The 71,592-nt window shown below is 46.9% G+C and overlaps 1 protein-coding gene across 1 annotated transcript; it reads right to left on the bottom strand.

Moving 5' to 3' along the window:
• Positions 1–13,490: 13,490 nt before the first annotated feature.
• Thbs4 (thrombospondin 4) lies at positions 13,491–58,551 on the bottom strand. The gene is made up of 22 exons (XM_059276303.1): positions 58,197–58,551; positions 54,099–54,302; positions 41,896–42,143; positions 39,569–39,677; positions 38,887–38,969; positions 38,519–38,570; positions 38,088–38,290; positions 36,561–36,698; positions 33,680–33,748; positions 30,703–30,855; positions 26,585–26,689; positions 26,239–26,346; positions 25,827–25,986; positions 24,029–24,147; positions 22,470–22,522; positions 19,661–19,854; positions 18,564–18,742; positions 17,303–17,351; positions 17,019–17,215; positions 16,016–16,188; positions 14,128–14,267; positions 13,491–13,600 (listed from the first exon to the last, which is right to left on the bottom strand). The coding sequence occupies exons 1-22, from the start codon at positions 58,549–58,551 to the stop codon at positions 13,539–13,541; spliced, it is 3,153 nt and encodes a 1,050-aa protein (XP_059132286.1). The 3' UTR covers positions 13,491–13,538.
• Positions 58,552–71,592: the final 13,041 nt, after the last annotated feature.

Raw genomic sequence — 71,592 nt, 5'->3', positions numbered from 1 at the left:
CCCTATCAGGATGGTATTGGGCTTTCTAGATTTGTTACCCAGTGAAGGTTTTTCCTTGGCTCTTGTCTTCTTGGAGGAAAGAATTCCATCAAGAGACAGTATAAGCAGAATTTTACTTAGCAAAGCAAAAGATAGTATATTCCAGAGACTGGAGGAGATGATCTGAAGGAGTCTTTAGCAGCCCGCTGTGTTCTGCATTGTGGGTTTTAAAGAGATTTCTAGAAATATTTATGAGATGGGTGGCAAGGTGACCCCTTTTCCTTTCCAAATGTGTTGTACCAGATCCGTCTTCTGAGTGCATGGTCCTCTTAAACAGCTCCTGAGGCAGGCAGTAAAACCATAATACAAATCTACTGTGATGCGCTTGTGGTCTTTTGAGAACACAGGTCCTTTGTTAGCATGCATGTGCTGCAATTAGGAAAAGCCCTGGCGCTTAGTTTCTGATACCATAGGAAGAACCCGACTGCAGCTTCGAGGATGTCTGACCACCAAAGGGGCATCGTGACCATCGGGAGATGGCTTCCTTGGTTCCCCACGTCTACCTCCCTGCCTGACTGCGGAAGGATGCCGAGGCTCCACTGTGGCCCTCCATCCCTCGCGCTCTGGCTCCCCGTGAACCCTGCTCAGACTGAATGTCTCTCTCAGTTTGGTTGTTGTTTATTGGTCATCAATGGATGCTGGTGTTTTATCTTCTACGGTTTCTGTTGAATGCATTATTTTTGGCTGCCATAATTCTCCAAAAACCGTTATCTGGTTGTTCCTAATTTATCCTCTTTGATGCTGCCTGCTGTTTTTGTGATCTGGACATATCTCACAATATTACATTTCACTATCTCTGCGTCTCTGTGCCTGCCTATCTCTTTCTCTCCTCTGAGCTGCTTGGCTGTATATACACCAGGAGAGGTATACAGCTCCGCTGATGGTTTGACCTATGGTCTTTTGGAGAGATGGACTAAAAAGGGAATAGGCAATCCCCCACATTCCCACTCCATCGCCTCACAATTGGGTGCCACCGTGATGCTGTCTTTGTTCTACCTGCCCACCTCCCAAGTTTATTTTAACCCCTTGGTTGTTTAAGATGCTTCATTATGTTAAACTGCTTGATGAGTGTATTTACTTATACTTGCTCTATTATTTTGCTGGACTTTTCATTCCTCCCCTCCTCTGACTCCTTCTTCTTTTTCTTCTCACTCTGAGATAAGTTTGCTCTGTTTTTCTGTGTGTACCTTTTATTTTCGTGTAAGTAGTTTCTCGGAGTAAATACTAACAGGTGAATTGTCAGGTCACAAGTCTGTCCTGGTGCCAGCGATTCCTTCCCTAAAGGTGGAGGTCCGGTGTCAGCAGCAGACACACACAAGGATGGCTGCCCAGCACATGGCTTTGCATGGCTTTGTGGCGTTTGCTGTTTCAACACCTGTCAGTGATTGCTGAGAGACTGGGCATTCTTTCATATAAAACGTGAGAGACAGAGACTGGAGGAACACCAGGAAATCTCCCAGACATAGAAAAGAACCTTAAAGCCTTTTGTGCAAAGGCAGAAGCATCCTGTGTTAGCTGGGGCCCACGGCTGAGATGGCTGACTTCCTCGAGTTATATGCAAAGCGTTGCATCCATAAGCACAGTAGTCAGGAGAGGGGCCTGGGCTTGCATCACAGTCTCACAAAAATTGGACCTAAAAAGGCTAAGTGATGTGATGGACCGCCCTGCCTCCAACTGGGGAAGCAGGGCGGTACAGTAAGACTCCGGCAGGAGACTGCCTTGCTTTAAAATCTTACTCCTCACAACGTCTTCACTTGCTGTGTGAGTTGGGGCAAGTCATTAATCCTCTGTGCGGCCTGGCAAATGGGAGTGAACACGATGGTGACTATTTCACGGGGCTTTTGCCCTAACTAAATGACTTGACACAGATCAAACACTTGAATCGTGCCTGGCACAAAGCGAGTGTTTAGTGAAAGATGCCTACTGCTAGGGATGACTAAGACAAGCTGCTTCAGGTAGGGAAGAGTTCCCTGTCACTTTAGGTGTCCACAAAGCAGATGACATCTGTTGGGAAGGCTCTCAGGGGGATCCTGGAGCTGAGAAGGGATTGGATTTGGCAAGCTGAGTGTCTGTGAATTGCATCTGCCCTCTGGGCAGGTGGCACATGGTGAGCCTAGCAGACCTCAGTCAGCCAGCAGGCATGACAGCTGTGCTCGCTGAAATGGAAATGCACTTCTGTGTGAGCAGGCTGCTGGCAGAGCATGTTCCTGGCAGCTTTCCCCGGTGTGCAGAAATAGGGCGAAACACCCAAGTGTGGCTTCATCAGGGAGGGTAGGAATCAGGAGTGAGAGAATCATTCTTGCCACCCATCAACCCATGCGGGGTATGCAGAGCAGGCACAAGCTGCCTGCTGTTTCTTGCTGTATGGAAGTACAGGAGGAGGAGGAGGAAAAAGAAAAGGCATTGGCCACAGGCAGGGGCTGTGTGTGGTGGTGGTGGTGGGGTGAAGCGAGGGAAATGGAGACCCAGTACGGCTTTTACTTCCGTTGTCCAGTTTGTGTTTACTTATTGGACTTCTGTCATGATGGTGAGTTTTAATCATCACTTTATGGGAGATTGCCTATCAAAGTAGCCTGTGAGCATGTCTGTGGGGGACTGATTTGATTGCAAATGTTAATTACTTGGGAGGAGCCAGCCCACTGTGGGCAGTACCATCCCCTAGGCAAGGAATTCTAGACTTAGGGAGGGGGCTAGGCATAAATAAGCGTGTATGCCTTCATTCTTTCTCTGCTCTTGCCTGTGGGCATGACTGTCTATTTCAACCTCTTGTCTTGACTTCCCCTCAGTGATGGACTATACCCTGGAACTGTGAGCTACAATGTTCCTAAGTAGTTTTTTGTCAAGAAGTTTTGTCACAGCACCAAGAAATGAAACTAGAGCAGCTGTTCTTACTAATTTCTGTTACCCTTTTGAAGGTTGTTTTGCCTGTTTTATTTATTTATAATAAATAAATATTTATTTATTTATTTTGAGACAGGTCGCTGCCAGGAACCCACAGTCTTTCTGCCTCAGGCTCTCAAGTCCTAGGATTGCAGGCATACGGCACCACACCTGGAGTAAAACCTGCCTGAAGGATAAGGGTGTCTGTTTCAGAGAGACGTTGGAAAGTGTGTTTGTGTGTGTGTGTGTGTGTGTGTGTGTGTGTGTGAGAGAGAGAGAGAGAGAGAGAGAGAGAGAGAGAGAGAGAGAGAGAGAGAGAAAGAGAGAGAGAGAGAGGCAGAGACAGACACACACACACAGAGGCAGAGACAGAGACACACACAGAGAGAGATAGAGAGACACAGAGAGAGACAGACAGAGAGAGACAAGTCTGGATTAAGCAAAATCTGAGTGAGTAGTTTCCTTGAGACCAGCTTCCCCGAGAAGCAGACCCTGAAATAAGGGTCTGAATGCAGCTCCTTTAGGCTCGGGTGGTGGAGTGATAGCCTGGCATGCCCCCAGGCTGATTTGATCATCAGTGCTGCATAAACCAGATAGAGTGCTGCATGTATTCCATCTCCAGCTCCTGGTGAGTTCAAGGCCAGCTTGAGACACTTGGGACCTATCTCCAAACATGATACAATTAACTCCATTATCCAGGATATGGAGGAGCTTTACATGGGGGGTGAGGCGGAAGGTGATCTTTTGAGGGCAGCTGGAGATTAACCATACCAAGGCATGTAGAGCAGTTTCCATAAAGCCCTGCCTCCATAGACCAGCTTTCTTTAGTCCTGAAGGGGACCAGCCCAGGGCTTGTGATTCGCCCGTACTCCAGTATGTACCTGTGCTGGCTAGTTTACGTGAGCTTGACACAAGCTGGAGTCATCAGAATTTAGGGGGCCTCAACTGGGAAAATGCCTCCATAAGATGGGGCAGTGGGCAAGCCTGTAGGGCATTTTCTTAATTAGTGATCGATGGGGGAGGGTCCAGCCCATGGTGGATGGGGTCACCCCTAGGCTTGGCCTTTATAAGAGAGCAGGCTAAGCAAGCCATGAAGAGCAAGCCAGTAAGCAGCACCCCTCCATGGCCCCTGCATCAGCTCCTGCCTCCAGGTTCCTGCCCTGATTGAGTTCCTGTCCTGACCTCCTCCAGTGATGAACAGCAATATGGAAGTGTGAGCCGAATAAACCCTTTCCTTCCCAAGTTGCTTTGATCACAGTGTTTCCTCACAGCAATAGAGACCTTAACTGGGATGCTGCTGCCTGGGTGGACGGTGGCTTCTGCAGATGCTGGTGGCAGGGCATCAGTAAGTGATGAATGGCAGGATAGTGGCCCATCATCAAACATCTGGGCCTTTAGGAGGGTTGGGCTGTGCACTAGGAAGCGGTGTGGGTCCCAGTGAAGACTTCTGCAGCCTGAAGGTTCTCAGGTGTCAGCTGTGGGGTTTTGTTTGTTGGTGATTGGGTTTTGGTTTGGTTTGGTTATGATAAACAGGTGAAGGAAACCATTGGAAAGAGGAAGAGACTTTCTTATGACTTGGGGGTTTCAGAGGCTGCAGGCCACGGACAGCAGTCCCCGCTGTTCCTGAGTGCTCATGGGACAGGGGGTGGGGGGTGGGGGCTGCTCACCTCACTGTACTTGGGAAGCAGAGGGGGACCCACACTAGTGAACTCCCGACCCCTTTTCTTTCTGTTGGTCCCTAGCCTGTTAGCAGTTGACACCCAGCATTCAGGAGCACCTTGGCGCTTTGTCCTCTCTAGAAACACCCTCACAGACACTCACAGAGGTTATGTTTTGTTCATCTAGGAGATTCTCAATCGGGTTGACAATGCAGATGAGCTTTTACACCCGCCAGGCCCAGTTAGCTACTAAATGTCTGTAGGAAAACTCGGCTTCTCAGGCCTGCTGCGAAAACTCTTTCCAAACCTAGTCGATGTCTTTTATAACTAGAGAGTAATTTTAGATTTTGAAAGTATGTGTGTTTGAATCAGCCTCAACCATTCAAGGTAGGTTCTTTAAAAAGGCCTTAGCTCTCACTGACCCTCTCCAGGAAGTGGGAAAGAACTTCCTGGGAAGAAACCAGGAACATGGATGTTTTCTTTTGTTTCCTAGAACCTGCCCATCTCTTTTCTTTTTCAAGGCAGAGACTCATGTTCCTCAAGCTGGCCTCGAATGGCTCTGTAGCCTCCACTTCCCAAGTTCTGGGAAGGTGTGAATCTATTACCTCTCCTGCGTGTATGTGGTGCTGGGGATTGAACCCAGGGCTTCGTGCATGTGAGGCAAGAACCCTACCAGCTGAGCGGTAGCTCCAGGCCCAACTTTCTTCAACAGCCTCTTTATCAAGTCTCCTCAGTTACCTAGTTTGTGGGACCCCTTTATGTGTTAAGGGGCCTTGGAGATAAGTGAAGGTGGATACCTGGACCGGAGTCCAGGCCCTGACAGCCCTAGCTGTGGGACTAGGAAAAAGAGACACAGTGAGGGCTTGAGGCATCCCCAGGCCTCAGCACACCTTGACATCTCAGCCTCCGTCACTAGAAGGTAGGAACAAGGTGGGTGACAAGGGTTTAATGGGGACTGGAACACGTGGAGGACACAGGCCCTCTCCACAGGAGTGCGCACTGTGGCTACAGCATCCTCATTGTACATTGTTTTTATTCAGTTTGTTTTGTGGTAGTGGCTAGGAATTCTGCAGCATCACACGGGCCAGGCGAGAGCTGCAACCCTCTCTAAGTCGCCAGCTGACTTGGAATTTTCTTAAGCGACATTGTGCAATCTCCCAAGTAACCCTGGGGCCTAGGTGGGTTTTTTTTTTTTCCTTTCCATTAGTGTCAAATAATCTGTTCTGGATAGGATGCTGCTTTGATTTTCTTCTCGGAAACCCACTGATTGGGGCAGGAAGCTTTAGGCTGAGGTTCCATTTGGACCCAGCTAAGTAAACACAGGTTCTTCCAATAGATAAACGTATGTCTAACTTTAAAAAAAAATTAGTGTTTAACTGCTTGTATCCCTACACACCATGCACAGTACCCTTGGAGGCCAGAAAAGGTTGTTGCATTCCCTGGAACTGGAGTTATAGATAGTTGTGAATCACCATGTAGATCTAGGAACCGAACCTGGGACCTTTGCAAGAGCAACAAGTGCTCTTAACCACTGAGCCATCAACACAGTTCACTTTTGAGAACCCCATAACCAAGTCACACATACACACATATAAACACACAAATTGCAAACAAACAAAAAACCACCCAAAACAAAACCAACCCCAAACAAAAACAAAACAGAGAGAGAGAAAAAAAAAAAAAACACAAAAAAACAAACCAAAGAACTCTCAATGTTTTAAATTTGCAATTTTTCTGTTGGACTGCATTTATAGCTATTTCGTGTGGCCCATGGACCATGGGTTGGACGTGTTTTCAAGAGCCAGAAACCAAGGTAAGGTACTTGGCTTGAAGGCTCACAGTTCTAAAGTAACAGTGTGAGACGAGGAAGGCTCTCCTCGAACAGAGGCCTGGCCTAAGGCCCCTGGGTGTCACGTGCTATTCTGGCTACCACGGTGCCTAGCCTAGTGCTGGTATACAGCATAGCAGCTTGCTCAGTGGGCCTTGAAAGAATGAACAAGCGAATGATGAGTGGACAGATGAATGGGCTCTGTGCCCATTGCGATGAGTCTAGAGAAATAATTTTATAAACTACATCCTTCCTACTCTCCGTGTAAGGAACTTTCACAGGGTGACTGTGGTATAAAAAAGGGGGTATGGGAGTAGAAGGAACAAGCTAGGGAGAAGGACCAGGAGATGGGGGAGAGGGAAGGAGCAGAGAAAGGCTCACTCCAAAATAAACTTGTATGAACCGACCAGAAGGAAACCTGTTAATTTGTATGCAAATTAAAAAAAAACCTTACCTTTGAAGAGCAGCTGGTTGAGAACAAGGCTGTTTTTAGAGGCTTGCTGCCCCCTAGTGGATCATATGCAAAGAGCTATGCACTGGCAACCTCTTGGTGACTTGTTGCTGTGGGTCTTTACAAGTCCACAAACACTTCTATCTGTCATCTATCCATCTATCCATCCATCCATCCATCCATCCATCCATCCATCCATCCATCCATCCATCCATCCATCCATCCATCCATCTACCTATCTATTGTGTGTATATATGTGCAAAATATACATGGCATGATATATGTGCAGCAAATGCATGCCATGGTGGTGTGTGTGTGTGTGTGTGCGCGCGCGCCATGGTGTGTCTGGTGAGGCTTTGCTTTCACCGTGGGTTTCTGGCCTTGAACTCACATCATCAGGCTTGTGCAACAAGCACTTTTCAGTGGGGGGTCATTTCACCAGCCTGTTCAATATACTTTATTTAGAGGGGTGGGGGTTGGGAGCATATGGAGCTGCTCACGTCCCAATCCTTATCCTCCAGGGGCGTTCAGAAAAACCCAGGACTGAGGGACGCTGGAGGGTTGTTTTCTCATGCAGCAACCCACTGAATTTGTTGGAGAGGGTGAGAGTGGATGGGAATGGTTGACAATATCATATGGGAAATAAACTGATTACCACCTAGGCATATCCCAGCACTGGGGGATAGAAGAGGGGGAGTGTGAGTTCAAGGCTAGCCTGGGCTACATAGCAAGACCTTGTCTCCAAACAAACAATAAAAAACAAGTTGATTGAAAACTTTTCCAATTAAATTACTCCTTCCACACGCTTTTCCTAGACACTAGGTATCTGCTACTTTCCACTCTGGTGAGCACTATAAAATATGCAACAAATGAACAGCTGTCTAGGAAAAAATCTCCAAATGTGGTGACAGATGTTTACACTTGGCTGGACCACTCCTCCTTGTGGACATATTTGCTCTCAACAGTGGGCTTCTGCCGTGTCTTATGGTTCGAATGTGAAATGCCCTGACTCGGGGTGGGCCTTTGAAGGTTATGCAGCCCTCTGGCTCCTGTCTACCACTCTCTTTCCTGGTCTGGTAGCCATTGACTGACTGGAAGTACAGTCAATATCATAGCCCTTCCTCCCTAAACCCACTCCCATCCATCTTGTCCCAGTGCCAATCACACTGTAGATTTCAGAAGCAGCCCTTGCACCGAGTGCTCCAGCAGGTGAGAAGCTAAGGCCAAGGTCCCAGGCCTTAGGAAGCCACAACTTTGGTCAAGTGACCTCTGAAATAGGTTTGTTTCCAGTCTCCCTCATGTGAATCCCAACTTGGACATACAGTATTAAAGGTATGCACTATTTTAATTTTAGTTATATGTGTACTTGTGTGTGTGTGTGTGTGTGTGTGTGTGTGTGTGTGTGTGTGTGTGTGTGTGGAGTTCTTACATGTGAGAGTCCCAAAGAGAGCATTGGACCCCTTGGAGCTGGAGTTACAATTGGTTGTGAACCACCACACTTAGGTTCCTTGCACTGACCTCAGGGTCCCTACGAGGGCAGTATGTATTCTTAACCACTGAGCCATCTCTCCAGCCCCACACTTACGCTTTCCTGAGCCGGTATTCAGCCACTCGTTGGTTTTTCTAATTAGCTATTGAATTAATCAGTTGTTGAGATAGGGGCTCTTGTATTCCAGGCTGGCCTCCATCTTGCAATGTAGAAGATGACCTTGGATTTCTGATCCTCTTCCTCTCCCTCCCAACTGGTGCAGTTACAGGTGTGTGCTGCCTGCCTAGATTATGTGATGCTAGAGATCAAACCCAGAGCGCTGTGCATGTTGGGTAAGAACTCTACAACCTGATACAAACCCCAGCCTCTCGCTCTTCCTTGACTTTATGCTCATCTCTTCTTCTTCTCCTCCTCCTCCTCCTCCTCCTCCTCCTCCTCCTCCTCTTCTCATTTTTTTTTGTAATAATAACATAAGTTCAGAGGGTCCATCTGGAATGGCAGGTGTGCTTTGAAGGCTCCTCTCTCTGTACCTGGATCTGAGACTGTCTGCTTCTGCCTCTGGTGATTGGCAGGTGGACAGGTAAGAGCCCCTAGCAACACCTTTGGAGCTGGGTGGGCCTTTAGGTTTCAAAAGCCCATGCCATTAATAGTTAGTTCTCTCCACCTCATGCCTGTGGATCAGGATGTAAGCTCTCAGCTGCTGCTCCAGTGCCATGCCTGCCTACCTGCCTGAAGCTATGCTCCCTGCCTTGATGGTCATGGACTCTAACTTCCTGGAACCTTGAGCCCCCAAATTAAATATTTTCTTCTGTAAGTGACCCTTGTCATGATGTTTTATCCCAGCAACAGAAAAGTAACTGAGACAATTGGCCTCTGAGGTCTTCAGATGTGGGACCCATCCCTTGGAGACAGTGACTCCTTCCTCCTCATGTTTCCCTGAGTTCAACCATTTGGATGGGGAGTAGACCCAGGCTTCTCACTCCAGCAATGCTGTGGTGGATGAGTCAGTGACCTAAACCTTTTCTGACTTTTGTGTACCCCAAAATAAGCCCATAAGGGGGGACGTTTGGGGCCTTGGAGAAGTAAATAAAAGAAGATTACACAGTTTAAACAGACTTGAGGCCACTACATGGTTTATTAGCTTCAAAGTATGGGACTAGGTGTGACCATGGTCATGTCAGGAGTGATCTGTGGACCTATGTCCCCTCTGATCCTCTGTCCCTGACTGCTCCTGTGTTTTTCAATGTTCCTTTATCGTAACAACATGTATGAGATGATCTATTTGCAAAGAGGAAGGGTTTATTTTGGCCATGGTTTCAGGTGTTTTTCTTCCACCCATGAAAGAACTTAGTCTGAAGAGAGAAGCGGTACTCTATCCATGAAGCTTCTATCCCATGAGGCAGGCCAGACAGGCAGAGGAGACGGGACAACCTCCTGGCTGGAGGCTGATGCAACCGTGGGCTGTGTTATGTGGGACATGAGGTGACCAAGATGGCCACTAATTGACCTTTGCTTCATCATAATGGCATCTGCATGTCGTCAGTCTGACAGGATTGTCTGTTCCACTGCACACTGGGTGACACACACAAGACCAGGTCAGACAAGTAAAACTTATTCCAGTAAAAGCCACTGTGACTAGGACCCCACGCGTGGCTCTACACAGCACCTTGCTTCCCTTCAACTCACGTTACCAGCCACATCCTAGGTCCCCAGCTGCCTTACTTCTGGATCAGACTTAATTTTTGTTTATTTATTTTAATTTAGTTACTTACTTCCCTGTTGGCACCCTAATTTGGACCATAAAATAATACTTGAAGGAATTTAAATAATAGTGATTTTCTATACTTCTACCACCCTCCTTGACTCTATAGCTCACCTCGAAAGTGGAGTTGCAGGCATTCACTTATGTATGTGAAACATAGGCTAATGCCCTGGGTGGGAGAAGGAAGGGGTTTCTGTTGTTGGACAAAAGCAGAATGTCTTAGCATCCCTTTCTTTGCTCATCCCTATGCGCTGGGCCTCCTCCTGAGACCCTGGGTGTGTCCTCTCTGCCCCAAGGTCTCTCCCATATGTTCTGTGCCATTTCACCCAGGCATGGGCTTTCCCTTATAGTGACGTCTCCTATACCCCAAGTAACAGAAGCAATCATGGGAGGAAAAACATGGAGAGGAATTCGTGTAGTGGGTGAGTGATTATGTCCGCTTCAACTCTGGGAATCATTCATATCAAGCTGGATTTGGAGGAGGATTCTTAGAGAAATGGAGCTGGAACTGACTTGAAAACATCCTGCCCATTTGCCTTCACGGTGCTATGCAGACACTGTGCAGGCTTCTGGGGGAGAAAGGACGTTAGTGGTCTCACCCAGTCGTGGACCCGGTGTGATTCAATACCAACCTGACATGCAAAATGTTCCCACTGGTGCAACAGGGAATGAAGGTTAGGGGGTAAGCAACTGCTTTCTGACTGGATCTGAGGCCTGTTCCACAGGAGGGAATCCATGCCTAGTACTGTAAACCTGGTCAAAAGCCCATGGCTCAGGAGATCACAGGCTCTGTGGGGGAACCTGTGGTCATTCTGCTAAACTGACATGTTGACAAACTGCCAGTATTTATTTGTTGTTGTTGTTGTTTTTTACTTTTTTTTTTTTTTTTTTTTTTGAGCTGAGGACCGAACTCAGGGCCTTGCCCTTGCTAGGCAAGCACTCTACCACTGAGCTAAATCCCCAACTCCCAGTATTTGTTCTTATACCCATAGATGCTTTGGCTGTAGCGGGCAGCCGTTAAAGCAGACTCAGAACTGTGCAAAGCACTGAGAATAAGTGACCGTCGAACACTCAGTTCTAAACGAGACATCTGTATCACTCCCCATCCCGAACCAAGGCTGAGGGAGCCTCACAGACGAGGGGATGGGGACAATGTAAGAGCTGGAGGATGTGCAAAGATGAACCCTGGACTCTCCAGATCTGATCAGCGGACACACCTGCCTAGTAGATGACTGGATTTTGTGAACATGACTTGGTAGACTTCAGGGATCAAAAATATTTCTCCAGAAGAGGATCTATAACCTTCCTCATGGTGCCTAGTGAAACACCAAGAGGTCCAGAGAAGGATCATCCAAACACTATACAGGTATAATCTACCTATACCATGGAGTGGAAAACGGAGAGTGCCTTGGGGCTCTTGAAGGACCTGAAGGCTCAGAAACTACCTTTGTGTGAGCTGTAAAAGGGGGAGGGTTGAAAGGTAATATCTCCAGCCGTCAGGTTCCCTCCCCCTCCCAGGGGGTTCAGAGTTGAGAAAGGTCTGTAGATGTGTTTCACCCAGAGATTGAGAACAGCGGAGGCCATGTGGCTGCTCCAGCCCGTTTCCCTGGGAGACCGGGTAATCAGCAGCAGTGAGGATGGGCTGGCTTAAGGTCTCCCCATTCGTTGAGATCTTGATGTCCTGACTTACAAGCTACCACATCTTTCTTGGCTCTACCTCTAGGGAATATGGCCCTGTAGTGAGCACATACCCCAGTTACGGGGGAGGAATAATCACTCTTGATTCAGACTTGGTATAACACTCATTTATTCACACAGTAAGATTACAAGCAATATTCATCCTGTCCTCCAAATGGAAGCAGGAGTACCTCTCCGGGTGTACAGGTCCGGACTCGCCACGTCTGTTCCTCTGGATCTTGGGTCAGCCTTCCTCAGGTCAGCCACGTCTGCACTGGGGACAGGATCTCACGTCTCTGGCAGAGGAGAGTCATCTCGCACGAGGGCCTGACAAGCTCTGTTGGTCGGGTCTGAGGCTTCATCTTTTATATTCTTTCCTGGCTAGGTTTCTAGTCTTATCCCTACTTCCACACATAGCTTATAGCTTATCACTACTCCATTTGTGGTTTACTTACATCATTCTATTGCTTATCACTCCTAACCAGGGTTGTTCACCCTAGGTCTTACATGTGTCCCTTACAGGCCCTCAAATCCAACATAGTTCATACTAGTCACTATTAGACACCCTGAATACTGGAGCCCTGGTAAAACTTGAATGGATGTTTATAATATATGGTTTAATAATATGGAAATTATGGAAATGGAAACTATATTGCTGAGCCAGGATGTAGCTCAGTTGGTTGAACTACTCAGCATCATACTCAGCACGATATGAAACCAGATAACATGACACTTGCTTGTAATCCCTTCACTCGGGAGGTAGAGGCAAGAGGACCAAAAGCCCATGGCACTATGGTCATACAGAGAGCTTGAGGCCAGTTTGGTCTACATGAGACCCCATCTAAAAAATAAAAGAATAAGTTGCCAAACTTCTTTGGAATTAAATTTCTGAGGGATTTATAAGACGTCTGTGTATCTTTGACAGATAACTAGAAAGTAAGGACAGCTAGATAGATGAGGCGAGCGTCTGCCCTGTACACACAGCAACTGGCACAGATTTTGAGTGCCTTTGGGGGTTGTAGGAGGGCTCACCTGACCCATCTACACCCACATCGTTACTTAAGAGGCAGCCATTTATTGGCCCAGCAAATGTTTGTTGGTTATTGACTTCATGCCTGGTACTGTGGGACCCTGACTACAATGACAAGATCCTTTTTTTCCCATTGGACTCACAGGACACTGAGGGGAGCCAAATATGTAAGTGTCCGTGGAAGGTAGAGACAGAAAGGGTGAGGGGCATCTCTATACCAGGGCAAATCTCCTTCCAGTTTCTCAACTGTGACCTCCTCTGGAAGACCAGGGAGGGTGCCGCAGAGACTCTCAGTCCCAGAATGAGGAGGTCCCTCGGTGAGCAGAAAACAAGTCTTAGTGTGGCACTACACAGGGTCACCCCAGAAAAGACCTTTGGCCTGGTTTGTCCCATTCACACACATCTCAGTGGCACACACTCCGCACTCAAGAGAAAAAGAAAGAAAAGAAGCAACCACAAAAACACTCCATCAGTTTACCAAGGATTTCCCAGGAAAACAACACACACCACCAAAGCCTGCGCTCACATCAGGTACGACTGAGCCCCGTGGTTATTAGAAATAGTCTTCTTTATTTCCACATCTGTATAAAAAGTTTTGGTGTATTTGGGCTGGTAAAAGAAAAGCCACAGTAATATAAAGAGAATTATGGGAAGCTTTAAAAAAACAAAAAAAAGGTAATATTTTTAGTATTTGAGAAAGCAGTTGTGAGATTTCTTCTTTGGCTTAATTATCCAAGCGGTCGAAACTCTGGGTCTGGAACTCCTGGAAGTCCTCGGGTATGGTGTCTGCAACGAGAATCAGGGTGGTGGTCAGGAAGGGTCCTTCCACCCTGCAGTCATGGCCCACCGCAGGCTGCACAGGCCTCCTGTAGGGGGCACTGTCGGCCCGCCCAGGAATCCCACAGGCTCGCAGCCATTTCCGACTTGGGGCTGCTTTGCTGTATACACGTTGCTGGCTACAAGCCCAGCAGTGCTTATTCATAGGCCTGAGGAAAATTAGCCAGCAGAGTGCCTTTTCAGTCTGTGATTATGTTTGAGCCGTATGAAAAGAAAGGCTGCCTGTAAATTAAACTGAATAAATTTCGCACTGAACCCCTCACTCTAAACCATGCAGTTAAACGCTATGGGTTTCAGTTTTCACATTTGGGAAACGGGAAAGCCTGGCTCTGCCTTTCGCTCATGCTATGCAGGGAGCATCAGGTTTTAATGAGCACTCCGGGCTTCGGGGAAGGAGGCGCGCTACAGAAACAAGATCCGGCTCTCTCTGGGTCTCTCCCCGCCCTGTCGAGAGGTAACGAGGAAGAAGAGGTTACCGTTGCAGCGGTACTTGAGGTTGGACCAGATGATGTTTTCTTGAGAGAAGCAGAACACACCAAGTCGGCCTCCGCGCATGGTGGTGTCTATGGTGACCCCAGAGTCAGCCACCAACTCCGAGCCTTCGTAAAAGCGCACCCTGCAGACAGCACAGGTGCCCGTGGTGAGGACGGGGTTCCACTGCTGACTTACGTGCTTGCCTCTTTATTCAGACGTGCCATTTTCCACTGACCCTAGCTGGTCCCTCCCCACTGAGATCAGAAGTTCCCTGGGACACGAACCAAGTGTCCATGTCTTCCTAATTTGTCTTCCACAGACCCAGCATGATATCAGGTACCTTGACAGGTCCTTGCTGGTGTGTTAAAAATAGCCTGACGTCACAGACAAGAGGTTTTGTGGCTTCACTGTCTTGTGAGTTATTATGTTTGGATGCCGTGAAGAACTCCTGCTCTACCTCAGGTCTTACCAATTTCACTGCGTGGCCCCTCAGAGCTCCAATTCTCACTGAGACAGCACCCCATAAGCAGCTTTAGGCAGCTGTGGGGGTAATTTCAGTTGTCACGGTAGCAGTGAGTGCCAGAGGCCCCTAGATGTCTTACAATATCCCGGAGTGAATAGCCAAAGCTTGTCCTTCACTCTAGACCCTGTGGAGTGTCCCCAGGACACGCGGGAAGGTGTGGAACCAGTCAGTGAGTTGGGTCCGGGAGAGGGAACTGTGTTTTAGCTCTGAGCATCCATCTCTTCTACCCTGACTTCACGTTAAACTCCATTTCCCAGGGTAAACCGAGAAATGCCTGAGCACTTGTTTTGTTCAGAAACTAAGAATTGGTCCCCAGATCAGTATTGAGAACGCCATTGTAATATTTAATTCTCCTCCACAATACTCTGTGTTTGAACACTGCCTTCATGTGATTCTAGGCGTAGTTCCAAATGGCTGTTTCCTTTGTCCTCTGGTGTAGCAGTGCCCAGACATTTCCTATTTTGTGGTATAGTAATCAATTCTCGTTTCTTCGCAGTTTTAGGATTCAGGTTGATCTTTCTAAAATTATATACATAGATAGGTCATATTTCCTGTGATTTCTTTTTGGGATGAAAGAGGCACATTGAGCTGAATCAGGTAAGAACATGATCAAGCCTGCTCTTCCTGTGGAGTGAACAGAGACATCGACACAAGTCCACAAAGGACAGGACATGAATTGGCTCTCACCACTTTGTTCTCCCTAGGTGCACCAGACCACCTGGTACCTTCCTGCCCCTGGCTAGGAAACAGCCATCCATCTGCCCACTCACTACAGCACACTAGCTTTGCAAGTCTAGGACATGAAGATGGACTGCATTTCAAAGACACAGCTCTGAGCCACCGTGACTCCCAAGACCAGTTTAAAAAAAAAAAAAAAAGCCCTATAAAGAATTAAGGCCATCACATCAGTCACATGATGGATGACAGTTCATGCTGCGCACAGTACATGCCAGGCAAACCACAGATGTGCCCTTTGGAACTTATGACCCAGCAGCAGGGACAGACTGTAAGAGCTCTGCAGTCGGAGTGGACGGTGTATGAGGAGGGATTATATGGGGCCTGGAGGAGTCTTGGGGACGTCTGGATATCACCTCAGCTGCATCTTGTCCCACTCATCAGGTCCTACTCTCAAACGTTCTGAAGAGCACACCCAAGGGCGCAGCCTCCCCCTGAAGTACCTTTTGCTCTGCAGCTTGGTTCTGTTGTCCAGAACAGTTAAGCCCAGTGTCTGCACCCCACCTCTCTTCTGGGAGCCCTGCCCTGCGGACTGTCAGAGGTCGGCACAGCTCAGGGAAGTGGAGGCTGTGGTCTGTAGAGCGGCCCGGGTGCTCCCCTCTCCGTCCACGGCAGGAGGGCCCTCAGCCTACCTGATGTAGCCCACCTGGGGCCTGTGCTGAAGGAACCAGCGGTAAGACACCTTGTCTTTCCAGCCCACGTTCCTGGAGTCCTTCCACAGCAGCCTGACCTGGTCGCTGGTGTCCCCCGTGTGCCACAGGGAGTTGCGGAGATGTTCCCCTGGGCCAGTTTTAGACTTCACAGCCTGGACGAAGACACGGGCAAGACGTTAGGGCAGGGCATGCTTCAGGTGTCTGAGGTCCACGTGGAGGTGAATCCACGTTCGTTGCCAGCCCTGCAGTTTTATGCTGGCAAGAGCATAAACTTGAAATGTCATTTCTACTGAGCTGGCCCCAGCCCTGTGGAAGTCAGCAGTGGATAATGCTGTGCTCTTCACTCCACCTTTTTCCTGATACAAGTCCATGGCTCTGCCTGTTGGCCCAGCGAGGGCCCCCAGCGAATGTCTGGCTGCAGCATTATGCCTCCTGTCCTAGCAGGTGTGGCAGAGGTAGCCGGCCGTTCCCATACAGTCCATCCCTTTGATTAAATACATTGGCCAACTTCTAACAGGGTTGGCTGGAAGCAGGCCTTCAACCAGTGGTTCTCAACCTGGGGGCCGTGACCCCCATGTCCAACCTCTATCTCCAAAAGTATTTATATTATGATTCATAACAGTAGCAAAATAATAGTTATGAAGTAGCAACGAAAATAATGTTATGGTTGGGGGTCACCACAACATGTGGAACTGCATTCAAAGGTCGCAGCCTTAGGAAGGTTGAGAACCACTGCTAAACCTCCACCTCTTGGACCCCACTCAGCCTGATCCTTCCGGCATGACAGTCACCCAGGTTGGAATGTAGCTAGTTCAATGGAGGGAGGAAAGGCCGTCATCTTAGGCTCCCTGAGCCCAGCATCAGCATGACTGTGTCCATTTCTCAGACTAACTTAGTGCCTTTTTGAAGAACTCTAACTTTAAAGGGAGGCAGGTGAAGGGCCTAGAAGAAAGGCAGGCACAGGGATTCAAACCACCAATACCTTGAGCTGAATGCCCGGCTCTGCGACTGCGCGGAACGGTGTGGCCTGCCAGTACGTCTGCTCTGTCTGCTTCCACATGACCACATAGAAGCTGGAGCTGTCTTGGTAGCCAAAAATAAAGCCGGCATAGTCGTCATCTGTCTGGGTGTTTACGTGGAAGGTCCCTTCAAAGTCAACGCCATTAAATGCCGTGTACCCTGCGGAGTTCAGATCCAATTAGAAGAAGCCACGCACGCTAGCAGCTGGCAGAGTTCTAAACACATGGGCAGAGGCTCAGGACGTACCCACTGCTAGGCCGGGGTCACTGTTCATGGTCTGCACAATTTCCATGCCCTGGGGAGAGAAGGGAGGGAGTTCAGACAACCTTGAGGGGGCTGAGAGAACTGGGAACAGCCGGGACCTCAGGCACTAAAATGACGGTGTACAGTCCAGTATCTGACCCGTTGTTCTGTTTGACATCTACTTAAAGGAGGTGCATGCATGGCAAGAAGGTTTAAAGAAAGCTCCGTGTTGACAGGGAATCACTGTTATTATTACTCTTGCTAATACTGTCACATAAGCTGATTCAATAAGCCCTGAGCCAGGTAGGGGAACATACAACACACATTCTGATGGACCTTTGTGGTTGTGTCGTACTTAACACAACGCACAGTCACCTGGGAAGAGACACCGGATGATGGACTGTCTAGGTTAGGGTGTCCTGCGCGCATATCTGTGGGGGGAATTGTCTTGATTATGCTAGTTGATGTGGGAAGACTCAGCCCTCTGCGGGTAGCACCATTTGCTGCCTTTGGTCTAGGCCTACAGGGGTGGAGAGGGGAGCAGAGCACCAGGCATGCATGCATTTCTCTCAGCCCTTGACTACGGATGTGGTGTGACTAGCTGCTCCAAGTTCCTGCCTTGACTCCCCTACAACACTGGACTACGACTCGGAATTGTGAGTGAAAATAAACTCTTTCTCCCCTTAGTGTCTTTGGTTGGAGTATTTTGTCACAGCCACCTCCATGAAACTAGGACCCATGGGATGTGCTCTGTGACTCTGGAAACTTGACTAGCCCCTGTGCCCTCTTCGGTGGCACAGTTAGGGGCACATGCAGGCGGCAGTCTACTGGAGAGACGAGGAACAAGGCTTATGGGTCACATGGCTGAGGCTCAGCCATCTCAGCCACTTACTGAAGTGCCACTGGGAGCAGCCACAAACGTTTTAGGGAGAGTCAATTCCATCTTCTGTGAAAGTATAGTGCCACAAGGCCACCAGGAGGAGCATGTGCCAAGAGAGTAGAGCCATGTGGTGGTCAATGCCACATGTTACCACTCTCAAGATGTCCTAGATAGAAAGGCTGAGTGGAGCTGGGCAGCGGTGGCGTATGCCTTTAATCCCAGCACTCAGCAGGCAGAGCCAGGCGGATCTCTGTGAGTTCAAGGCCAGCCTGGTCTACAGAGCAAGATCCAGGACAGGCACCAAAACTACACAGAGAAACCTGTCTCAAAAAACCAAAAAAGAAAAAAAAATCAGCCCGAGCTTTTGCAACATGTACCGTGTACCTGGTTCAGGACCACCCAGTTGGGGTCAATCTGGGCATCCCCTTCAGGGTCCAGGACCACAGTCTGGTAGGCCCTAAAGTCAGTCAAGGTGATCTCTGCGTTCTCGGGGCAGACGTCAATGCGATCAATGACCTGGTCCTGGTCGAAGTCAGCTTCACAGATGTCCCCTACTCCATCACCTGAGTGGGTGAAGGGAAGAGTCAGCAATGCAAGGAAGTGAAATGATGCTGAGGCCCACCTCCTCCGCAGAGAAGGGGCCGGGTAGGAGACAGAAACGCCCAAGCTCCGACCGCCAGGCCAGGGCTTTCTCAGAGTCAGGAGAGGGCCTGCATTTGCTGAGTCGACTGGGCCCCACCCTGGAGCCCTCATGATAGCCAATCAGGCCACCCAGAAGCCACCTGGAGTTTCCGGTAACATCAGTCTCAAAGGTTGCCCCCACTCTTTCCCAGAAAGTTCTGACACATAGTTAGGCTCACCGCCTGGTAGGTGGTAGATCTTAAGCTTGACCTTACATGGGGCAAACGTCTAACATGTGCACCAGCCCAGGAATGATTACCACCAGCATATCTTTAAGACCAACTTTGGTGTCCCCTAAGCTGAAGGTGGCGTCCAGGTGCATTCTGCTCACAGCCACGACAGCTGAGACACTGCGTTTGCTTGGCGAGGATGAGCCTTCTCCACTGGAGCCATTTCACATCTGGCCTGGTGCACATGGCTCCTTACCTGCCCGGTCCCCACGGGTGTGTGAGTTTGTGTGTTCCTCTCTGTATGACTCCTGACTCCCAAGGCCAGAAGCAAGCAGGCCCAGAGCTGCGCTGAGGGCCTTCCGGGACCAAGCTGCAGCGTGTGGCTGTGTCATGTTCTATGGGATCTCAGCCCAGCCCAGCTCAGGAAGCAGCAAGGCTGATCAGCTCTGACCCACTTGCACCCTGCTGTCTACCAGATGTCTGCCGTCTACACCAGCTGGACCCGAAGCAGAAGTTGGTGGGGGTGCGGGAAAGCTGAGGATGCCCTGGGGAAGTATGCATCCCTTTACGTGGCTGCAGGGAATCTAGAGGTGTGTGTGTCCCAGGCAGCCCTGGGCTGTGCATGCTTACTGTTGCTGTCTTCCTGGGCTGGGTTGGGAACCAGCCGGCAGTTGTCTGGGCCAGGGGGCACCAGGTCTGGGATGCCATCATTATCATCATCATCGTCACATTCATCACCAATCCCGTCCTTGTCAGTGTCCAGCTGGGCACTGTTAATGACGGTGGGGCAGTTGTCTGTGCTGTCCTGGTGGCCATCCCCGTCACTGCAGAAGGAAAGATTACGGATTAGCGGAGCCCAAAGCCTCCGCTCCCAGGCAGGTGTCTGGGTGGGCTGTCAGCAGGCTGGGTTTTATCAGACCCTATCAGACCTTCCTTTGATAAGGCAGCCTCAGAAACAACTCCCCCGCTTCCCCAAGTCTCCTGAAAGAAGACAGCCACTTCCTGTTTGAAGATAAGAGTCTATTTCTGTGATGTGTGACTCGGGCTGCTGTCGTCTCTAAGGACTGCTGGATGACACCTCTCTCCGAGGGAGCGTGAATGTACATGTGACGGCAAGAGACGTGGAGGCACACGTGAGTCCTTGCTCAGGCATTGGTGAGCAGTGACCTCAGGCACGGTACTGGACCTGAGAGGTGCACAGTCGTCATCTAAAAGACAGCGACAAACACTGGGCCCGCCTCGAAGGGCAGCTTGGAGACCGAGTGATTCCATTTTAGCACCTGTAAGAAGCCCACCCTCAGCACCTGGCTCTAGGGGTCAAGTTGGTGTTTTCTGTTACGTTGATGTTCATGATTCCCATCTGATAACCCCATGAGGACTCAGACCTGAATGCCATGGGGAGGGTGGTGGAGAAGAGGGCCATTCTTTCCCCAGAAGTGGTTGTACCCCAGGAAGCTCACTCTCTGTCCACCTGACTTTTCTTCTTTTCAGGATGAAGGGCTACGGTGGCAGGGGTGTGGGGTGTGGAGGGGGGTGGCAGCACGGGGGGGGGGGGTAGTGCAACTGCTCTGTCTCCGGGAGGACCGTCAGAGTCTTCTGGAACCTTCCATGGCCACCAGGGCTCAGCGTGGCTTCTCTTCTCCCTCTGCTCCACTCAAGGCCTGGCCTGGCCTGGCTTAGAAACTGCTCTTATACCCCCTAGGGGAGGACACAGAGGGAAGCTCTTCTTTTCATACAGAGGGCAGAAGGGCCCCAGAGGAGTGAGTTCAACGTGGACATTGGAATACTGAAGCTGAGAAAGCCGAATTTCTGCACTTCTCATAGCACAAGAGGGAGCTGGCTGGATCAGCACCAAGCACACAGCCCTGCCACAGCCCTGCCGCCTCTCTGGAGAAACAAGCAGTTCCTAGCCCCCTCCCGGTGTGGCTCCAGTTCATGGGAATTAAAATATGGCAGAATGGGTCATTTATTTTAGGCATATATCTAGAGGCTGGTGGGATAGGCTATTTTAGAAATTTCTATAGATGGTAATTGGAGTACATGATGACCCGCCACTGGGAACATCCTTGATGTACACATCACTTAGTTGTCAGGGCGCCCGTCTACCTTCTGCTCTGAGAAACAGACAGCCAGTGTCAGACTGTGTCACGGGCAGGTTCGCCTGTGCTGTGGTCCCAATGACAGCCACTGTCTTTCAAGAGTTGCCCAAGGGATGGCCTGAGCTGGACCTTCCCCTGTTGTCACTTAGCCGAGAAGGTGCGGCAATTGTCTCTACTGTTCTGATGAAGCAACGGCTTCTGAGAGATTGAGGAAACGTTTGAGCTCACTTGGCTGGGAGGCACATGGCGGGAAGGACAGAGCACGAAGAAGACGGGACCTCGCAGGAGCCGTCCTGAGCAAGGTGGGGGTGGGGGGTGGGGAGTGGGGGGTGGGGGGTGGGAGGTGGGGGTCTGACTCCGTAAGGCAACTAACTGAGTCTGTGGTCCAGTTACTAGAAGAAGAACCATGTGCTGTCCTATGCTGACTTTGGGGAATCTTAGACCTGTCCTGACCACCTTTCCAAGAATCACCCGTGGAGGCAGGGGGATGAAATCTAGCTAGGTGGTAGAGTGTTTGGCTAGCAGGGACAAGACCCTGGTTAAATCCACAGTAACTGAATGCAAATCCCCCAAGGTCCAGTGCCCAGGAGTGCAGCCGCCGAGGGCTGAGTGGCACTTGGCTGTGCTTTTCCTGTGCCCCCCCCCCCCCAGCACCTACTCCATCCTCATCCTTTTCTGTTTTCTCTGTGGTGGTGCCCACTCTTGGCTTTGCACATGCTAGGTGAATGTTTTATCACTGAGCTCTGTCCCCAGCTCTCCCTGGTCTTCATGTCAGACTCCATGTTAGGCCAGGAAGCATGGCAGAATGCGCTCCACAGAATAATTCCTCTCAATGAAACAGAAAAGGCGCCAAGGACAATAAAACAACAGTGATCTCTCAGCCAGCTCCTCTGTTCAGAGAGATGATGAACCTTTCCTGATGTGATAATAAAGGGGCTAACGTCTACTGAGTGCTAGCTATATAACAGAAACCACAAAGCACACCTTCCCTGGATTAAGTCAATTCCATACCAGCCCACAGGCTATATATCTACAGTCACTCCCATTTTCAGGAGGCACAGAGAGATTAGGTCATGAACGGCACCTGGCTGCCTTACTCCAAAGCCCTCCTGCAAGACTCCATGATGTTGCATCTCTTTTGCAGAAGAGCTCAAGTGCTAGGCGGAGCTGAAACCACCCTGCACAGTACTTTGTGGGAGATACAATGGCCTGGACCAAAGGTGGAACCACCGTCTCCCGGCAACTTGACTCATCCAGGAATTCTGGAGTGCAATGCCAGCAGATTCCCATTCTCCCCAGAACTCCCACCTGTTTCCCTGCAGCTGGGAGGCATGCCATACCTGTCTTGGTTGGTGTCACAGGAGTCCCCAACCAGATCATTATCCACGTCCGACTGCAAAGAGAGCAGAACGTGTTATTTACCGCTGGGGCCTGCAATGTATGGATTGTTCCTGAGAAGGCAAGCCTGGCCCATCATCACTGGGGTTCAGGAATTGTTTCTTGAGAGCTAGAGTGACATAAAGCTGCAAAAGAACGCCACCATATTGGTGTAGGCACAATGCTGAATTTTCCAAAAAAGACTTTTAAAATACCAAGCTTCATGGAGGGGCTGCCCACACACCAGATGAGCTGCTTGGGAAGGGCTCTGGGCAACACAGTGGCTAGCAGAGACTGGGTGCACTGGCTGGATTGGAAGGGAGCCAGCCACAGGCATGGGTCAAGGCACACTGACTCTGTGTTGCCTCCGCACTTTGGAGTTGAGACAGGATGAGGAGTGAGGCACTGTGGGTAACAAGGACTCTTTCTTTTTCGGGCTTCAGAAACAGATTGCTCACCACGCCCAAGGATCCAAGCAGCAGGTGTATGGGCAGAGAAACAATGTATCACTTACTGGACTTAATCTGCAATATCCACGCACAGACTTAGTAACTAAAGGGGCATGTGATTAGGCTCATGTCCATCTTTCTATTTTCTTTGACAGTAGAAACATGTCTGGGCCTCATTAAGCTTATGTTGCTAATGTCATCAGTGTTATGTGGCTGTGAGGTGATTCCCAAGGGTCTCATGAGTCCCCGTCCCGACTCAGGTGGCACCATTTTGTTCTGATTCCATTTTGTGTTTGCTTAGACAGTTCTCAGCCCTCTATCCGGAACCTTCTCTCAACAGGCACATCTGCCTTGGCCACACACTTGGGATTTCCACGACCTTGACCAGGGTCCAGGTTTAATTTAACCAAATTAAACTAAAATAACTAGAAAAATATGAGTGAAAAGATAACTGGCATGTTTTATCTAAAATAATTACTGTGCTCTGCCATGAATGGATGTTTCAAGGTTACTCTGACCCTCATCTAACTTTGACATAATCATGGTCTTTGTGGTTTTTGCCTTTCAAAACTTTGTATCCCTGAGCTTAGGCACCAAGAGACTTTACAGAGGCACAAGCCTGCTCTTGGTCTGGCCATCAGTAAAAAAGGATTTAAGACCTTTCATTGGCTTAACCAGCATGGCTGTCAATAAGTATCTCATGTGGATCATTTTGGTCCCATCATTCTCAGGCCTAATCTCTGTCATTTCCCCACTTGAGCCTCGATACAACAGCAAAGAACGGCCAACAGCTTGGCTGGGTTTTTCCAGATGTTGATCGTTAGGGAATCTTTTTTTTTTAAATTTATTTATTTATTATGTATACAGTGTTCTGTCTGCATGTACGCCTGCAGGCCAGAAGATGGTGCCAGATCTCACTACAGATGGTTGTGAGCCACCTGTGGTTGCTGGGAATTGAACTCAGGACCTCTGGAAGGACAGTCAGTGCTCTTAACCTCTGAGTCATCTCTCCAGCCCTCATTAGGGAATCTTTACGTGCGGGAGTTCAGTCCACCGTGTGAACCCTGTCTTACCTGGTTAGGGTTACTGACGTCAGGACAGCTATCACAAGCATCTCCGACACCATCACCATCCCGATCCCGCTGGTCACGGTTGGGAACTCTGGGGCAGTTGTCTAAAACGTTTTTTATTCCTGCAAGAAAAGAATGCTACCATGGGTCGGGAGACTGCCATAGGAAAGGGTGGAACATAGAGACTTCTAGCTGCTGAGAGGCCAGGCTGTGGTCACTTATTCCTGCTGGGCCATTGTTACATTGCTGTCCTTAGTGGTATCTGGAGGTGACCTCGAGGAAAGTCTTCTGTGACACTCAGATCTGAACAGCTCTCTAAGGCAGCTATCCAGTGAACTCTAGTTTGTCAAAGATGTTAAGGGTTGTGGCAGCATCCAGAGAAGGAGGCCATGATGACTGGGTGGGCTGACCCAGCAAAGGAGGACCTTGTAGGTGTCTAAATTTGAATGGAGACAAAAGACCTCTGGGCAGTGGTATATAGGAGTTGAGCCTGGGCCTATTGAATCCCTGTCTCCCGATTTCATGTTCGACGATATTTGAAATCAACAGTGAAGGGAATAAGATTGTAGAAATGGCCACATGCTACAGGTTAGGGGTACTTTATTGACTGGTTCATCAGCATACCACCGCAGTGAAGTTGTCACGTAAGCTCAGGTAGGCCTATGCTTTAGGAGAGGTGCGGATATTCTGGAGGAGTGGATGTGTGTGTTTGAGGGGGTAGCATTTTTAAAAGGAGGTTCTTCCAATGGTGCGGTATGTTTTCAGAAACTCAGATCCTAAGCTGCCTTTTAATGATAGTTGTTTGTCATATGCTATGGACATCATATTGAATAAAATGTCCTTCCTCAAGCTCCATGAGGCTTCAGAGCTGCCCATGGCATGGGACCTCACTCTACCCTGTGGTAGAGTCCCAGAGCTTGGCAGTACAGCCACCATGACATTCCAGCCCTGCCCAGAGCAGGCAGGGGCTGGCCGCATCTTCCTGGTCTGCATTCAGGAGGAGTCTGTCCCCAGGGTATAGTGTCTGATCCTTGTAGCCTGCTTTCTTGGGTCTCCAGCCCCCAAATCATGACATTGAGACTTATTATTAGCTATGAATGCTTGGTCTTAGTTTAGGCTTGTCCCACTAGCTCTTAGAACTTATAATAACCTGTTTTTCTTCATCTACGTTTTGCCTCGGGGCTTTTTACTTTTCTTTCATTCTGTATGTCCTACTGTCCTGCTTCCTCCATGTCTGTCTGTCTGGCCCTGGATGTCTCTCTTTCTTTCTCCCTTTCTTTCTTCTCTCAGGAGCCTAGATTCCTCCTCCTACTTATTCTCTCTGCCAGCCAGCACCCCCATCCCTTTCTGCCTAGCTATTGGCCATTCATCTTTTTATTAGACAATCAGGTGCCTCAGGCAGGCAAGCTGAAACAGATGCAGCACATCTTTACATAGTTAAACAAATGCAGCACAAACAAATGGAAGACATCTTTACATAGTTAAAGTAATATTCCACAACAGACCTTACTCAGTTCTCCATTCCCAAGTCTTTCCTAAGGTAAGGGGAAGGGGTGGGGTGGGTGAGGAGCCAGGAAGGCAGAGGCCCTGTAGACACAGCCCTGACAAGATGCTAGTAGAAGGTACTCTCTCAGAGTTCCTGCAATAGTATAGTGTAGCAGAAACATCTAGGGTTACTGGGCCACCAGACATGGGTCAGAGAGTCCGCTAGATGGGGAGTTCCTGAGTCAGCATGTCTGTCCCCACTCTTGGTGAGGTCAAAAGGACAAAGGAAATGAAAGGCTGAGCAAAACAAACCTACCATCCCCGTCCATGTCGTCATCACAGGCATCTCCTTTTCCATCCCCATCAGTGTCCCTCTGGTCATTATTCAGGACAGTCCGGCAGTTGTCACAGGCATCCCCGAAGATATCTTTATCACTGTTCCTTTGGTCTACATTGTGAGTCAGGACACAGTTGTCCTAAATGGCGAGAAGGTGGGACACTTACTCAGACTTACTTATGCCTGCCTCGCTGCGGTGGCTGCCCAGGTCTGTCTGTCTTATATTTTAAACACCCGTGACTCTTACAGGCCAAGCTGCAATGCTGTGGGAACATGGGCATGGAGACTAAGGTCTGAGATGGTTCATCTCAGTGACTGGCTTCGCAGGCTCTCCTCCACAGTCCCTCCCTGGTGCGCCGCAGAGTGCACACTCTCCCCACAAAGCTGGTACCTGCTCATTCAGAATCCCGTCTCCATCAGCATCCTCATCACAGGCATCTCCGATGCCGTCTCCATCTGCATCTTCTTGGCCAGAGTTTGGCACATACTTGCAGTTATCCTGATGGGGGAAACAGCTCAGAGTCACGTCCTATCCATCTGTCTCATGTCAAAAAGTATTTCTGACCCCAAGACTGAGCGTGGTTGCCTGGCTTAGCTAGTGGCTGTTTTCTTTGCTTCGTTTGAGACACAGCTACTTTAAAACTTTTAGGTGAAACCAGTAGAACCTTCCCAAAGCCATGTAAGACCTGGCTTTGAAAATCCACAGGGTATTTTTTCCCCCTGCTTGTTCTCCTTACCTTCTTGCAGTTCCTAGCAGAGCACGGCAGTTCTTCATCGGGGTAACTGTCAATGTCCACATCCTTTCCACAGACATAGCCGTCACCAGCCCAACCAACACCACACTGCAAAGGGAGAGTCAGTTAGAGGTCTGGGAAAACAGCCCCCAAGGAGGCAGGTGACCAACTTGGTCTCTGCTCCTGTGTGAGGGTCCCCAGGGGGAAGATCCAGGAGCCTCACATCCTGGGTGGGTGACATTTAACAATCCAGTGTGCTAAGCATAGTGGACCATGCCTGTAATCTCAGAACTAGGAGAGGGAGGCAGGAGGATTAGACTCTGTTCAAGGTCATCCTCGATAAACAGTGAATTAAAAGCCAGCCTGGGCTATCTGAGGTTCTGTCCCCCACAAACCAAACCAGGGCTGAAAAGATGCCTCAGTGCTTGTTGGACAAGCATGAGGACCTGATTTTGGGTCCCCAGCACCCATGGAAAAGGCTGGGCACAGCAGCTCATGTCCATGATTCCCGAGCCTCCCCTGGGGCTGCTGGCCGGATAGTCTTGTGCAATCAGTGAGCTCTAGATTCTGTAGATACTCTGCCTCAAAAGGATATGGTAAGGAGGAATAAAGGAAAACTCCTTGCCTCACTTGTGTGCATGCAAACCACCCCCACACAAACTAACAAAACAGGGAAAACGCAAAACAATTTATAGTTGTGTGGGAACAGACAATGATTTTCAACTCCAAAGGCTCCAAGGGAGATGGATAGAGAATACTCCCTATGGATCCTGTTCCCATGGCTCAGACAAGCAAAGGCAACCCACTCTCATGTGCACACTCAGAGATGGTCTGTGCACAGCCAAGCAGATACACAGTCCTTCTCTTTGGTCTTCTCGTTCAGTTGGCTGCACACATTTAGGTGTATAGATTCTTCTGCAGCTTAAAAAACAGGGTGACATTTTCTTTTGGCATTCTCCCTGTGTCTCTTCATGGATATCCGTGGTATCCTTTTTAGTGGCCACAGATCTATTAGAGATAAGGCTGAACAGGACGTACCTCGGTTGACTCAATTTATTCTCTACTTGGGGCTGTCAGGCTTCTAACAGCTTTGATAGGGCTGACAATGTTGCCTCAAATCATTTCAGTACCTTTGTCCTTCTGGGTGTACTAGGTTAGCTCATGGCGTACTGGGTTCAAACATTTATTATCAATATAGTGTGTATAGGTGTGCTCCTGAGAGGATATATGTGTACCATGTATGTGCAGGTGCCCTTAGAGGCCAGAAGAGGGCGTCGGATCCCCTGGCACTGTAGTTACAGGGAGTTGTGAGCCACACAGGGGGGCTGAAAATTTAACTCAGGTCTTCTGCAAGAACAGCAAGTGCTCTTAACAGCTGAGCCATCTTTCCAGTTCCTAAGGTGTTCCTAATTTGGGGTTGTGATCAAAGTGTCCACATGACTGTCCAATTCATCTCCTCCCCCCTGAAATAAAGGCTGAGTGGGCAGGGTGGCTGCAGCATTTATCACTTTCGAGCTACAGTCTTGTATCTGAATTAGTTCTTATGGGTCAATTTCCACCCAAAGAGGGAAACTTTATCTCTATTCACACCCCTTTCTTTAAACAGAGGTGGTCCCCACTGGTGTGGTCATTGCTGGCTCTGTGTACCTTCCCCTTCCATATGCTCCCTGGAGCATCCTGCTGCCCAGAAAGCCAACAGTAATCCTCACTACCAGCAGTTCAAGTGGGAAGTAACAATTTTATTTCAGTCTTTAAAATTACATTTACAATGTTGCATGAAAGGAAGGAAGATTAAAAGTGTGTGTGTGTGTGTGTGTGTGTGTGTGTGTGTGTGTGTGTGTGTGTGTTTGGTTGGTAGAGGGTACCTTTACCTGCTGAGTCATTTCTCTGGCCTATCTGCCAACAGTTTTTCTAAAGTGGTTTTTCCCCAGCCATTTTCTCCAGTCCTTAAGAAGACACTGCAAGGTCAACACTGTCCCTTTTATGCAAGAGTCACATGAGCTCAACCCGGGTCAGCGCCTTGCCCAAGCTCCCAGAGCTGAGAGCATTAACCTAAGGCCTGTCCCCTTGACTTTGACCCCTTGCATTTGGTTAATGTACACTTTTGAGTTCTCCCTTGCGTGTCCAAGGTGCCCCAGAGACAGGATGGTGAGTCTCCAAGATAGAGGGAACCCTTCTTAAAAGCTCTCGGGTGTGAGGTGGGGCCTGAGAATCAGCTCTGATGCGGGGTGTGGGGGTGGGGGTTAGGGGTGAGGGAGGTGGGGGTGAGGGATGAGGGAGGTGGTCATGGTCGTGGGGGCAGGTGGGGCGGGGAAGGACAGGAAGAGGAAGAGAAAAAGAGGAGACAGCACTCAGAAAGCCTGGGAGCCACCTAAGCAGGGGCGGAAAAGCAGACCTGGAACCAGAGCTGATGGGAGAGAAGACGGGAGAAAGCTGGAGTCAGGACCAGCAGCAAGGAACAAATCTCTGGGAAATTTCCTGGCTTCTCAATAGCAGTAAGGTGTTTTCCGGCCAGTAACATCCCCGGCGCCCCTACCTACCTGTCCCTCTCCTCTGCTCTCCCTGTACAGCCTGAGTCACCCCTATCCCCCCACCCCAGAGGCCCCTCCCCAGAGCCCCGTCTCACTCAAGGGCTTCCGCAGCGGAAGACCTGGAAAGTTCAGCTGTGGGTCCGGTCCTCCGCTCATTTTAATGAGGAAAAAAATTCCTCTAGGAACAAATACATTTTTAATGAGCCATTTTCTGGCAGATTAAATTATTTTAGTAGTCACACCGAGTTTATCAATCCTTTACCATCTGTCGTTGTGCCTTATTACAAATTCAAAAACATATTACGAGCCCCATCACCCACCATCCCGGAGGAGCCATCAATTTGTTCACAGAAAATGAGAATTTAAGCACAGATATAGACTTGCTTTTCAATGACTTTAATAAAAAGTATATGTATGTAATAACATGCCCAACCATCAGGATTGGGGGGAAGCTTAGTTCTTTTTCTCTCTCTGACACATCACATTCTCTAGACTTTGCTCTAGAATACTGGTACTGCCGTGAAAGGCTGACTTTATTACACTTATTTTTTTTTCAATCTTATTTTCTAATTTGAAAAGTGATAAAATGACTGAGAAAAAGTTTCCAGCCAGAAAGTGTAAATTTGAGGAATGTGATGGGGATTTTTTTTTTTTTTTTAAACAGGGTCTCACTGTGTGGCTGTAGCTGGCCTGGAACTAACTCTATGACACAGAGTGTGTGTAGACCAGGCTGGCCTTAAACTCACAGAGATCAGCCTGCCTCTACCCCCCAAGTGCTGGCATTACAGGGGTGCCACCACACCTGCCCCTGTCCCTGGAGGGGGCATTTTTACGCTGCTCTGAGGGGCTTACCATGGTCACGGGACCACAGACCAAAGCTTTCCTACTGTGTGCCTGGAGCCCCAGAACAGAGAGAGAAGTGAGCTAGCTACCCAAGGCAGCCGAGATGCTAGTGCCTGAGCTCCCTGAGGACTCCGGTCCTGGCTTTGGGATTGGTTGATGGGAAGAGGTTTCTTTAAAGAGGGATCAGGTCAGAGCAGGAAATCAGAGCTGGGAATGCATAGAGACTGACCATTCACTGAGCTGTGCCTAAGCGGGGTCGAGAGGGCCACAGAGAAGGTGCCACCCACCCGTGGGTGACAGATTTCCCAGTTTCTATCTCCACACTCCCACCCAGCCCCAGGTATGAGGTCACATTAACACTGGACATCTCAAGGGTGAGGACAGTTATGAATAACAATGGGTACGCCATAAAGTATAACCAGGGACAGAGCAGGAGGGGAGGGAGGCTCTCCCACCTCTCAGCTGTTGGCATTTTAGGCAAAATTTCCACAGAAGGCCATAGGGAGTTGGTGTCCCATAGGGCTTCCACCATCCAGGTACCCAATCCAGCCAAGAGGTAGAGAAAGGGAGAGATCAAGGTCGGATGGGCCTCAGACTGTCGCTCAGAAACCTCACTGAGCCAGTTATATTCTGTGCTGGTCTGGGCTACAACGTTTAAGTTTTGGCACACTGTGACCCTGAAGCGAGTAGAAACTGGGGGGAGGGGGGGAGATTGTGCTTAAAAAGGAAGGGGAACCAAGAGCTTACCACACAGGTCACATCCCCCTGCCTCTCTTCAATGCACTGTGCGTTCACGCTGCACGGGTTCAGCTCCGGGTTCCTGCAGTTTCTTTCGGTCTTACACCCCCGGGTCTGGTCACCGGTGTACCCCGGTTTGCAAGGCCCGCAGCGATACGATCCCTACCGGGGGCAAAGATGAGATGATGAGCCGGAGTCGGGCAAAGGCCATCTGTCTCCACTCGGTGGTTCGAGGACCGAGCCTAACGACCCACGGCTCTCTGCGCACATGCGTGTCTCATAACCTCCTGGGCGTGTTGGCGAACCTGCCACCAGGCGGGAAGCGGCAACCGGACACACAGGCATTAGAGAGCCAGGACTGACGGTGGAGAAGGCAGGGTGGTATCCAGCAGTGTTCTGACTTACCAGGGGGCAAAGGCTGAAGGTTGCAGTGAGGTCCTGGGAGGCAGAATGACAAGCTTACTCTGGGGATAGAGAAGCGGCCTGCCTAAAAAGTTAGGTGAAAAGTAACGGTTCCCTTGGCTTTTATTCACACAGAGACACCGTGATAGCTTGCCCTGAGAGGTTCTGCTGAGGTAGGTTATCTGGGAAGGAGCAAAGAAGCTCCACAGAGCACTTCACAGGCTAGGGAGGACACCTGATTTTTTTAAAAAGTTAAAATATCAGTACAGATAGTTTTCAGAGCTTTTTTTTTTTTTTAATATTCATTGATTTGAGTATTTTGCCTGCATATTTGCATGTACACCACAGGTGTGCCTGGTGCTTCCAGAGGCCAGAAGAGGGTGTCAGGGCCTCTGGAACTGGAGCTGCAGATTGTTAGCCTCCGTGTGGATGCTGGGAACTGAACTCTGGTTCTCTGTAGGAGCAGCAAGTGCTCTTAACCCCTGAGCCATTTCTCAGCCCCTCAAAGTGTTTCTGCTCATTAGACGTTTTCCGTTTTATTGAGATTCAACTAGCAAATAAAATTATATATATATATATATATGGGGGGGTGTTTGTGGGGGGGGAACGTAGGGTGGGTACAGGTGCCATGAAGTGTGTGTGGAAGTCAAAGGACAACTTGTGGGAGTCAGTTTTCTCCTTTCACCAGGTAGGCCCCAGGAACTGAACACAGGATGCTAGGCTTGGCAGCAAGCCCTTTACCTGCCAAGCCAACTCACTGGCCCAGAAGTTGTACATACTTAAACTATTCAGTCAGATGATACCTACATTGTGAAATAATCACCACAGTTAATTTATACAGCACAGCTATCACCTCATTGTAATGACCTTGCTTTGCTTTGTTTTTAGGCAAAATATCACTTTATAGTCCAGGCTTGTCTGGAACTCACTAGGTGTCACAGACCAGTCTTGAACTTGGGGTGAACTTGCTGCCTCAGCCCCCTGAGTGCTGGTATTACAGATGCGACCTTCCCTCCTTTGTTTTGAATGTTTACTTTACACATCTACTACCCCACTTGTTAAGTATGGGTCCCCACACTTGCACGGCAGTACCTCAGATCGTTTCATCCACAAAGCTTAACTGATTGGCTGACTTACAGCTGGGTGACTTTAGTCACTCCTGACTGGCAATGCCAATGCTCTTTGCCAGGGATTTTTAAAATAATCGGTCAGTTCCTTGGACATGCTGCCAACTCCTTCCTTTTCATGGCCTCTGCTCTTTTCCTCTTGCCTACTCCTTCATCTTAGGGTTCTCTGGAGTTCGATCCACTGTCTGCTTTTCCTCTCTCCGGGTGGCTCCTATAATTACCTTTATACCAAGGTTTCCCAAATCTATGTCTGCAGACAAGCTTTGTCCTTGAAAAAGGCTAAAAATTGTAAGTACCATTATGTCCCCATAATGGTGAATGCCTCAGGCTCCTGGAGACCTAAGGAGATGTGTGGCCTCTACCTAATTATGCAACACCCCATGCCACAGTCTTTTAATCCATAAACTGGGCACCACATGCTACTGCCTACTCATAGGGCTCTTCTGAGAATTAAAGGGTATGATGATATTTATAAAGGGCTTTTATTTGCAAAGAAATGAGATGGGAGTTAAACAGCTTTCCCAGAGAATTATGGTGAGTTAGAAACAAGTCTTTTCGTAAAAGTTGTGGCGACAGAGAAGAATCAGAACCTCTTTCCTTGTTATTGTACTCTGTTCCATCTTTCATCTTCACACAGTGAATAGAAACTTCCAGAAATAAAGCCTATGCTGGCGTATTCAAATTACAGACTTCCCTAAGTGCTAAGCATTTAAATTCCATGCAAATGGCTTTTTGAAAAGGTTTCTTTAAAACAAATAAATAAATAATAAATAAAAACTACTGTTTGATGATCCCGTAGTCACCAATAAAATACTAAACCATTAACAGAACCTAATAGGCTCTTCAGTTGGGGATGATGTTGAGTTTCCCCATCAATGTCACTGGATTTGGAATCCCCTAAGAGACCCAACTCTTGGTGGATAGTGTGAGGCGTTTCCAGAAAGGTTTGACTAAGGAAGGAAGCTTCAGTGAGCTCCTTGAGGACCAGCATTCTTCCATCTTTGCTGACAGCCTGTGGGCACATAGTGACCAGCTGCCCCACGCTACAGAAGAGCCTTTATCTCTGCCATCCCTTCCCTGCCACAGTGGACTAGGAGCCCAAAGGAGCATTTCCTTCCTTAACTGTGTTTTGACTAGTAACTTTTTTCACAGTGATGAGAACAGGAACAAATTTAGATGTCAAGATAATTATCAAAGAACAGAAAAAATTGACAAAGGGTAAAGAACTTGGCTTTTTAATATAAAAATGAATTATAAAATAACTACCCACAGTAAACATGCTTCCAGCATAGACTTTTGCCCTCACTCTGCCAATCAAATGTTATACATGCATACGGTCTGCATGTTTGGAGTTATAATCTACACACACACACACACACACACACACACACACACACACACACACCTGCTTCTGAACCTGGCTCTGCTTCGATAGAAAAGCTATGAGAAATACTTACCAAAGTGTTGATGCAGATAGAATTCAGAACACACGCTCCATTTCGACACTCATCCACATCAGTGCACACCTAGGCATAAAAGTTCAAAGACATCTCAGACCTGCTGCTTAAACAGAGAGGCAAATGGATTTTCCTGTCTTGCCATCTTTAGGTGAAGACACATGGAATTTCAGGTAGAGTGTTGAGGGAGGAGGATTTAAGCTCTCTAGGCATTTGTGCACTTCATCTAACTGCAGATGTTAACTGTCCTCACGAAATTTAAAGCCATTCAGGGAACTTATCTACTCCATAACCTTACATCAGGAAAACCCTTCCCTTCCTGCTCGATACCCAACGTGCTTCTGAGGATTCCTATCTTTCTTCAGTTCTGGAAAGTTCTCAGCTTCTCTCCAGTTTTGTTATTTCTAGTCCTTCTTTGGATCTACCGTCAGATAAAGCATGAGCATTCTCACAAGAGTTTCTCTCTCTCTCGTTTCGTGTGTCTTTGCCAAATCCCGAGATGTGTTCTCAGGGTCACCTCTCAGCTAATAAACTGCAAGTCAGTGGTGTCTAATCTGTTCCACCTGTTGACTGAGTTAAAAAAAAAACAACTCTTTTTACTATGTATTAATTATGCATAATAATGTTTCATTGTGACATTTTCATACATGTGTGCTCTATTGAGCTATTAAGTTCAGTGGTTATACTTTTAATTGGTAATATCCTTTTCCCTTTCCTAAAAAAGATTTTTCTTGAGCTTTTTGTTTATATATTTTTAAATGTTTTTGATGTAAATAGAATTACATCACTTCCCCTCCCTTTCCTCCCTCCACCCCCTCTAAGGTTCCCTCCCTTGAACCCTTCCCCTACTCAAGTTGATAGCCTCTTTTTCTTTGATTGCATTTGTTACAAGCACATATATGTATGTATACACATAAGTATACTTAAATAACTCCTGCGTCTACGGCTCAGAGGAATTTGAGGAGGGGATGGAAACACGGCAAGAGGCGGAATACTAGGAAGTCTTCTATGGAAACAGTTTCTCCTAGAAACGGCTGCATAAACAAGATCAGCAGCAACAGCAACAGCAATGGCTATATTAACGTGGAAGGGAGGAAGTTCCCGTGGGGCCCTACCCCTAGACAAAGAACTACAGGCCACTGCTGACCGCTGGGAGAAGGAGAATTGCTTCTCCCAGGCATGAGCCCCTTGACTCCATCCAGTGCAGAGCAGTCAGCCTTGAAACCACGTATACACACATTGATAATAGTTTTATTTGGATACCTTTTACACTTGTCTGTTTTCCCCTAACAGTACCCTTCTCTTTAATCACAGCACTGACCCTTTGTCATTCATTTTATGTTTATCCTGTTTTCCTCATCACAGTTTCTTCATAGTAGCCCTGATTTTGCCTGTCAGCAAAATTCCACTGATCCTGATGTTGGGCACTTGTGTGTCTTTGACCGGCCACCGTTCTGTGATGTCACTGCTTCAGGAAGGTTTTATGCTCATAGCTATGCTTTACGCTAACAGCTATGTTTTCTACTAATAGCTGTTTTACTAGTTTCCCAGACTTGGAGTTTTTCTAACTGTAAATCGTGTAAACTTGGTGCTGGACCGCGTGGTAGTCAATTTTCTCCGTTGTCAACCATGTCCCGAAGCTGATGTCAAATGTTCTTGCTCATTTGAGCTACTGATTCTTTTCCACCTCTGGGTCTTGGAGAGGGACGTTCTCTAGGGGTCCTAGCTTCACACTGGATAAATACAGACAGACTACGTCTGTTAAAGCCCATGGCTGCTGCACTCACGTACACACTGAAAGCCCTTGCTCCCGATGTCTGCGAGCTGATGGGGCGCTGACATCCCTCTATAGCCCTGGAAACACTGCCTTCTTTGATTTCTACTGAACCTGGCAATTCATTAAAATTTATCATAAAATTTTATCAAAGTGACTCTTTCATACACACACACAGAGTTAGGGTTAGGGATTCATATATACATATGTGTGTGTGTGTGTATAAATATTCATATATGTATTGGGGAGTATCCCTTACTATCTTATATCGAGCATGTTATATGGCACTTTGTCTCCTCTCCTTGGCTTAGTCTGAGAGATTTTGTTCTTAGAAGAGAAGCAAAGCTCAGCTCATTATCCTCCTGGCTCCTTCTCGTTTCTGTGTCCAGTTTGCTTTCTTTTTCTAGCCTGAAAAATGATGCCCTCCAGAATCCTGTGAGAAGCAGCAAGGAAATAATGACCCCCTTGCCCTTCTCCAAAGCTAATCACTTCCCTAAGGTAGTAAAATATATTTATAGACCAACCCCTTTTAAGGGCTGAAAACATCAAAAAGTATTTCACAGTCAGTCAGTTAAATAATGACCAGATATAGTAGAACATTTGGAGATAAATGAAGACTGTCATGCCATACTGAGGTGCTTTCTGGCAATTTATAGCTTATATAAGAAAAAGGGTAGGCTTCCTCGGGGGATTCTCTCCACTCTTCAAACCCTCTCATCTTAAAACGGCTTCTGATTGGCAACAATGGCTCTGTAAAGTGATCTAATTTCCCGGGGCTTTTATTTGCCTCTCCGGTTCTCAATTTATTCCGCAGGACAAGATGTCCAAAGGCTATCAACAAAGTAAGTTTGAAATCACACTGCACATCTGCTATCCCACATTTACTGCTTTCCTAGCAATGCTCTATTACCTCAACTTTAACAGCTTTGTCTTTCTAGACTTTAGGGACAGAGGCCCTCAGAAATGAGTCAAAAGTCTTCCCTGTTGGCTCACCGTATACCACGGTCTGCCGCCAGGCCCTGGCTGCTCAAGGTGGTAGAGGGTTATGCTGAGAACCCGGGGGATTGTCTGAAAGGAAAAAGGAATAAAGCCACTGTTTCTTCTCACCTGCTTATTTGTCTTAGCAAAGTTGACTCCAACACCCTGCACCATGGGCCCCGTGAACCCTACTGGGCAGGCCTCGCATCTGTAGCCTGGAGCCAAGTTCACACAGCGCACACCTGGATAGCAGGGATGGTATTTGCACTGGGGAAAGAAAATGTTCAGTCTTTAGTTCCATGGGGAAAATAAACTTGGAACTTTCCATGGTCTATTTGCACAGGCCAATTTGTTCCTTTATATTCTGGGGGCAAAAAAAAAAAATGACAAAAGGAAATTAAAAATTTCCATTTCATAGTGATGTGTTGAATCCCTGATCCATTCAGTTTGGGTTGCCCTGTTCACTATGTTACAGACAATGCTCTGTCAACATCAAAACAGTCTTTAACTAGTCTGCCTCTGGGTGTGACAAGGCCCCAGCATTCCAACAACTCTCTTTGAAAGGCCTGTGTCTCTGCGCCCATTGCCAGGGGCTTTCAAATGACTCCTAGGGCATCTGGGACCTTTTCATGGAAAGACCTTGGGAAAACTGAGGCAGGGAACGAGTTTCTACAGCTGGACAGCATCCTTCAGCGAGGACCTGCCTCTCTGCCCTGTCCAGTTCAGGACTATTCTAAGGCCACCTAAAAGATGCAGCCTACAAGACGGGTTCTGATATCTACTTTTTTTTTTTTTTTTTTTTTTAAAAAAAAGTTAACTAATGTAAAAAACATGAGCATTTCCTGTCTGTTCAAAAAGGAGGAAAATTCCAGCTCACAGATGAAAACCAGATACAGTTCTGTAGAACATGTGCGGTATCAATCCTCCAGCTCAGGGATTCCTAGAGACCAGCCTAACTTCATACTGCTTGGGGAGGTAGACAGACAAGCTGACATTAGCCTGCAGGGCCCACATGAGAGGTGTCTCCCCTCAACTTCTCTGTTCAGCCTTCTTTTTGCTGGTGCAGGGAAAGGCACATTTTGGGGCAGCTTTGCTACCAGCTATGGACACTGTTACTTGACCAGACTCGGGGCTGGATGACGGTCCTGCTAGTTTCCGTTTAAAGCTCTGCCTGTACCGCCTGCATGCTCCCATTGACTTCATTGGTGGGTGCTCTGGCTACGCGCGAGCCTCTGCAACAGAGCTGCTTGGTGTGAGACTCCCTCTGCTCTTCTATTTAAAAAAGCCCAAAGGATGCTGGAACTTCTGGACCAAGGACCCTTATACCGAGCCTTACTCCCCACATGAGCACATTTCTCATTTAGATTGCTTCAGAGAAACGATCAACACAGATGTTGGAGCGGGAAGTAGAAAGTACGGCAACGTAGCAAGGTGGCCAAGTGAAGAAGCTAGGAACACACAGCAAAGTAACAACCATGGTCACATGCGCCTTCCTGCTGCCACTCACTGGCCTCAGGGACTCCAAGCATCCACAAGAAAGCAGTTCTTTGGGGCTCGAGGACAACTCAGGTGGCCCCTAGTCCACAGCATGGCCTCTTGTTCCAGAGGGGCAAGGAAGAGACCTGGAGAGCCCTACTCTGTCCAGCTGAGCGTTACCTCATCCACATCAGAACAGGTGATCCCGTTCCCTGTGTAACCATCCGGGCAGGGTCCACACTGGAAGCCGTCCCTGGTGTCTGTGCATCGGACGCCTCGGAAGCAAGGGTTGGAGTCACACCGGCGTGGCGGGCGAGTTGGGGGTGCTGGAGGAGCTATGGGCACTAGTGTGTTTGGGGTTGGGGACTGAAAGCTGAGAGGACCTGGAAAGCAAGACCAGTTCCATCCATAGGTTTATTAACTCATTTGGAATATGTAGGATAAAAAAAATGAAATTTGGCTTCCTCATGAACTGCCCTCCCTCTCCGCCCCCCACATCAATTCTTGTGCAGAATGACCAGAAGCTGCCATCATGTGACCTCACTTCAGGTCCTCAGTGAAGTCTGCACTGCCCCCACCCAGAACGAGCTGGTCACCACAGAAGCGCTTACCACAAGCCTGGCATTCAGCAATCGTGTTCCGCAAAAACGATGTTTCCTTGACCTTTAGAAACAGAAGAACAAGATTGCAAAGGAATCCTTGATATAAACCAAAATGAAAGCATCCTTGTATGACCGTCCAAGAAAGGTTGCCACAGCACTCAAGGAGCCTGCGATGGCTCCCCCACTGCCTTGGCCGTGGAGGCTCACGGCAAGCATGCCCCTCTTTTCTCCTCAGGCTGGTGGGCTGTGTGAGCTATGTGAGGCGTGGCTCGGGGCTAAGTCCCTCCCTGCCTGTGCGGGCCTGCCCCTCCAGCCGCCAGCAGAGAAGGTTCTGTCATAATGCTCAGGCTTGACTAGTGATGGGCTGTGTTCCTCACCTGCTGCCTCAGAAGATCCTTCACCTCTCCAAGGAGTTGGTTTAATTGTGTCATTTGCCCCAAGAACTGTCGATTGAAGTCTCCTGTAGGAACAGCCAAAGGTAAGGAAGTCTCAGCCAGTGCCGCTTGGTTCTGCAGGACCAGGGATCAAGGGCCTGGTACACGCTCTGCAAGCACTCTACCACTAAGTTACATCTCTAGTCCACGGCCTTTCTGAGACAGGGACTTATGAATAGCCCAAGCTGGTGTCAAACTGGCAATCCTCCTGCCTCAGCCTCCTGAGTGCTGGGAATACAGGCATGTACCTCCATGTCCGGTGGACAACAGTCATTTATTTCCAAGTGATTCAGAATGAAATGGCTCCCTAGACAATCACTATGATGAGATTATTAAACACCCAACGGTATCCGAATTCAGCTTAGGGCAATTTATCTAATTCGTCTAACAAAATAATGCGACAAATGCTGCTAGCTAGTTAGTCCAAATTTGTGAGTTATAAAAATAAAAGGCAGTGAAAAGATCCCTTGGTCTGGGCTTTGTCCAAGAGCCCGGTTTGTACAGATGCATTCTCTGGGGCCGCTGTGCTGCCAACAAATATCTGGGTTAGGGGACCCAGCCCCTTTGGGGGCCTTGACATGTGTCTGTGTTGATGAGCGTGTGCTCACTGCCCAAGAGCTCACACCTGTGCTTGTGGTAGCCAGTGGCTCGCTCTGCTGCAGGAAACAGTCTTGTAGGCTGGCCACCTGGAACAGCGAGCCCCGCACCACCAGCTTCAGCTCTTCCAAGAAGTCCTGAGGGGGGAAAAAAATCAAACAACGGCATGCATACCAATATCACCACCGCTGTTCAAAAGCCAATGTGCTTGCAGAACCACCCCTTTCAGAACCGAGCAGCCCCGTGTGCTTGGACATGACCCGTGTGCTTGGACACGCCCCGTGTGCTCGGACCCAGGCGCTTAGGTAATAATCTCTGTAGGCCCACATTTGTCCTTGAGCCTGTGTGCCCCACCTTTTGGACTGAAGCAAATGTGAAAGTAGCCAGTTGCCTAGGCAAACCCTGGCATCTGAACCAGTGTTTTCCATCACAGTAAACATGCTATTCTGTGGCAGGAACCTCTCAAGGACTGCCTGGATTTTGCTTATGGAGTTTAGATTGCAACAAAATAACGATTCAGTTTGAAGCAGTGATGCTCTTAGGGTGCCTTGGCTCCAGGTTGTTACAACAAGCTTCTGGTTTTCTTGGGCCACAGGAATGAGTAATGTTATATTCTGTGATTATCAGGCACTTGTCACCCTGTGTTATATTCTGTGATCATCAGGTACTTGTCACCCTGTGTTATATTCTGTGATCATCAGGTACTTGTCACTGTGTTGTCACATTTCTTTTGTCGCTCTCTCCTTGATGGTCACAAAGTCAGTCTCCAGACTCTTTCATCTTGTGCTCATCGATATGATGACAGAAAGTCCATGTTAGCTGCTAATGTGACACGATCATCATTATTTTGGAAATTAAGCATCTGCAGAGGAATTCTGGCTTTAAATTTTGTCAAGATTTATTCAACCCAGTAACAAGTTTTGTGTTAGATGTCAGACTGTGTGGTCCATGGAGGCAGGATTTCAGGTAGTTCTGATTTCTATGGTTCCTAGATGTCTACAACAAGTCAGTTTTCTGACTAACTGATAGTATGTGGCCATGAAGACCAGGGTTCTAAGGTCCCTGGGATGGTCTAAGAAGGCCGAACTTTTGAGAAAATTCAGAGTATAGCTTGTGGTGACCTGTGGTGCTGAGCCCTGACTTTAGCATCTGATTTGATTATAGACATCAATTTCTAAAACGCTCAGTAGAACTTTAACTGCCATTCAGTTAAAGTTGGTGATTTGGGGGCCTTGGAAATGAAGTCGTATCTTTCTTGCCATTAGTTGCCACCTCTAAATGAATTTAAATTAAAAAAAAATCTCTTTATAACTTCCTAAAAATCAAAACAAAACCCAAAAGCCCCCTAGATTTCAACTTTCTTGGAATTTCTGCTGAACATTGCTTCCCAGTACACACTGACAAGAGTGTTAAGGACAGTTTTAGAGTTTCCATATCAGCATCTAAAACGACACCGCAGTCCTACTAGCGATGGAAACCATCGCTTCTCCCTGCCTCCCTGTAGGGTGGGCATAGACAGCTTGCGACTAAAGCACATATAATAAAACAACCACACAGAAATGGAGAACGAGCATGGAGGCCCAAGAGACCACAGCATTGATGTTGATGCTCCTTTCTCTACCAGATAAAACTCAAGAGCTGTGACCAGATATAAATGATCACAAAGGACAAAAACTACCCCCAGTTCTTCATAGGAATCAAAGCATCTCACAGCAAACAAAATGTGACAATTTCCATAGCAGATTCAGTGACAGGACAATGGAAAACTCCCACCAACATGGCATAAAGAGAAGACAGAGTTGATGGGAATTTTTTGAGACTTCACTGAAACAGAGTGGTCCTTAAGCTCCTCTTTGCTAGCAAATGGTTTGCCAATATCTGTGGGGAGTGGGGAGGAATGCTTCTTGTGCTTGGCAGTTCTCAACCGTTCTTTGTTATTTGCATTAAAATAATAAATAACGACCTTTAAAAAGGAGGGAAAATACATGATCCTACTAGACAAAGATAATTTACTTAATTTTAGCTACTCCTTTTAAACTTTACAATTGTTTGAAAAGCCAACTCCAAAGAATCTATTTTTTTTAACTAGAAACAGAAGTTCTCCATTTTGATTTCCTATAAAATAGGAATTTTTTAAAAATATTGATGCCTAGACACCAGAGCTTCAGATTCCGATTTAATTTGTCTTGGGTGGTGGCGGGTAGCTAACAAATGTTTTGCAATTCCCCAAGTGAATCTAATACACAGCATTGGATGGACAGCAATGAGCTAATACATTTTCTTTACCACAGGCCTTTGTACCTGGGGCCATGGAAGCCCATTTTCCACCTTGGAGAGTTGTTTGTGGGTTCCTACCTGTGGCTTCCTCTGGAATGTCCTCAGTTCAATGGACTCCGGGTTCTGGGTTAGGCCAGAAAAGGCTCTGGGGAGGTTGTGCATGGAATCCACCTGGGCACAGTCCAGGTAGAGCTCTACGGAGCCAGTTCCTCTCTGCAAATTGCTCAGTCTCAGGAGAATCCTGTGGCGCCTCCCATCAGCCAGCTGCAAGTTGTTGAAAACCACCAAATGGATCTTCCCGTCATCCTTCAGGTAACGGAGGATGGCTGGAGCCAAAAATGGAGCAAAGACATAATGAGAGGAAGCAAAGTGGTTCTGGGCTAAGTGACCTTCTGGTCACAGGGCTGGGCCACTGGAAATACCGTGGGTTGTAACCACAAATGTTGATTTATTACCTTTTGTGTGCCAGCTACTATCCTTGGCATGACACAGTACTATTAGGGGACCTACCTTCCTCCTGGGGAGGTTTTGTGAAGATGGAAAAACATAGAGTGCTAGCACATCCAGAAATAAACACAACTCTAATGAATAAACAGAGCCTTGCCCCATCCAAAAGTGAGATAAAATTCGTGAACATCCCTAAAGGCATGCATTCATTAACTCACCCAGCACAAGTACCCCCAGCACATCAGGACAGTGAGTGCTGTTCTCAGTTGCTTTAATTTCGTAGGGCGACACTATGAAACTAGAGTAAGCGTTGGGGCAGCAAGGGAAGCTTAGACCAGGGGGGAGCTAGCTCAGGTCATTGTAAGCCGCAGGACTGAAATCAGAGCCCCAGTGCGGTGTGCTCCAGGGCACAGCAGGGGCCTTGTAAGCACATTTCACACCACATTTTAGATGCAGCACTGTCCCTCATCAACCCATCTTTCACAGTCTAGAAAATAGACTCACGACCGTGACCTTATTTTCTGTTCCCTCAGGTGCAAAGCTCTCTGTCTTATTATACACACCAACTAAGGACTCAGGGAATTAAAATTTTCTGGCTTTCAGCTCTGCTTTTTGACGCCATTGCTGCCCCGAATGTATTAGGACCTGAGCTAAAATCTGGTCCCGAAAGCCAACCGTTTGTGAATGGAAGTTGTTAGCTCAGTTTTGCTAGAAAGACCAAAATGATTTGTTTCCAAGGGTTTGACACACACACACACATCCCTAAATGCAATACATTTATATTAAAAATTGGAAGCTGGAAGCTAGCACACATATTTAAACCTCTGTTGCTGTTGATATGTGTGATTTGTGGAAAGTAACTCGAAGTGTCTTTCCTCAAGTGCGTTCTCAGCAGCCTGGAAATGCCAACCTAGAGCTGCCACAGAGGCCAGCTAGCCAACGAACTATTATGTCGCCATGCTGCCAAAGAAAATGATATATTTTAAGGCTTTGCCCACAGTACACTTTCTAGGTCCAATGTCTTGCCTCCTCCCAACTCTGTGAGCTTTGCTTTTCTGTTTGACAGCTGTGTGGGGAGAGGGACAGAACTGGCATCCTGTTCTGTGACATACAGATGGGGTGGGGCAGGGGTCTGACAGAGCTTTCTTATGTCCGTGTGGTTATCGCTGTGTGCTTCCTGTCAGAGAAGAACTTGTAAGACGTGGACCTTCCATGGTAGCTCAATGCTAACTTTCCTGAAGTATTGATAAGACTTAGTAAAAGCAATAAACATCGTGTGAGGAGACATTAGATGATGACTGTAAAATACATGAGGAGACATTCTCCGTCCCTTCTCTCAACCTTCTCTCTCTTTCCTCCTGAGTTTGGGACTAGTGGCGTTGAGTCATTCCCCCTGAGAAAAGAATGAAGATTGATTTCTAATCTGGGCTGCAACAGAATCTTTACCTCTTTATTTACTAGTAACTCTATCACAAGTTTAAAATACTGGCTGCATGGCTGGGAGCTGGAGCTATATACAGTAACTAAGAGAGGAAGAAATTAAGAGCAAACGTAAGCACCGCTTCAATTTTTTTTAAAACTCCAATTACTTCACTACTTAGAACAGTTTGCAACTACCTGGCGTTTTACAGGCCAATAAAAATACCATCTGTCTATTAAACTTGAATTAGGTCATGCACACTTATAGCCAACACACCATCATTCTAGTTAGAGCCACACTTCTCCCTGTATTAACGGCTTAAGAAGATAGTCATTAAGAAGTTTCAGACACAGAGTTAAAACCAGTACTCTTGACTTTCCTCCCCAAACTAAGATTTCTCTGGATTTCAAAGGGAACATCATTTGGGCACAATGCCACTTTTCACAGACCCCTGCAGAGCACACGGGTCATGGTTTATTTTCACAACTGAATAGCTGAGATGAGTTTTATAAACAGTACCCTGTGGGGCAGATGCTGTGAATATGAACTTTCAAAGAACAATTAAATGACTTCACTTAACGCTTTCCACATAAAGGCTGGCCGAGTGGCACTTCTCAGTCCTAGCCCACAGCAAACCCTTCCTGTGTGCTCAGACCCTCCTGAACAAGCGCTGTATTCCGAAGCCTTGTGATTTCTGTGCCTACACAAATGTCTGTGTCTCCCAAATGACATATTTCTTCAAGTGCCTAGGGCTTGTGATGAAGGGGGAGAGGAGGCTGTGTGTGTGTGTGTGTGTGTGTGTGTGTTGAAACTTTCACAGTGTCTGTTAGAAAAATTATCGAGTGCCTTGACATTTACCGTTCTTCATTCTGATCCAATAATTTTTGTTTCTTATGGCTTTCATTTTTCATTTTTCTCTTTTATGGCCAATTCCTTACTTCACTGCCTCCATACTTTTATATCCTATCTTCTGAGCCCTTAGCCCACCCCAGAAGGCAATCAGATGCGTGCTGAGAAGGCCAACTTGTCCTCATCAGTCGCAGAGACCCTTAAAGCAGTCGTGAGTTTTGTCCCCAGAGAGCCTGCAGCCTCTGGGTGGGTGCCTCCTGACATCCCCAGAGGCAGAGAACACAGATGCTCCCTCTTCTCAGCACTCCCGGCGTCCGGAAGCCAGCCCCTGATCCCAGAACACCACACCTCTGCCAGGTCAGCGCTCCGGGGAAAGTTCCCTGGGTCTAGTTCTGTTTCTCCAGCTGCAGCTCCAACAGCTCCCAAGCCCAGCAAGCCGGCTTGGTGTTCACTAGTCTTGTGGCCTGATGCAAAGGCCGCAGCCAGGCTGGCCTGCAAGGAGGCCGACAGATGTCCCTGTGGCAAGTGGCCTCTGCCGCTGCTATCTGCTGTTTCTCTGAGTTCCTCTATGAGACCCCTGCCTCATCCCCTCAGCATTGGTCCATTTGGTACAGTTTGGGGACTGGAAGCGTGCATTTTCTGATCATTCTGATCCAATTCTTGCCTATTTATGTTTAACAATTTACGTATATTTGTATGAAGGCTTTGCACGGATATATGTTATGTGCGCTACATTTGTGTGTGGTGTAGGCAGAGGTCAGAAGAGGGTGTCAGATTGCCTCGACCTTGAGCTAGGGACAGTTGAGAGCTGCCAGTTAGATGCTGAGAACAGAATCCAGGGCCTCTATGAGAACAAGTGCTCTTACTCTTAACCACTGAGCCACCTCTCCAGCCCAGTTCTTGCCTGTCTAAAGCAAGCACAGTAACGAGCAGATGAACCCCTCCAATAGCTCCTTAGTGGTTTCTGGTTAAATTCTAAACTCCTTATCCCAGGACAGGCCCCAGCCTGACCACCACCTTAACTTCTTTCCACACTGCCAAGTCTATTTCTTCTTCATATTCTCCGCATCTGAAAGGATCCATACGGCTGTTTGCTGTCACCCACAATCACACCTCCTAAAAAATGTGGAGGACTCTTCTTTCTAAGCTTCGTCTGTTTGTGACCGTCACAATCTGGGGCCTGATCTGATGGCATGAGCTATGTTTGCTTGCCTGTGTACCAGGTGACACAGCCTGATTAGATGCCATTTCTGTGGCTTTTAAGGAAAACAAAACCATCGGACCAAGCCTAAGAGAGAAGGATTTGAAGTTCTGCTACATTGGGAAGGAACTGTTCAAAAAAGTGCTTTTGAAGAAATGGACCTTGTAGTAAAAACTGTTGTCGCGTACTGACTTTTAAAGTAATGAGGCCGGGTGCCAGCTTTAAAAACCTAGACATGATAGGATCTTTGGGCTTGGGCAGAGGAGCTGAGAGCGACCTGGCCTGCAGGCGCTCGGGGAGGCAGTGTAACAGCAAATGACTTTACTCTTCAGTACTTTGAAGTCTCAGATGAAAACCGTCATTGGCAGCTTGGGTCATCTTTTAAAGTCATTACACATTTTAAAGATGCCTCCTTGCTATCATGGTCCTCCGTGGTAGAACTCCTGTTTGTCTGTGCTGATTTATTTTTACGGGCTATGTAACGGTCATGGTAACTTCTATACTTTGGCGCTCCACACAAAAGGAAATCACCAAGTAGCTTTTTCCTAACAATTCTCTGCGTGACCGTGGCAAACGCAGCCATTTCAAAAGGCTCTTAGATCAGTTTTCGCCTATGTAAGGTTTACAGAGGGTGGGTAGAGGGAAGACAGAGAAACCACTAGGGAAAGGGAGGCACGGCGATTACGCTAAGTGCCGGAGGAGGGAGTTATTCTGAAAGGTGAGGAGAGTCATCATAGTACTCCACGTGTCGTCATTGACAAAGTTGTGAGGGGCACAGAACCCAAAGGTCGTGCTCTAGGACAGTTACAAAGCAATGTCTTCAGCAGCCTGTGGCTTTCCCAGATTTACACAATCTCAGAATATTAACAGGACAACTCATCCACTTAATATCTCTCTTGACAAATCCCTTCAATAAAAGTGCAGCTGCCACTGATACAGTTCTGGCCACAGGGAACTCATTACTTCCCAGAGAAATGCACATAGCTTTTGGATAGCTCGACACAATTTTCCTAGTACAGAGCGAGTAAGTCCCACCCAATGGGTTCTAATCTTATTTTTAGCCTGGTCCCCATGTCAAACAATTTTCTTCAAACATTTTCACATCTCTCCTGTCTTCTGTCTGGCTCCTTTATTTTTCTATTTCCTTTAACTTTTCAACTTGGATATGATTTTAAAAAAGTGTGTGTGTGTGTGTGTGTGTGTGTGTGTGTGTGTGTGTGTGTGTTAGAGATGTGTCCCAAACAGATGGGAGGCTCTGATTGGACAGTGTCCAAGATGAAATGCAGCAGCGTGGATGTGACTCTATTAATTCAAGTAGCCCAGCCACAAATATACATCAAGGAAAACCAAAGTCATAAAGAGCCTTTTAAAAAATAGTTATAGGTCTAGAGAGATGGCTCAGATCAATGGCTGCCCTTCCAGAGGACCTGGGTTCAATTCCTAGCACCCACATGTCAGGTCACAACTGTCTGTAACTTTAGTTCCAGAAAATCAAACTCCCTCTTTTGGCCTCCATGGGCACCAGGCATGCATGTTGTGCATGGACATGCACATACATGGTGCATAGACATGCATGCAAGCAAAACATTCATATGCATAAAATAATAAAGAAAATTTAAAATAGTTGCATCACAGTATCTGACAGGTCCTTCATTCAGCAAATATTTTTGCACCTCTATTATGCATCCAGTGTAGTGCTCAGCATCCAGTGATGTCGAGGAGCACCCTTTGGTCAGCTCTCTCAGATTCTGCAGTCAACAATTCACTTTTCACTCCTAGAGAACAGATTTACACTTGTACTTATTCAATTTAATCTGATTGACCGTGGCCCACTGTGCTGTCTGGCAAATGTTGATGGCATTCAATGTATTCAATTCTGCTCCCCTGCTTTATGCAATAAAGTACTATTGTTACTTAAGGCACTATGTTGATTCTTGGCTGTAAGGTGGTTTATCTAACCCAGTTGTCTTCTGGCATATTCCTTTTTATATCGTTTGGAAAAGCAAATGAGAGACTTTATGAATTTTTCTTCTGAAGTCAAGCTATGTCATCCTCACAATACCTATTTGAGCTCTCACCTTGGAAATTGTAAAAAAGAGAAAGCTCACCGTGTCTTATCCTTACTAGCCCTGTTTTGTGTTTTAAAACCCCAGATTTATTTTCCAGGCAACCCTAAAGTACATGAATAATAATAATAGAAAATGTCAAGGATTGTTCTAAAGCTCATCAGTCTGAGGCTTTCAGGATCTTCTTCTTTATAAAAGGAAGAGTATGCTCCAGTCTGCTTCCTGTGATGTCTAAACGTTAGCAACAGTGGCTGCGCTACCACTTTCTTTACTGAATACCCCAGTATGTAACCAGCCTAGATGGACAACTAAGTTCGTTGAGGGGACTGTTATTCTGCTCAGGACTCAGTGCACCCATGTATTCTGATTACTGCCCGTCCCATCTCCGTCCTGTCAACTTCCCTTGTTACCTCCGGTCCCTTTTCCAGAGTCAGGAATTTTGGTTTTGTTTTGTGACTCATTTAGTTTAAACAGGGCTGGCCATGTGACCATTGGCTTAGAACGACACACTGGATACCGGCGGGGCTGCCAGGGGGCGCACAGCAATGGGTGCACAGCGAGGGCAACGGTTCCCCCTTTCTCAGAGTCTTTTGTTTGTTGGTATGTTGGTGGTGCTGGAGACTGAGCCCAGGCTAGGAAAGCATCCCACCGTGAGCTTCGTCTCCAGCCCTCGTTTCTACTTTTTATTTTGAGACAGGGTTTTACTAAACAGTCCAGGCTAGCCTATGACTCACTCTGTAGCCCATGCTGGCTTTGAACTCGTTTTGATCCTCCTGTCTCAGCTTACAGAAGAGCTGGTATGGTTGGCATGCACCCGCATGTCCGGGATGGATGTTGTGTATGTGTGTGTGTGTGTGTGTGTGTGTGTGTGTGTGTGTGTGTGTGTGACAGTTTTAACCATTCTCGACTGTTTGAGGAACATTTCTGCTGAGTAAGACAGAAGCAAAAAAGCCAACTTCAGCTGATCTCAGACATCTGTTAATCTTGAATAATGTTTCCTGACATTGGGCTTATTCCTTCCTTCTTCTTCTTTGTTCTGAACATAGCACAAATACTGCCTTTAGATTCAACGTGCAAATCAATAATATCAACCCAGTTAAAGTTTAGCCTTTTCTAATTGTTTTAGTTTTGTAAAGGTTTTTTTTTTTCTCTTTTGCATGTGGCCACGCTAAAACTGAGCTCAGACATGTTTTGAAATGTAAAAGGGACAATGAGTGTTAGGCCTTTTCCAGTCTTGGCATATTGTGACAAGTCCAGGGCAGTTATCACTAGCATTTAAGACCTCCCGTTTCCCCCCATTCATTCCTGGGTCCAGAATGCTGCTTTCTAAAGTTCTCTTCCCTCCCTCCCTTCCATCCTCCCTCCCTCCCTCAAGCTATACTTGTCTTTAGCCTTCAGGTTTCAGAACTACTACCCTGAGCCACTGGATCCTTCCTATCCTTAGGCTAAGGAGTATGATTGACTCTAGTCACGGTAGCAACTTCCTGGGGTACCTTTCATTTCAACACCATCAAGTTGCTCTGGGTGAAGCCAAATGAAGACCAAGGGAACGATTCTTTCCATTGTCTTTCTCTCACAGGAAAGGTTTCAGCAAGGCAAGATGTTGTTTTTGGAAGATGGTTGGCTAAATAGCAGACATCTGTCCCAACCATCCATCCATCCCCCATCCATCCATCTACCCATCCATCCATGTATCCATCCACCCACCCACCCATCTATCCATCCATCCATCCATCCATCCCCCATCCATCCATCCATCCATCCATCCACCCATCCATCCATCCATCCATCCATCCATCCATCCATCCATCCATCCACTCATCCATCCATCCACTCATCCATCCATCCATCCATCCATCCATCCATCTATCCATCCCTATTTAAAAACCTGAAGTTTTTTATTGAACCCCATAGGCTAATGAGGTTCAGCACACACTTCGATTTGGGGGGTCACTCTGAGACGACTATTATCACCCTTGCTGTAGAAGATGATAACTGTGCTGACACTTCCACAGATGTGCTCATGGTGACCAGTTGGCAGGATTTTTAACCGGGACCCAAATCTGGGATGCTAACAAGAAAAATTGTCTCCATGCCAGATACCAGAATGGCTTCAATATATCCAAGCACATGGTTTCTATAAAATACTCATTTATAGAAAGATCTCACCACCTGTGTTACTAAGAACTTGACAGGTCATTTGTACCAGAAACACTACCTGTATCTTCTTGCATGCAAAAGTTCTCCAACGTGCATTCATTAAAAATTCGTTTCAAGCAATTTACATGTACCAGACACTGTAATTCCATAATTTCCACAAAATGGTGTGTCACCATTTATTTTGTTCAGCTTGCACATATGGAATCAGTTTTACCTTCCCAGTGCTGCTGTAATATATACAAAGGGACATATTAGTACAAAAACAGGGTAAGGGGTGTCTTAGCTCTGCCGAGAAAGAGCTCATAACCCACTGGAGAGACTTGTAAGCAATTAAAGTACTAAGCAGTAGTAGGCAGTGTACAATCAGTACCTCTGTTGGTTGGAAAGCATAAAGTCATATAAAGGAACCTATGAGATGGTTTTTAGAAGGGTCTTCAATGTGTAAGATTTTGGGATGGGGAGATGGTGCAGGACATGTAACGGGAAGAGCAGAGGGCAATACGGAAGGACAGAAAAAGAAAGACAGCAGGAGAGGGCCCAGAGTGTGATGGATGCCCTTTCTAGCTGAAGCACAGGCTGCAGAGAATCCCATATAGTGAGGCACAAATTGGGAAGTGTAGTTGAGGGTTGTGTTTAGACCCTACAGTGTAGAGGCCGGAAAGGTAAGGCAATTCCACCTTATTCATTTTGGAATGGGGACCACTACAGGTCTCTGTGGTTGGGTGTACCTTGACCCAAACTACTTTGTGAGCAGCAGTGAAATGGCAGTGGGTGGGGTGATTTGGAGAGGGAGAGAACTGGGGTGAAGAGCTCACTGACCAGCTCTTCTGCAGTTGCCATTAGTCACACTTCGGGTTAGTGCAGGAGTTCATCTAGGAAGAGGGCCTAATCCTGTTCCTCAATACCATCTGAGCAGTTTTTTCCACACCCGGCTAATACTCACTCAGGTCCACTAGAGGAGGAGGGGGTTTTTATTTCTTACTCAGGTGTTTTAGGTCAGTAGAAATGCATTTCAATTTCTTCTGAGCATGGTACTGTTTGCTTTGCAAGCTAACAGAAAAGGAGACCAACTGAGCCTCAGCCAGCTGAGGTATGCCTGGAGATCACCATGAATGGAGATCACTCTCCCATGCATCCATAAACTATGTCTACAAGGCTACCATTACACAGCTCACTGAGAAGTCACAGCCACATGCCACCTCTTCTCCTTGGACTGGAGGGACTCACTGATTCTCCTTTACTGTGCAGTTCATTATGACGGTTGCTCCTTCCTAGAACTTTGTGTCACTTTGGCAGTGATGGCAAATATGTGCACTTTTCCTGTTGTTCTAAAGAAACAATTCTAGATGCGTCCTTCAGCTCTCCCAGCTTTAATACTCATATAATATCTCTTTACTTTCTGAGAGTTCTTATTTCTGGATTCTCTCGGAACTTTCTGTTGTTGTTGCTGCTGATATTTTTCTAAGAATCTTTATCTTTTTTTAACAGGCTGGAGGGTGAGGAGGTGTGCCAGTCAGCTTTCCTTTGCTGTGACAAAATTCCTGAAGTCGACAACTCAAAAGAAGGACATTTATTTTGGCTCACAGCTGTAGAGGTCCATGGGCAGAACACCGTTATGGGCAGCACATGGTGGGGCAAAAATTAATCCCTTTGTGGCAGCCATAAAAGAGAGAAAAACAGAAGAAGTCCCGGAGTCCCCATGTCCCCTTCCAGGGAACACCCCCAGTGATCCGACTTCCTCAGCCCCATGTAATACTCTTCCAGGGACACAAAGCTTTGGCACATGGACCTCTAAGGAACATTTAATGTCCACACCATAAGTGGAGGGCTGGGATGGAGCTTATTGGTACGGTGTTTGCTTAACACACTTGAGACCTTAGGTTCAATCTGTCACACTGGAAAACGAACAAGAGGAGGTTTTAACCAGCTACCTCATCTTTTAAAATGTTTGACCATCTAGAACTTACAGCTGCACGGCATCGCTGGTGTCTCTTTGGAGGAAAGAGTAACAAGCCCTCCGCTCATTTCTATCCGTGCCATGGATCTAGTGTTTCTTTGGCTTTGAGAGTAAATGGGAAGAGTCAGTTCGGGAGGGATGGCTTCCTGTGTTCCCTGGCATGATGATCCACACAGCCTGGCCATCTTAGAAGCAGTGGGAGAGATGCAGTAGTGGGGAAAGCTAGGAGCAGGTTTTCACTCTGCTGAACTGAGCAGGAACAAAGGTCTTTCCTGAAATAGCTGCAGAGCCAGCAACAAGTTCAATAGATGTGAGGCTAATGGAGCAGGCTCATGGGAAGCAAAGAGGTGGGCTAAGTTACCTCTTAGCGTGGAAGAGAACAGGGGAAAAGGGCAGGAAGGGCTGACCTATCTGCTCGTCATGTCCCAAACTCCGTTACCTGAAATCTCACATCACCCTGAAACTCACCCAGGGACAGACCAAGAAAGCCGTGGAAGGGTGTGTAGGAGGAGGGAAGAGAGGAACAAAAAATTGGCTTAAAAAAGAGGGTTACAACCCACCCCTTTCTACTTAAATTCTACCAGTCTGTGCAAGCAAAGACTTTCCTTAGCCCGCAGGTTTAAGAGTTCAAGCATGAATACAACTAAGAGACACTCTGAAACACTAAGAAGGGTCTACTCATAAAGCAAGCTGAAATAAATAAAAAAACCTAGTCTCTTTTGTTTAGAAATGCACAAAGAAGCCAGCAAAATATGTGTCTGTCACATTCCTTAATAAACAGGACCAGGTGGTGTCCCCAGAGCATGGGTGAGAAGGAAGGGGTTGAAAATCCACAACCTTTTCCTTCGGGAGCCATTTCTCAGTGTCAATAGAAACTCCCTTTGACAGGAAAACATGCCAGGCCGCAGTGAGACACGTGTGGGCACTGAGGTGACTCAGGCTGAAAACTGTTCACTCTTCCCTGTCACTTGAGGTATGCGGGGCTCCTGTCAGGCCAGCAAAGCACCCCTCCCCCAGCTGGGAGTTCCATCTGCTCAGCCATGGCATCCGAGCGAACCCAGGAAGAGTGAGGTGGTCTCACCTTAATCCACTGAAGTCTTAATCTCCAATATGATAGCATTTGGAGGTGGAGACTTGGGGAGTTACTAAGCTGAGATCAGGTCCTGAGGGCGGGACCCTCATTGGAGGATTCATGCCGTTACAAGAAGAGACAGAGGAGAGTTTGCCCTGTCTCTGCCTTGTGAAGATACAGTGAAAAGATGATTGTGTAAGACATGCACATCTGCCTGGAATTTGACTTCAGACTTCCCAGTCTCTACAACCAAGAGAAATAAATGTCTGCTGTTTAAGCTACCTACTCTACACTCTAATGATAGCCGAGGATGATAAGGGCCATGTGTAATTGTCCTGGTCTCATCCATTTCTGAACTGGATTCAGAATAACATGAGGATGGAACCATGTCAGAAGGCATCTTGGGCACAAAACAGAAATAATGCAAGAGTCGAAGGAAGGGGCGGGGTGCTGTGGAGTGCTACGACCCGGGCATGGCTGGGTCACTGTACTTTCACACTCCCAGGAGCTGTGATTACTTTAATAAGATCTGCCTAAGACTGAGCCTATCAACACTCTGCCATAGGCTGGAGAAGGGTTTGCAAAGACCCAACACTTCCCCGAGGATCTATAGGTGGTTAGATCTCACAGTGGCTGGGGGAGGGAGCAACAGCTCTTCAGGGTGTAGCCACAGGCAAGTGGCCCATGCTCCTCTACATAACCCCACTACCCATGTTCCTGTAACTAATTCTAATGAAATGCATTGGCTTACAACAAACAACCCCCTCAAAATACGGAAACAGAAGGAGGACTCATTGGCAAGAGGAACGGGGACAGTGGGAGTTGGGGGGGTCATGAGAGGGCAATGCAGCGGTGACTTCAGTGAAAACACATTCCATACATGTATGTTAATGCCAGGGTGAAACATACTATGCAAGTAATATGATAATAAAAGGGGTATATTGACCACAAGCAATTCTTCCTTTTCCTCTCTCAGCCACCGTCATGCAGGTGAGTGCCCCATAAGATTATGGCATCAGAAAGGAAGCAAGCAACGGGAGCCACCTGAAGTAGACCCCAAATCCTGGACTAGGAGGGGCACTTGGTGAACACCCTGCGAGTTGGCTTACCTTTGTTCAAGCGTCCCATCACGGTGAATTCGAAGTATTTGCTGTTGTCACTGGAGGAGTAAAGGCCAAAGATCGTGGCCGAGCTCTTACTCTGCAGCTTGAAGGTGGAGATCAGGTAGATCTCGTGCAGGGTGGGATCTGTCAGGACTGGCTGCAGGGCACCTGGGTTCAGTCTCTGACCGGGGGATGGCAGAAGGTCCAAGACTAGAGAGAGGAGAGGGAAGAGGGTGGTCACTGAAAGGCTGACTGTGGGGCCAATGCTTCTTATTGTTGATTGACGGGAGGGGCATTTGACAATAGGCTACAAAATCATGGGACATGATCTTGCTGCCTTTTTTTCCCCACATGGCCAAATTCGCCAGTTCTTCCTTGTCTTCCATAGTGGCGGGACGTTTGGAGCAGAAGAAATAGAGCACAGGATTTATGACTTGACTTGTTATAGCCCTAAAGAGAAGACTAGATTTGCAAACACAAAATTGGATTTGGCTGCACAAGTGGCTCTGAAGATGATCACTAGGAGGAAAAGTACTGAAGGCTTAAACCATAAGCTGGATGGTTGAGAGTGGCCTCTCAGTGCTTCCCTCACGTCCTTGAGCAGTGAATTGCACTTACGGGGTCCTTGATGTACCTGTTGGACCAGAGCCAAGTGCATTTTCCGAGTCCATGACAAATGACAGGGGAAGAGGCAGGACGCACGTATGCGGTCGTGGAGAGAGTATCAATCACAACACGACCGGGCACTTTTGTGAGAGCCTGTATAGTTCTCTAATATTTCTGTTAAAAAATAATCCCACCGAGGAAGCAAAACAAAGTGATGTGTGTGGTTTATTTGACTCGACTGCATGCAGAGGGATGGAGTTGGTCTACAAGAAGTAAAATCTGCATTTGTACAATCGTAAACAGCTTTTCCTCAGTAGGCAGCGTTTTCCGGAAAAGCTTCCTGGGACTCAGTGAAGTGTGAGAGGGTGTGTCCAGAGCCACTGACTGTCCAGTGCGAAGCTGTTGGTGGGCAATACTGGTACTCACACTGAATGCTTACTGGTTTGCACAAATAATACTTGAACAATTCCCTGGCTGGTCGGGAACTTCAGCACCTGGAGCTATCTCTGGGTTACAATAATCTGATTGCTAAAAAGTCACATTGATGACTTATAAAGCGATCTTACGAATCTGCAAGATGATAAGCATCCTAACAGGAAACCAGGCAATTTACAGACAAAGAATCACAAATGGCTGACAGGTATATAGATAAGTGCCCATGTGCTCATTTAGTGATGAAAAAATTGCTAATTTAAATAATACTACTTTGCTATCAAATTGGACAAATTAAGAATATGTTAATACCTAACACTGTAGGTGAGAGGTCAGGGAGTTCTTTCATGGTCTGCTCAGTAAGATTTAAATCAGTAAAAACCCATGGCCTCATTACATGGTAGCCAAACTCTGTGCGCCATGTCTTCAGGTCAAATTAGTAGAAGTGTTCTGAAGGAAGTTTAAATAACAATATCCAAGACTCTGAAACCCAAATGTCCCTTGACCTAGCAATTCTACTTACTGGAATTTATCAGAATGGAATAATAGATAAGACAGTAAAGGACTTCAGTACCGTGATAGTACCCATCACTGGTGATTCTCCAGCTTCTGCTGTGGGAGAAATTAGGTGAAACTAGAAAGAATAGGTTGGCAATACTGAAGCCCTCCTGGCTGAGTGCTTTGCCATGGAAACATCAAATGTTCTAAGCAAAGAATGAAGGACTTCATTGTTAAAGCAATGGCTGGTGCCAATCCAAGTCATCCACACCACTTCAACTGTCCAATAGGATACTAAGTATGATATCAAAATACCAGAGACAATGTTAGCGTCCTCTATTACAAAACTGATTAAATTAATTTTGGTCCATATTTTTGAAATGTAGCTAAATTCGTGAAGATATAGAAAAATGTTCATGATAAAGTTTAAAAAGTCACAAAATTATATATGTGTGTGCAACATGCTATTTTTAGTAATTTATTTGTTTAGACAAAGATTTGAAACAAAGGATGATTCAACAAAATCTTTACATTAAAACTAGCTATTTCTAGGTTATATAAGGCTTTTTTGTTTCTATTTTCTTGCAATTCTGGTAAATCATTTTTTTTATAATGAACAAGTATTGCTTTGTACTAAAAAAAGAATAAAATTTCTAAGACAAACAGGAAAAACCCTAGCTACTCAAGAATGTCTATTCTTTTTAATAGATAATTTGTTTCCAAGATGGATCTATGCTGTTTCTATTCCCCAGAAGCCCTCATATAATAGTGAATTTAATACTAGATGTGTTGAAAAGCAAAATATCTAATGTATCCTTATAGTACCCCAAACTATGAAAACAATTGCTGAGTATATATTTCAAAAGGGAAATCACGTTTTTTAATTTCTGAAGAATTGAAAACTTATCATTCCCACCAATGGGGGGGGGGTAAGGTTGAAATAAAGTAATACGTTTGAAAACTCCATTTTAGATAAGGCATCGTCAAGAAAGACACATACACTCAAAGTATGAGAACTGTATTCCAAACTAAACACCTGGTGCTCGATCCTGGCTTTGAGTTTGATCACGCCTGTGATTTAACTGGCTCTGAACTTGAGTGTTTCAATCTGTGTGGTTCATTCACGGCTCTCTCCGGAGGCTGAGCTGGGGCGAGTTAGTAATGACTTCGGAGTGTTTTGAGAAGGAAATGAGATGCTACCATTTCCTATTAATGCTATTACACTTCAGTAAAAGTACCGGGATCCAAGCACAAGCCTCTGCTGTTGGAGGTGAAATGACTGCTTCCCAATGAGCGTGGAAATTGAAAACCTGCTAATTTAGTTCTAGCAGCCCAGCTCAGAGGGAAACGGAGATAAGTGAATTATCCAGTTGAGCTGATGATTGCCGACTTGATAACTCTATAAAAGAATCTACCAGAAACTTGGCTTAATCAGATCCTCTACGGCAACTAAGTTAACTGGATAATTTAGGTCATAGCACCTGAGCTCAGTCTCCACAGAACTGCCAGGGCTAAGGGGCACACCACAAAGCAGTGTGAGCAGTGTCAAGAATTTATATAACAGAATATTATATAACAGGAAAATAACTTCTCAAAATAAAACTTTCGAATACTGTTGTTTTTTTTAAAAACGCCCTTTTCCATCTTCCTAGAAACAGGCCACAATGCGTACTGAGGCCATAGGATTCCGATATTCCAACCCAAACTAAAAATAGTAGGGTGATTCTGGTTGGACTCTTCGGGAAAACGGGTGGCTGCTGTGGTGGAGTGAAGGGAACACAGACTGCCTGCACAGGCAGCTTCGCTCAGCTTCGGGAAGGATACTTTTCACACCTGTGCCTTCCTTCCAGCCTTCATCCTCCTCGGTCCATACATAGTGAAACCACCCCGGCGCCTAGTGCCAAGAATAAGGCACAGACCATCAGAGCCCCGGGATCCTTCCTGTCTGGAATAATTTCTTCCTTGGTCTTTGCAAGGTATTTTGCTTAACCTTAAGTGCTTTCTGCATGAAAGCTATTTCTACTCCCTGTCAAATTCTTGATTTTTTTTTTTTTTAACCTCTTCATAGGAAAAGACCAATTTTTGGAAAGACCCGAGAAATCACACTACCCCCTGGGGGAAAGTTAGCCCTTGAGTGTAAGGAGTAAGCACAGCAGTGGAACAAAGTTACTTTGCTCAGGGGGTCACTTAGTGCCAGGGCTCACTGGAGAGAAGAGGCCGCAGGAGACAGACGCTGGTCTGCAGACAACTAGGATTTCATCCTCCGCCAGAGGACCAAGGACCGTGTGGCACATTCTGAAGTAAATGATGAAAATAAGTTTGCATCCTCCCAACTTAAGTTTAATTAGACCCACGGCTGGGTAATGGAATTGGAGAAAATTCTAGACTTTCATCATTCCTTCCAATCACGATGTACTTCCATTCGCGGGGCCCAAGAGTTACTGCGGGGTGCTGGGCGAGGCAGCAGGAGCCCAGGCAGACAGAGCAGCGCACGCAAAACCGGGCCCCCTAGGCGATCTCGGGACGGCGGCGGGCTAGGTGCAGGGGGGACCCGGGGAGGCCACTTACCCTGGGGGGTGGCCTGGGCGCCCGCCCGCTGCCACGGCTGCAGGACCAGGTGCAGCAGGAGGAAGGCGGCGGCGCGTGGGGCCGGCATGGTGACTCTTCTGCTCCCCGAGGGCTGTGCGGGCGACAGCGGCGTGGCTCTGCCCGGGGCAGGGTGCTGTCCGCGGGGCCTGGGGCGGCGAGCGGCGCAGGTGGCGGGCGGGGCGGTGCGCAGCCGTCGGTGGGGCGCTGGCTGCTGGACTCCGCTGGCCGCAGCCCGCGCTTTATGGTCCAGCCGCCCGGGGGGTGGGGTGGGGGTGGGGAGGGGAGGGCGGGGGAGGACCGAGTCAGGGCGGCCCCCTTGGCCAGGATCCCCCATTTGCCGGGAAGAGCGGGGGCGGCGGGAACCGGGAGCGGGGGCCACCCCGAGGGAAAGGCTGGTGGAGTGAGGTGGACAGTGGGAAGGGGTGGGTGGACACTGGGGCGTGCTGAGAAAGTGGAGGGGGGGAGCTGCTAAGGAGAGGATAGGGTGCAGAGGGTGGACAGAGAGGGACAAAACGGAGGAGGAGGGTCCCCTGGTCTTCTAGCCTTGGGCACCTCTACTCTTTCCTCCCTTACTTTTTATGATTTTTCTAGAGAAACATCACTTGGACTTGTGTCTAAAGTCTCTGATTGCTTTTCCAACTGATCTTGTCCGCCGAATCCCCCATAATCCTGCATCCCGTGGTCCAGAGAGCAATGGAATTTGTGTATTTCCACTGTCTTTTCTTGTGTACTTGAAATGACGGATGTTTCCCCCTATCAAGTTTTGAGACACGAAGAGTGACCAGTGGAGAGTGTTTTGGGGGGGAGGGGGTGGCTGGAAATAAACAAATCTCAAGGCATCCGTGCCGACAGCTATGCCTAGGATGGTGGTTTTGTGCTCCGGGATGATTTACTTCAGGCCACTTTGTAAAGGAGCTGCGCACCCACCTCCAGCAGCTCAGCACCCCCCCCCCCCCCACTTCCACTTGAAGGTGTGGTGGTAGGAGGACAGAGAAGGGACAACTGAGCAGCTCCTTTTCTGCTCAGGCAGAGCCTTCAGAGGATGACATGGATTAACTAAAGGGAAAAACATTTGAAAAGCAGTGGTAAAAATATTCCCCATGTAACAATCCCCACCAATGCAGAGGGCCCTGCAGAGTATTTCCGGTCCTAGCTCATTTGTTTCCAAGAACTCCATTTGTAGAAGCTATCTACCACCAACTGGGTGGTTAACCCACCATTCTATTCCCAAACTTGCCAGAATAATCCCTCACCGCTTCTGATTGTGTTTACAGCTAATAACCCGGAGATCTGAGCTCTCTTCCTAGCAGTCTTCTCTTTGGGGTCTACTAGAGGCCTATCTGGGGTCTACTAGAGGCCTATCTGGGCTTCCTTTAATGCTGTATTATCTAGTGGCATTAGGTGGAATGGGTCACCATATACCTACCAATTAGAACTGAAGACACACGAAAGGGGTGTTCATGTGTTCCTAAGCAATGTGACTGTAAATAATGAGATGGATCGGCTTTTGGGTTTTCAGGTCTCCAAACTGTGCCTCAAGGTTAGAGGGGGACCAGGGCTCCAGCTTATGCTTTAAACAAAACACTTCTGCTTTTACATGCTTTATACAAGGCATTCAAAGTCTTCCTTGAAGCAAGTGTATGAATATTTACAAGTTTAAAAGTCAATATTCAGTGGCTTTCAGCTTGTTGAGTGTAGTACAATCTCCTTTAGGAGGTTTACACACACACACACACACACACACACACACACACACACAAATTAGGTGGCTTCAGGGCACCCAAATCACAAGTAACAAAGCTTATAATGGTACTGTAATTCCAGGGACTCAGAGGGCCGAGACAGGAGAATCATAAGTTTGAAGTCAGACTGAGCAAGGCTAGCATGAACTATATAATAATACACTGCCTCAAAAAAAAAAAAAAAAAAAAGCAAAAGGAACAATTATTGTACTATATAACACCATAGCTTGTTCTGATACAAAACAGGACCACTCCCTAAGTGAGTCAAGGAGGAGCAAGGGTCACAGACTCCCCTGTGAGTTTTCGTTCAGTGTGTCACATGTCTCTGGTCACATCAAATGCCGTTCCTCTGCAGGCTGGGCAGAGTCTGGGGAAGATGGGAAGCCAGAGAGCAATAAGGTGGGGGGTAGAACCAAGAGAGTTTCCACCTCTCCGACGCAGTGACTGCACCTTCAGGAAGCTAAGCACTGAGGGGTCTTGGGAAGTTTCTCTTCATGCTGTCATAATCAAAAGGAAGTTTGATTATAATAAAATGTGTCAAATTAAAAAAAATCTCTGGTAAGGGAGGCAAAAGAGTTGAATCAGTTTCACGCCTGTGTCTCTTGTTAAAAGACTTGTTGTTCCAAAGTGGACTGCAGACCTCAGTGTAAGGCTGGAAACTGCCGGAGAAGAATATCAATAAAATCTCTTCGGAGTAGAGGCACAGGAGGGGACTCGGTGAAAAGGACTCTATATCACAGCCCAGAGAATGGATAAAGGGGATGGCGTGGAATTCAAAAGCTACCACCCAGCACAGGAAACAACCACCCGAGTGAAGAAAAAAAGACCTAGAAAAATGGCAGAACAATCTGCTCCCATCCCGTACTCGAAGACCTAGAAACATGGCAGAACAGGTTACAAAATAGAGAAGAATGTTGGCCAACCGCACATCAACAGGGGTTAATATCTAGGATATAAAGAGAACTCTAAGAATTAAACATATTCTCTCTCTCTCTCTCTCTCTCTCTTTTTCACTCACACACACATTATCATCATCATCACCCAATCAATAAATAGGCCAATAAACTGAACATAACTTGAAAGAAAAAGCATAAACGGCCAATAGATGGATTGAAAAAGTGTTTAATATTCTTAATCCTCACAGAAACACAAATTAAAAATGTCTTTAGACTCACTCTCACCCTGGTCAGAAAGGCCATCATCAAGAAAACTTGACAACAAGGAAGGCTTCCGAGGATGTGGGGAAGGAGGAAGCCTATGCCTCTGTGTTTGCTGATGCACTGTTCACCATCGCCAGAATGGAACCAGACTAGACACCCAACACCAGGCGAATAAATGAAAGAAGCGGGGCTACATATACACAGTGGGGTCTTACTCATCTAGAAAGGAAAGTGAAATAATGAAATTCAGGAAATGGATACAACTGGGAATTATTATGTTAAACCAAAGGAGTTGGGCTCCAAAAGAAAATTAGTACTTGCAGTACCTAGATTTAAAGTTGTGTGTGTGTGTGTGTGTGTGTGTGTGTGTGTGTGTGTGTGTGTGTGTAAATCTGTGGTTGCACTTACACTGAGTTTTATCCTATTATTTTAATAGCGTCTGAATTTATTTGTTTAATTTTCCCAACATCAGGCTCTGAGCTCCTGAGGATCATCTCATTATTTTTGAAAGCACGGTTCCAATTACAGTGTCCTATACTTAATGACGATAGATCCTTGCATTGATTTCTCTTTCCAAACACCATAACCTTGGATAACAGCTATGGTGTTGCTAGCAATCCATGTGTGTATACAGTAGTTTAGAGAAATGCCTGGCTTGTCAATAGGACTTTAGCAAAAACACTACAGTGAGAGGCTCAAAGGGTGCTGGATGGCTGTGTTTGCTCGCTCCAACACCTCTACTTTTACCTGCGCTAGCCTTGTAGAGGATGAGTGACATGGAGTGGCATCACTTTAGCCTGAGCTAGCCAAGATCTGCTGAGTGCTGACTCAGACAGGTGAATGGGTTCCGGCAAAGTCAGAAGAGCTGTCTAGCCAACTCCACATGTGAGTAACAACCACTTATCTTTACCAGCCATTGATGGCAAGTAGGTTGTTATTCAGTGCTATCATGGCAGTGGATCACTGGTGTTCACTTCTTTCCTTTCCCACAGTATACTATAATGCACACAACTCAGTTTTGATGTTCGCTGACAGCTTGTAACTCTACAACTTCCCTTTTATTTAGCTCTGCATCTAGGTAAATTTGTAAAAAAGTGATCCACCCTTCAGTGATAGAGGTTCCTGGTGTGCACAGTGCAGGCCCAGGTATGGGAACCCATCCTAAAGATCACTCGCCTCGTCACCAAATATCCCCACAGCTGTTCTCCCTTTCCTGCCTTCTTGAATCACTTCTGGACCAGCAAGGGAGCCCATGTTGCTCCTCCTGAAAGCCTCACCAAGCAAGCTATAAACATTTCCGTTGTATCCTGCACAGCTTGGTCCTGAAAATCTGACTGGGGTAACACACACACACACACACATACACACACACACACACACACACACACACACACACACGAACATGTGTGCACAAGGTGGGGATGGGGACTGGGATTGTGTGGGCTGTGCTCAGTATGATGGAGGGCACCTACTAAGCAACCATTGGGAACCTCGGCACAGCAGGAGGGGTGATGTACTCTCTCTCATAGGAGATCTCTGCAAGAGTATAGTCTCATTCTGTAAACATTCTGGAGGAGGAAGGTGTGGTTGATGCTCTCTGTACACTCTGTCAACATTGGCATATGGAGCAGAGGAAGGCTTTGCCAGTTCTCATGGGTCTGAGGCATTGGGGTCCTTGTCAATAACATACATTTACTCAGGACTTCCTCTGCTCCCCACACATCTCAACCAAAGTTATGTGGCATCAGCGTTGACCTTGACATTGACATGGGGATGAGAGCCTTCTCCCGTAGGGTAGCTACACTTCTTCAGAAGAGGGAAAATTACTCTGTTTCACTGTTTGACACAGCTAAACATATGTTTTATACACATTTGTTCATGGATATATGTAGAAAGTTACCGTTACTCATGCAGATTTCTACTTGAATTCTTGAATGGATTATAAATGAGAGTTATTAATGCAAAAATGGATAAAAGCTAATATGGTTTGCATTCTGCTACAAGCTGACATTTATACCACAGCTCTGGGGTATGTAGATGCCGAACTCCTGTTCAGTTGAATGTTAAAGGAGGGAACTTGATGAAATGATGGGAAAATAGCTTTTTTGAAAACTATTTAGCACAAATAATGGTCCATCAAATGAAGGAGAGGGCTTTTGATTAGTGTGCAATTAAACATGGATTTTTTTTCTCCAAAATTTAGAAGATGCTTTGTTATAGCAATTAAGCACTGAAGATTAGGGAAACATGGACAGAAGAGTGTAAAATCACTCATTTTCAATCTCACTGGGGGTCTTGGTGGACTCTACAAAAGCTTGTCATTAAGCTTCTTTAATATGCTTTACTAAATTGTGTGTAAAACGCCTTAGAAAAATAGCCTACGTTGCCACTGTGAGCACATCTACTCAGTTAATAAATATGCTCACTGAACTCAAAGTCCGGAGAGTTTTGACAACAAACATTTCTTAAATTAGTTCTCTCCCTCATTAGACCACCATTAATCCATCCATGTGGTGAGTTCTGCAGTATCTAATGGTATCAATAAACAGTGCTAGGAAAGCCCCAAGTTCAGTGCCAGGTTTCTGAATATTTTTGTTAAGAAATGTGGCAGGGAATGGCAGTAGGGAATGAAATGATAGTTGGCTCAAACTTTGAGACAGGATCATGTAGCTTAGGATGGTCCCAGGTTTGTTAGGAGCTAAGGATGCTCCTACACTAGATCCTTTAGGGTTAGGATTACAGGTGTGTACTACCACACTCAGCTCAAATATGCATCAATGGAAGTAGAGGAGTCCAGAATTTGGAATCATTTGTTGTGATTTGTGTTGAGGTTCAACTAGGGTAGAAGTTGTATTGTATTGTATTACGTGAATTGTAAACATGAGTTTTTATGGATATATTTAGCTTAACTAAAGGAACTAACACATGAGAGATTTTAGTAGCTAACTGTCAATAGGAAGATTGGTGCTGCTAACTACAAATGGCCACTCAGTAGCTCTAAAGGACTTAAGTATTTTTATAACTCTACATTGAAAGTTATATGCATTTTGCTACCCTGTAATTGATGAAAGTATTGTGTTCAAATGAGTGTTTGCCAATTGAGCATGGAATGCTAACTTATTTTCATTAATGCTAACGTAATCAATTACCCAGCAAATAATACTGTGCGTCTATTCAGTAATTCACTCAACTTACGTCGACATTCTTTAAGAATGTGCCAAACACTGTTAGACAACAGACATTCAATGATGAATGGAGCACAATCTCCATTCTCTAGCTCATGGCCTATTCAGGTAAACAGGAGATACAAAGAATACACAGGCTACAGGGGAGGTGTGTCATAAGAAACAAGGAGGGACCTGGGGAACGCAACCTGTTGATGGAGAGAATTGGGAAAGTATTCCCCCAAAGAGTTGACTTTTCCTATGAAGGATGCATCCTCCAGGCAACAAAGTAGGGGAGACCCTTGTAAGCAAAGGGAGTGCTTGTCACATAAAGACCATGGAGGGAGATGTGTAGAAACTATCTGGGTTTCTGGCCTGGGTGCCATTCACTCAGCCAGGGAGGTGATTGGACTTTGCCATGTTGAGCTTAAGGAACTCTTTTTTTTTTTTTTTTTTTTTTTTTGGGTTTTTCGAGACAGGGTTTCTCTGTGTAGCTTTGCGCCTTTCCTGGAACTCACTTGGTAGCCCAGGCTGGCCTCGAACTCACAGAGATCCGCCTGGCTCTGCCTCCCGAGTGCTGGGATTAAAGGCGTGCGCCACCACCGCCCGGCAAGCTTAAGGAACTCTTACCATGCTCGTGAGGAGGTGTCTATGGAGGCGTTCAGTGCCGTGGGTCTGTGACTAAGGAGGGAGGTTATGATTTGGGTATCAGTAATTTACAGACAGCCATTAAAGCTGTAAGTATGGATAAGATCATTTAAGATGAGTGTGTATATCAAGAATAGGATTATGGGGGATGCTGCGGATTCCCCCAACATCATAAGATCTGGAAAAGAAGCAGCGAGTGTAACAAAAACTGCAAGAGAAAGATCTGGAGAGTTGTGTCAGGGAGGCACCATAGAGTAGTCAAGCAAAAGATAGAGTAAACATATTTCTGGGTGGGGCTGGGGGAAAGCTAGGTCGCAGAGTGCATGCTCGGCATGCATGAGGCCCTCGGTTCCACCCCTAGCACCGAACAAACAAACAATGAATGAAAATTAAAATTGAATTAATTTTTCGGTTCGAAGAAACAGCTTGATGGAGTACTGTGAGGCTGGGGAGGGGAAGAGATCTGCTATGTGAAAATTGAGGATGAAGACTCGGAAGTCTGCAATGTCAACTTCACGTGAGTGAAGGTTGTCTGTGTAATAGACTGTAGCCGTCCCCACCTGGGAGTTCATTATCTCCCTTATTGGGAAGTCCAGAGGAAGACCCAGAAATGCTCCAGCTATTACACAGTGTTAGGGGTCAGAATGAGCTATTGAGCTTTCCTTAGGGCTGCAAGACAGGGCAATGACTCCAATCTCATAAATCTCTCCTCTCTCTCTCTCTCTCTCTCTCTCTCTCTCTCTCTCTCTCTCTCTCTCTCTCTTTCTTAGAACCATTCCACACAGGCCTTATTTTCTAGCAGGGATTCATCGTCACATTCATGACTTTTCTTCCACAAAAGGAGAAAGTGACACCCCCGTGTTTATATTCCCTATAATATGAGGTGGAGTCCATTGGGAAGGGAGAAGGAAACAGACTGTGTTAACACGTCAGCCAGAGGCTCCCAGCCTCCACAGCCACTGCTGGTACATCCAGGTGGATCTCTGGCGAATGGTCTTTATTTTCCTTAGAGGTTTATAGTGTCATAAAACACAGATGGGAGGCTTGAGTGAAATGGTGTTCTGGTCAGTCATGTATGAGTGAGAACATGGAGGAGGAAATAAGACAGGAAACTAGAGGTCAGAAAGAGAAAACATCTCCAATTTCTGTCATTTAATTAAGCAGAGTTTAGTGTGGCCCATAGGCCACATATAGTCATCACTTTTGTTTTCTAGGGCCAGCAAGCCAAGAGTGGGGTTTATAGCTATAAACGGTTGGGAGAAGAGTAATATTTTTGACATGTGAAAATTACGTGAATTTCAATAAAAGTTTGATTGGATCTGGTCATGTGACTCCTTACACAGCTGTTTGTGTGGCATGATAACAGAGCCCAGCAGTTACAGGAGAGTCTATAGGCCTGCAGGAGCCCAGCAGTTTCTCTGCCAGAACCGTGGCCAGTCAGGCAATCCATGTCGATCAATGCTGGAATGGATTCCTTCCTTCCTTCCTTCCTTCCTTCCTTCCTTCCTTCCTTCCTTCCTTCCTTCCTTCCTTCCTTTTTTCTCTCTCTCTCCCCTTCCTTCCATCCTTCCTTCCTTTCTTCTCTCTCTCTCTCTCTCTCTCTCTCTCTCTCTCTCTCTCTCTCTCTCCTTCCTTTCTTTTTAAAATCTGTCTCACCACTCCTATACTGAAATCCTTGGTAGAAATTAAGCATCTTACTATGTAGCCTAGGTTGGCCTTGAGCTCAACTGTGTAGCCCAGGTTGGTGATTCTCCTGTCTCAGGCTTCTGGGTATAGGGATTACATTTGAGAGCCACCAGGCTCGGATGATGATAGTTTCTGAATAACTGAACCCAATATCTTTATCATTCTGGGTCTTGGAATTAAGTAGCTCACACTGATGATGGTTCATTTTGAATCCTGGCCCCGGAACTGGTTCCCTCCTCAGTGATGGTGTCACTGACACATGAATGCCCTGCCTGTGGGGTCCTTGCAGGCTAGACTAGATTTCTAAGCAGAATCCCTGGGAAGGAAGGGGAACCAAAAGCTAGTGGACCCCTCTTGTTGATGTTCCACTCCCTTCCTAGGTTCTCCTCAGGCCAAGGTCATGGGGCTTAGGTTACCATCTTGCTTCCTGGTTCCACAGATGAATCATTAGATCCGCAATTCTTCACTTTTCTCTAAGTACAATATTAAATGTTAAAATGGACCAGTCAATGAAAGAAGTGTGAGAAACTGGCCATGGGTTTGAGAAATCTATTTGATGGGAGTGTGGTTTCTTTGCTGGATCTTGGGAAATGTGAACTACAAAGAGACTTCTTTGCTTCACTTGAACATTACAATTTGTTGAGATAAATAAAGTGTTGGGGGGATATTCGATCACACTGTGAACCCCAAGTTTGCATTTGCATTAATTAAATAAGATTAACCTTGGGTCAGGAGGCTGCGTTAGCAACTAGTTGATAGAAAGTAATCATAGAGCATCACAGGGCATTGGGAAGACATAAAGAGATGTGCAGGAAGTAGGAGGGAGGGGTTTGGAGTGATGAGGCTTTGTTTGTTTGTTTGTTTGTTTGGTGGATCAGAAGGACGCTGCCTTTGGGAGACACCAGCAAGGACAGAAAGTTAGGTAGGTGCTACTCAGCCTTTCTGAGCTAGCAGGTTTTCACCCCAGCCTTTGAATCTTGAGTTTTACTCATAAATAGAATGATAGAAATTTAGTTAAAGCTACCTTTAGCAGCAGCGACAGAGCCAGTACCTGCGGGAACAGAATTCCCACCAGGCTGTGGCCTGAGCAGCCAGGCCACTGCCAGAGAAGCAGGTTGATAACTTTGGAGTCACAGTTGCTGGCTAAAATAGTAGATTAAGGTGCAGCCACTGTGCTGAAGTTAAAACAATAGTAAAGCATTCATTTCATCACACATATTAGTTTAAAACAAACTTCTGATTTAGGATGGTGTGGTAGTTCGAATGTGACTGGCCTCCAAAGTCTCACAGGGAGGGGCACTATTAGGAGGTGTGGCTTTGTCGAAGTGGGTATGGTCTTGTTGGAGGAAGTGTGTCACTGTGGGGGTGGGCTTTAGTTTTCCTGTGCTCAGGATATCACCCATTGTCCCTGTTGACTTCCTGTTACCTGCAAGTTGTAGGCCTCACAGCTATTCCTCCAGCACCACATCTGCCTGCATGCTGCTTTGCTTCCTGCCTTGATGAAAATGTACTGAACCTCTGAACTATAAGCTAGCCACCCCAATTAAATGTAAGAATGGCCATGGTCATAGTGTCTTTTCACAGCAATAGAAAATCCTAAGACAGATGGAAAGGGAGAGGAAAGAAGGGGGGTGGGGAGAGAGAGAGAGAGAGAGAGAGAGAGAGAGAGAGAGAGAGAGAGAGAGAGAGAGAGAGAGAGAGAGAGATCCTTATGGAGTTTTGCCATGCTCTTTCTCATAATAGTTCTAAGTGTGGGGTATCATCAGGAGTCATGGTGATTATGTTGATTATGTTATGGTGTTGATGCCTTTAAAAATTGATCAGCAGGAAAGAAAATGCATGTGGCAAGTCTAATGATTTAGCAGAAAAACCAGGGGAAATTGTAACAAATAATTGAGGGCAAGAACAGTGGAGAGGGATAAAGGGGAGGGGGACTATGGGAAGGAAGGGGAGGGGCATCCCAATTTCTGAGGGATCAAGGACAGAGTTTCTTCAGTTGTCTCTCTGAAGGTGCTCCCCATGCATACTTAGACCTCACACCCATCCTGGTTTCCCCAGATAGAAGGGGTATTCCTCCCAGCACAGCTTCCTGAGTTCACTCACACCGCTTCAGCTTTGGACTGGCTTCCTTGAGGGCTACCACTCTCAATCCTTGGCCACAGCAGAGCACTGTGTTCTTCAATAGCATGCTTCTCTGAGGCATAAGCAGCTGGAATCCCAGGCCTTGCAGACATGCTCCATATTCTCTGGTATACCAAAGCTGCTGCCATATTGAAATCACTGTAGCTCCCTACAAGATGAAACTTGTTAACATCTGCAGTGGAAGGAGTTCATTGGTGTGTATGTGTGTGATATTGGACCCTTATCTGTGATGTTGTTTTTCCACACCCTGAGAAGCCTTTCCACTGATGCAGCAATCCAAATCAGACCAAATGAGACTGAATTAGGAAAAGGCCTGGTTTAATGGGTAAAGTGTTCCCAGGTGATTCTCAGGCCTCACAGAAAGCAGACAGGATGAGAGACCGGAAAACCACGTGTCTGTTTTCTGAGATGCAGCTTAAATACCCTGTGGAAGTGGTCTTGAGCCTCTCTGGGGGAGGAGGTATGTTTGGCGGGCTTTGAAGGGGCTGGTTTGGAGAAAGAGATAGGGGAGGGGAGTTGAGGTAGATCTTCCACCACAACATTCCAGACTCTTTGGGTGTATGGATGCCAGGGTGCCAGGGGCTGAGGTGGAGCTTCTACTCAAACAATCTGTGATTTCAGTCACTCCTTCTGGGCCTCACCCCCGTCTCAGGGTATGTAATCCCACCCCAGATGTACATGTTTCCCGTGGTGCTAGAGTGTACAGGAGGTGAAAGGTATGTTAAGAAGAGTTTTTTTCTATGCCACTTTGGGGAAGTCGTCACACAGGCTGAGGTGGAATTCTCAGTAAAGCAACGTGTTCCTGTAAGTGACCCCAAGTAAACTCGTCGGCTCACCAGGCTGGGCTTGAGTGGAACAGCTTCTTCATCTGCAGTCGGCACCTGCTCCAGGGCGGGTAGACAGTTGTTCGTCTCTCCCCAGGGAAAGCCATGCTTCGGTCTGAGGTGGCAAGTGGGTTTCCATGCCTATGTGTATTTGTGCTCACACTTACATGCACACTCGCACATGTGTATCTGTCTATGTGCAAACATACACACGTCTTGTTTCTCTCTTCTGTAGAAGAGTGCTATAAGATTTCCCCTCCGAGTATCCCACATGATTGCAGCCAACCTCACCTCCTTCATATCTGGAGCCCAGTCTTGTACTTGGTTTCACTTGGTCTTTAGAACAATGAGGCTAAATGTACAGAAGCTTTAGTTCCCACCAGACAGACTAGAAAACTCAGAAGTTGTGAAGGTCGAACAACCTCCCCACAAATGTCAGAGCCTGACTCAAACCCAGGCCTTCAGTCCCCAGGCCGAGCACCCTTCCCCTCTGCTGTCCCACATCATGTGTGCTCCATGCCAGGCTGAATACCCTTCTCTGTTGTTCTGCCTCATATGTGGACCATGCACAAACCTGGGTTCTGGTTTGACGAAGCTGAGGCCATGAGAATGAATTTCTTGGAATTAACATACCTTATTTTTTTCTAACTTATGTGAACCCCCATGCTCTGCTTTTGACATTTTTTTTTGCATCTTCTATGCTTAAAAATCTGTCAATAAAAACAAAAACAAAAACAAAAAAACATGAACCAAAGAATGTATTGAACTTACAAACAGGGCTATTTCAGTTATGGTTACCCACAGTATATAATGGCCTTACCCTGGCCCAGAAGGACCACGCATGCTACCAATGGCCTAAAGAATCAGTTCTAAGAGAGGCTCCTGGGATGGAATGGCCCCCCAATCCCAGTCCTCACCAGGGGGTGTAGCCTCAGGAAATTACTTCACTTCCTGGTAGGGTAGGAAAGGGGCAAAATCTACTTTGGGATCTGTTGTTTGAATAAGAATGGCCTCCATAGGCTCATATATCTGAATGCTTAGTCACCAGAGAGTGGCACCATTTGAAAAGATTAGAAGGATTAAGAGATGTGGTTTTGTTGGAGGAAGTGTGTCATTAGTGGTAGGCTTTGAAGTTTCAAGTGCCCCAGTCAGTCAGGCTCAATGTTCTCCCCCCCCCCTCGCCTGAACAACAGAATATAACTCTTAGCTACTCCTCCAGCACCATGCCTGCCTGCTGCCATACTCCCTGAAATCATGCTTCCCACCACAATGACCATGGACTAAGCCTCTGACACTGTAAGCCAGCCCCCAGTTCAATACTTTCTTTTGTAGGACTAGCTTTAGTCATGGTGTCTCTTCACAGCAATAGAACTGACGAGGACACATGACAAGCAGCTCTGGGGTGGTACTGACCCATCACGGTCCCAATTAAGCGATGATTTGTTCCTTGATTGGCTTTTTCTGACATCAGAGACCTGAGGTTGACTCCTGAGATGTAGAATTCTGAAATCCTGAGGATGTTCAGAGAAGCAAGTTAGAACAGCCTCGGAGAGGGTCCTGGCTTCATCACTGTGTGGCCTTGGGAAGACTTCATGGCTTTGCTCCCTAGCCTGGCGTATCATTCAGAGAATGGTGATGCTTGATATCAGTAAGTGTTGTGAGTAGAGATGTTGTTGACCAAAGACTGAATAGAAACATGTAATCCCAGTATGAAGAAACCATCATTAGTATGTTAACTTGGTAGATGTTTTGTTTGTGATCAAGTTTACTAATCCAGCATATATCATATTAATCTAGCATTATTCCTCTAAAGTGAGAGGAAATTGAGAAGCTGTGGGTTCCCTTGGCAATCTTCAAACTCACGAAGGTGTTCACTGAGGAAAGGGCACCCAACCCTCTCATAAAACTCAGGGACTTGGGCGGTCTTTGACCTAGTAGGAGGTGTTCTCTTAGGGAAGGGAGACCCAACCCTTTTGTAAAAAGGAGGGAAGGACATGGGTTTAGAGTGA

Source organism: Peromyscus eremicus, chromosome 11 (genome assembly GCF_949786415.1).
Source record: "Peromyscus eremicus chromosome 11, PerEre_H2_v1, whole genome shotgun sequence".
NCBI classification, from domain to species: domain Eukaryota; kingdom Metazoa; phylum Chordata; class Mammalia; order Rodentia; family Cricetidae; genus Peromyscus; species Peromyscus eremicus.
The sequence above is the reverse complement of the archived record's forward strand: the minus strand, read 5'-3'. Positions and strand labels throughout refer to the sequence as shown.

Bases quoted from the DNA above. Each gene is read 5' to 3' on its own strand.
- Thbs4 (XM_059276303.1), bottom strand. From the start codon at position 58,551: ATGGGGGATCCTGGCCAAGGGGGCCGCCCTGACTCGGTCCTCCCCCGC. The intron at 38,571-38,886 runs GTGAGGAACACA...CTGTTTCTAAAG, and splicing joins AGGATCTTCTGAGGCAGCAG to GTCAAGGAAACATCGTTTTT. The intron at 26,690-30,702 runs GTAAGCTCTTGG...CTCCCTTTGCAG, and splicing joins AGGGGGATGTGACCTGTGTG to TGTGGTGTTGGTTGGGCTGG.